General features: G+C 33.1%; 2 protein-coding genes across 2 annotated transcripts; both read right to left on the bottom strand.

Moving 5' to 3' along the window:
* Positions 1 to 26985: 26985 nt before the first annotated feature.
* Positions 26986 to 31636, bottom strand: LOC132286920 (ACT domain-containing protein ACR11). Its single transcript, XM_059789354.1, has 10 exons — positions 31217 to 31636; positions 30419 to 30476; positions 30182 to 30307; positions 29920 to 30014; positions 29205 to 29289; positions 29034 to 29093; positions 28266 to 28321; positions 27992 to 28097; positions 27828 to 27896; positions 26986 to 27299 (listed from the first exon to the last, which is right to left on the bottom strand). The coding sequence occupies exons 1-10, from the start codon at positions 31375 to 31377 to the stop codon at positions 27237 to 27239; spliced, it is 879 nt and encodes a 292-aa protein (XP_059645337.1). The 5' UTR covers positions 31378 to 31636; the 3' UTR covers positions 26986 to 27236.
* A 5665-nt stretch (positions 31637 to 37301) lies between these two features.
* On the bottom strand, positions 37302 to 48729 carry LOC132282292 (chaperone protein ClpD, chloroplastic). The gene is made up of 12 exons (XM_059783907.1): positions 47707 to 48729; positions 44620 to 44780; positions 44289 to 44518; positions 44040 to 44148; positions 43832 to 43962; positions 39961 to 40062; positions 39591 to 39872; positions 39379 to 39488; positions 39000 to 39294; positions 38270 to 38503; positions 37925 to 38158; positions 37302 to 37744 (listed from the first exon to the last, which is right to left on the bottom strand). The coding sequence occupies exons 1-12, from the start codon at positions 48435 to 48437 to the stop codon at positions 37433 to 37435; spliced, it is 2931 nt and encodes a 976-aa protein (XP_059639890.1). The 5' UTR covers positions 48438 to 48729; the 3' UTR covers positions 37302 to 37432.
* Between the last annotated feature and the right edge of the window lie 23360 nt (positions 48730 to 72089).

Below are 72089 nucleotides of genomic sequence, written 5' to 3'. Positions count from 1 at the left end.
CTGGCCTAAAATTTTAAACCACAAATTTATCACAAGATCTTTATCTTAGTGTTTCTCTCTCACCTTCTACAAGAGGGCATGCGAGTGTAATTGCGATGCTTTCTCTCTCAAAATTACTTTGCTCCTGTTGTTGCTCCGATTCTGTTTAAAGATGCCTACTGCATTTTTGTTTTTCATTTATGCCAATCTAATTAATTTTTGGTAATTGATCAAAATATAAGGAAGAATATATTGTCGAAAGCTTTGCGGGAATTTTTAGAAATTGATTGTTTGAGTAAGGGTTTGAAAATGGAATACTTGTTAAATTTGAGGGTTCTTGAGAAAAATTATAAATTGGGGATTGATATTATTTAGTTTAAGAAATGTAGATGTTTTAGATAAAATGATAATGTTAAGAGGCCAAAATGATATTTTTGAAAATCTTGGGTACTTTGGAGAAAATTGGGAAAGTGAAGGGTAAAATGTTACATTTTAGATATTATGTGAAAATGAGAAAATGGGGGTAAACTATAATTTTGAGCGTTCATAAATGTTTTCCACAACAAAAAAACAAAAAATAAAAATAAATAAATAAAATTGGAGTGGAGATTTAGAATATTTTATTGAATATTTTGTGTAAAATTGCAAATTGATATATTCTGAAAACAACATTTTATGATTAGGAATTCTTGAGAAAATGACAAAGAGGATGGATTTAGAAATGGAGGAAATAGCGTTTGGAGAACATTTGTAGATATTTTATTGAAAATGACAAATGAGATCTTGAAGTTGATTTTTCAAGAATTAAAAGGCATTTTTAGAAAATTTTAAAAATTAGGGACTATATTTTAAAAAGAGGAAATGCTCCATATCTTTGAAAAATGGAGGGGAAGATGTAAAATGCAATGTGTGAATTTTATGATATTTTAATTTATGGACGGATTTAGGAATGGATGAATGTTTGGAGAAAATTTTTATCGTATTACATTCTATTATGTGATATTTGAGAATTGCCGTGGAGAAATCTTTATTTTTATTTATTTGTTATTTTTTAAGTTAAATAATTTAAGGTTAATTTCACTGACACCCTCCTAAATTTGACCAAATATTACATTAAAACAAGTTTCAAAAATTACTATCACTACTCTTACTGTGATATTTGGCCTTTCCCAAGCCTTTCACTCTGCTCATAAAGAACTACAAGCCGACGTCCATGGAGATCAAACCAGGATATTGCAAATGTTTGGAAGCATTGCCCGTCCAAACCCTTTCAATAGTGCAGGGAAATATTTGGAAGAAAAGGATAAGAAGATTAGTGATTATCGGTTTTGTCACATAAGTGAATTCATGTTTTGACTTATCCCATAGTTTGTATGTTGCATTATCCAATTGTTAAGAATTCCAAGCACATGGTATTAATATTTTTTCTTTACTTGGTACTTATATACATGTGTTCACTCAAACTCAAACCCTTTACCTGCATTTGAAAAGTAGCGGCACCTAATATTGATTTTGATAGAAGTAAATTTTTTTTTTTTGGGATTTTTTTTTTTAAATATATATATTTTTATTTTTACTTTTTTCGTAAAAATAAAAAATACATATAATAACTTTTACGTCAAGATTGAGGTCAAGTTTATGGGCAAGTGTGTAAAATAACTTTTTTGAAAATTGATGAATAATTTATTTTTGTTAGGTTTTAACAATTTTTTTTTTTCTTTCTATATATTTTAGGATAATCAAATACCTACTCAGCTAATTTGAGGAAATCTAATCAAGTACTTTCAAACAATCTATAAGTCGCAGATTGCAATCCTAATTTTGAGAGGCGTTGTTTTAAGGATGAGGAGAGGGACTGTATTGACAAAGACATTGCACGCAGTAATTTGGTTTATGATGCATGTTAACATTGACAAAATAATTTTTTTTCAAACAGGCGAAAAACACAATAGCTTAACAATAGTGCATTAGAATAAGTGGAAAAAAAATAAATTATGCATGAGTGCAAGAAAAAAGAAATTTTTAAGAAGAAAATGAAATAAAAAGAAAAAAATATAAGAGAATTTTGAAAGAAAAATTAGGTTTTAATTGTAGGAAGAGGATGTGAAAGTTTTTGAAGATAAAAAAAAAAAGAAAAAGAAAAAAAAAAAAGAAAATAGAAAAATAAGAAGAAAAATGAATAAAGAATTAAAGACGTTTATAGAAATAGATAATTTTATGAGGAATAATTTATAAATTTTATGGTGTATTTTATAAATATTTACAAATTATATACATAAAATAAAATAAAATATAGTGAATTTAGGGAACAGAGGGCTTATTTTATTAATTTTAGGGGATATTTTATAGATTTATACATATTTAAATTAAAAAAAAAAAAAAAAAAAAAAAACCTTTCTAGTGGCCTACTGCCGCCCCAGGCACTTGCTGACTCCGCCCCTGTTTGCAGGCGAGGAGAATAATTATGCATGACTTCATAGTTGATTCTCATTTTTTTCCTTCTCCAAAAATGGATTCGAACCCTTCTAATCTGGCATTAGCGACCTTGGTACAAGGAGAAAGGGCAGCGACCTTCTGGTCACCACCAGCACCGAGAAGAAAAGAACCGGGTCGCATTATTCTTTCTTTTTTTTTTTCAATTTTTTTTTTTAAATTAAGGAAAAATAATTTAAAAAATAGCATTATTTTGGTTTTATTTTTTCAAATAAGACAACAATTTGAAATATCGAACTATGGACCACTAAATTAGATGTTCCATAATGGGACAACTAATGGTACTATACTTTCATTTTAGGTTTTTTTGTGATATATTTGGACTGGACTTCACCTAATTTTTTTTTATAATATATTATTACAGTTTTGTGAGTCCACTTTTTAAATAATTAGAGAGTCTGAATTGAACTGGATCACAGTCCAAAACCATATAATAAATTTTCACACAAAGTTAGAATCCAAATTTCGTATATAAAATCCTATCATCCCTACTAAAAATTCATCAGATTAGAACAACCAAAACACCCCATCACTCTCTTATATATGGCGATTACTAGCTATACCCGTTTGGTTCTCTTCTTTTTTCATTCTCCTTGCTCTCTTTGCATCACATGAATGTATATGTCCCTGTGTTGTCATCTTTCTTTCTTTCTTTCTTCTTTTTTAATAAGTATTTTGTGTTCTTATCTTCGACCTTATAGTATCACTAAATTAGAGTTTTTGATATTCCGGATTGATAAATTGATTCTCTTTTTTGTTATATATATAGCCCGAATAAATTTGTCGAGTTAGCACACCTAACTTTTAGAAGGGAAGTCCACCAAATAATCTGTCTCATCAAACATGGCCCCTAACTAATCGGACAATCGTTTTACAATTTTTTATTTCTTTTTATTACTACTATCATTATTTACTTTTACTTTCATAAATAATTATTCTGTCTTGCAGGCCATGAAAATGACAACATCTATTGCCGGCCAAGTTACTATGGAGCCGTAGAGATGGCAAAATGGATCAAGAACCATCAACTCGCCCATATCCGTCCGCCTTTTAATGGTTATAGGTGAACCATATTTAGTTTGAAGGTTAAGATAAGTTATCAAAATTTTTAACCACTTAATTTGAGGGTCAAAATCGATTGAATATGGTTAACCATATTCAACCCATATTTCACCCATCACATAATAAACACAAAACATATATCTATTTTATATTTGTCTCTCATCAATCCCCTCTCTCTATTAGTTCTCTCTATATAGATTTCTTCTAAAAAAATAAAATATTTTAAAATATTAAAAAATAATTTAAAATATTAAAAAATTTTAAAAATAAAATATAATTAAAAAATAATTTTTTTTTAAATTTTCGAAAAAAAATAATTTAAAAATAAAAAATAATTAAAATTTTTATAAAAAAAATTTAAAAAATTAGATTTTTTTAGACAAATTTAACAGTCGAGATCCGCCGAGATTCGAGATCCGGGGAAGAAGAGTCGTGTGTGGTTGGGGACGTTCAACACGGCTGAGGAGGCGGCGAGGGCGTACGACGCCGCCGGAAGGGAGTTTCGCGGCAATAAAGCCAGGACTAATTTCCCGGTGCCGGAGGAGGAACGTTAACGGTGGTGGTGAGAAGATAGATGTGATGATGATCAAGAAGAGTAGTTGTAATCAAAGTCCGGATCAGAGTAGCACCGTGAAGTCGTCCGGGTTTTCACCGGCACTAATGGTTGATTCGTCGCCGTTGTATCTCAATCTCTCTCACGGCGCCGTTGTCATTTTGCACTATCTCGTCAGTTTTAGAATCTCATTACGAACCATTAAAAATAATTAATGAACAGAGTTTTATGCATAAAACAAAGAAAATCTGCAAAGTTTTGATTGGTGGGGCCACACTCTCTTTCTCATTAAGAGCATCGGATTTCCACTTCTATCAGGAATAAGAGAAAAATTAGTTCCAAAAAATTTTTTAAAAAAATAAATAAATTAAAAATAAATAATTAATGAGTTTACGGGTCATAACGGTTGACCCTGTCCATTTTTAACCCGTTCTGAATGGATCATATTGACCCGCCCATTTTTAACACAACCCAAACCCAACCCAACCCAACCCGCTCATTTGCCACCCCTATGTGGAGGTAACAGGTGTTGGGGTGTTGGTGTTGTCCACATACTAAAGAGTGTTGGGCTTGGGATCAAAGAGTCATATTGCGAGATCAATTGCCCTGATCAATTACAAATTGGTAGATATGTAATACCATTCAATAGTTTAAAGTTTTGAATCTATGACAGGTGTATAACCCGTTATAGTTGGTATCAGCAAAATGCTTGTCTAGGCGAATCCACCAACAAGGTGTTCGAGCCCGAGCTAAGTAGGCGAGGTGGTCCGACCGCTACAATGGCATTACAAGTTTAGGTGGAAAAAAATGTTAGAGGTATTACACATTGGATTTAAATGTGAAGTATAATTGGTTTAAATGGGTGTGTAATACAACACCATCTAATACAACCAGCCCACTATGATTGTTTTGCCAACCAATTAATTAAAATTTTACAATTTTCATATGTCTAACTAATGTTAGCAATAAATGTATACAAACATTCTCTGCTTATGTTTTTTTATTTGCCATGAATAATTAGTTTTCTGCGTATGTTCTTTTATCAAGGATAACCAGTCATCTTTTACGATGAAATTTGTGGTGTTGTAAATTATATAAGACAACAAATACTGTAATTTATTAATGCTTTCTTATTTTTAAAATTAAAAAGTCCATGATTCAAGTTTTTATGGAATAATAAGAGTCTATGAGTTTCTTACTAGGATAAATAATATAATAATAATATAAGAGAAGGTTATACCTGCAAATAGTTTTTTATTACCTTAGAAAATTGGTGGGGTTAAACCAGTCATTAAAGGCATTAAATAATAAATGTATATAATTAATTTTGGAAATCAAAATAAATGCATACAAAGAGTGGGTCGCAATTTTGGAAATCATAATAAATATATACAAAGAGTGGGTCATGGCGATAAGGTTACTCGAAATCATAATAAATGGATACAAAGTGTGGGTTGTAGCGGTAAGATTACTCAACATCATAATAAAGTTGGTCGCAGCGGTAAGATTACTTTACAGTGACCTCAAAACATGCAGAGAAGATTGAGTACATTTGGCACTAAAGGGCTAGCCTTTTTATAAAAATTGCACAACTAATTTTTGAAATAAGGTAAAAACTTTATTTGGTAGCAGAAATAATTGTGCATGCCTTAATACTCTCTCCTACTTATATTAGTTGTTCATTTTTAGTATTAAAAGTTTTTAAGAGGACATGTAATAAAATTAACTAATCTTTTTTAAGTTTAAATATTTATATTATTAAGTTGGAAGTTTTTTTTTTAAATAAAAGAAAAATAATGAAAAAATAGCATTATTTCAGTTTGACTTTTTCAAATAAGAAAACTATTTGAGATATCTAAAAGGAAAGGAGGACTACTAAATTAGTTGTCCCATTATGGGACAACTAATGACATTACACTTTCATTTGAGGTTTCTTTGTGATATAATTGGACTGGACCTCACCTAATTTTTTTTGTAATATATTATTACACTTTTATGAGTCCATTTTTTAAATAATTAGAGAGTCTGAGTTGGAGTGGACCACACCCCGAAACCATCTAATAAATTTTCATAAAGTTAGAATCTAAATTTCGTATATAAAATCTTATCATCCCTACAAAAAATTCATCAGAATAGAAACAACTATAACACCACCTCACTCTTTTTATCTATGGCGATTACTAGCCATAGCCGTTTGGTTCTCTTCTTTTTCATCCTCCTTGCTCTCTTTGCAACACATGAATGTGAGTATGTCCAAGGCTTTGTGTTGTTATCTTTCTTTCTTCTACTTTTTTAATCAGTACTTTCTGTTCTTATCTTCAATGTTTTTTATTTTTATTTTTTTTTCTTTTCAACTTGGCAATGGTTAAATGTAATAACTAAATTCTTTGATATTCGGGATTGGGAAATTGATTCTCTTTTTTATTACATATATATACAATAACCCGAATAAGTTTGTTGAGTTAGCACACTTAACTCTTTTATTATTATTATTTTTTATTAACTCGGTATATCCAGAATCGTACGAACCCTTATGCTATTTTTGGTGTGCAGGAATGGAATGGAATGGAATGAAATGTTCATTACAACCATTTGTTTGTTTGGTGTGCAGGAATGGAATGGAATGAAAATCCATTCCATTACTAAACATATGGAATGACCATTCCATTCTATAGTAAAATTAAATATTTTTGTAATATTCCTAATAAACCCTTCATCACATTCCAATAAGGCAAAAATATTTTACATAGATCAAAAATCTTTCACATTTCTCGAGCTTCTTTATTAGACGTGGTAAAGGTCTTTCACCTTCATTCTCTTCTAAATATACCCAGAGTTGTCATTGACAAAAAGTTAAGGACATTCAACCATATTATATATATATATATATATATATATATATATTAGCTTTTACAGTATCTCTAAAATATTAATTAGATTGATTTTACTAAAAAAATAATAAAAAGGGTATTTTTGAGAAAAATTATTCCATTCTATATTTAATGATAGTCAACCAAACAATAGAATAGTAATAATCATTCCATTATATAACGATTCACCGTGTCACACTAAACATTAGAATGGCAATACTCATTTCATTCTCATTCCATTCCAACTTGCATTTCATTCCATTCTTACACACCAAACGTAGAATAGGGGTCCTTCAACAACCCGACTAATGCCCGAGGACCCGAAAGGGCGTCTCTTCATTCTGGTCGGGTAAGTCAATGTAGGAATAGTGGAGATTAATCACAAAGAACATTCAGCGAAATTCGAACTGCAGACCTTAAGTTTGCTATGTTCCAAAATTCAACGATTAAACTATTGGACCATATCCAAAGTAAATTAGCACACCTAACTTCGAGAAGGGAAGTCGACCAAATAACCTGTGTGTCATCAAACATGGCCCCTAACTAAACGGACAATCGTTTTACAATTTTTTATTTTATTTTATTATTATTATTATATACTTTTACTTTCATAAATAATTACTCTGTCTTGCGGGCAACGAAAATGACAGCAGGGGAGGCAAAGATGGACAGATTGAAGTTGGAATTTCAATATTAAGCGAAAGCAAGATCAACATCCCAAACCCATATTGCCATCCAAATTTTTGTGGGAGCGGTTTGGGGCACAGGTGTTGGTGTTGTCCAGATTCTAATTTGTGCTGGGATTGGGGTAAATTGTCAGATTGCGAGGCCAATTGTCCTCATCTGCGCTCTCCCTAATAATGTTAGACCATTAAAATCGTACGGAGAAGTTTGTATTTCAACTTTCTAAAATAAATAAAGTGCTTCGTCAATGGATTTCAATTTGGCTCTTGTTTGGGTGAGACATGGTCACATGACCCCATTAGGAGGGGTAAAATTGTCATCTCAAACTTAGGTAATCAACTTGTGAGATATAAACCATTTAAGATAGGGTTAAATTAGACTGTCACTCCTAAAGTTTAGTCAAATCTAACATAAATGAATATTTTAATTTTAATTTTGAATCACATTTGAAGGTGTGAATAGTATTTTTTGCTCACACCGCAAATATCACTTTTAAGTGGTGTCAAAGTATGTGTAAAATGACTGTATCACCCTTTTAACTTCTTATTAACCTACAAAAAGAGTATTTTTGATACAATAGGACACAATTACCTATAGAACTCATTTTAAGTGACCAAAATGTCCCAAAATTAAACCCCCCTATTTTCTTCTTTCAGTAACTATACATCTTCTTCACTCACTTATATATAAATAAATAAATAAATATATATATATATATATATATATATATATATATATATATATATATATATCTCCCTCTCTCACTAGCAAATGTCATCCTCCTCATTAGATGTCCCAAAATTAAACCCCTCTCTTTTCTTTTCTTTTTTTATTTAGAAGTACTTGGTGGGTGATTAATAAATTGGGACATTTTTGTCATTTAAAATTATAGATATTTTGTATTAAATTTTATTAAAAAGTTAGGGGTAAACAGATCAATTAGTATATTTTAGAGCTCAATTTGGGATATAATTGAACTTTAAAATTAAAATGTCAATTTATGTAAAATTTTACTTAACCTTAAAGGGTGTCTTAAAGATAACACTATCAAGTACTTCTAAAGAAAAAAGGAAAAAGAAAAAAAGAAGAAGAAGATAACGACACAGCCTTGGGACATATATACTCACATTCATGTGATGCAAAGAGAGCGAGGAGGATGAAAAACAAGAGAATTAAACGGCTATAGCTAGTAATCCCCATAGATAAACTGTGAGTGATGGGGTTTTGGTTTTTCTAACTTGATGAATTTTTAGTAGAGATGATAGTATTTGGCAAGTTGGAACCGGAATAGGAATCAAAAGAAACCGGATTCAAAATGCTAATATTCTTTAAATTTTATGCATTTATTATTGAATACAATTAATTAATTTTTAAAAGAGTAGTGTTTTTAAGAGAATTTTCTCATGAAAAAAGTCATGAGCTCTTCTTATGGTATACATAATAGCAGTAATCCTAGTTTTATTACCTTAGACATTTAATTGAATTAAACCAGCTTTTATGGTATGACATAATAAATGTATACAATTAATTTAATAAATGAATACATCGGTCGCAAGGTAAGGTTGTTCTACTCGCTTTACGGTGACCTCGAATGGTGGAGAGAAGACCGAGTACATTTGGCACTGAAGGGCTAGCCCTTTATAATAAATGCACAATTAATTTTTGAAATAGGGAAATACATTTTTATGTTTTTGGTAGCAGAAATCACTCTACATATCAAAATATTTCATCACTCTCGTATTAGTTATCCATATTTGATATTAGAAGTTTTTAATGAAAAACTTAATTAGTTTTTGTTTTTTTTTTTTTTTTAAGTTTAAATACCTACCACGTATATTATTAAGTTTGAAGACTTTTGAAAACTTTTAAAAAAAAATGATGAAAAGATAGTAATATTAATTGTCCTATACCATATGGGAATAACTGTACAGATTTCAGAATCATTTAATAATTTCTCACATTAAAAATAGATTTTGGTTCCAGCTGGGCAAATTTTAGAATCCAAATTTGGTGTATAAAATCCTATCATTCCTACCAAAATTCATCAGAATAGAAACAACTAAAACACCACATCGCTTGGGTATTACTAGTTATAGCCGTTTGGTTCTCTTCCTTTTCATCCTCCTTGCTCTCTTTGCATCACATCACATGAATGCGAGTATAAGTCCCAAGGCTTTGTGGTGTTATCTTTCCCTTTTATTATTATTATTATTATTTTATAGCTACTTTGCGTTGTTGTCTTCAATGGTTAATAATCTAACTGTGGTCTCACAAGTTGATTAGCTGAGTTTGAGATGCCAATTTTACCCCTGATGGGGTCATGTCTGCCCAAACAAGAACCAATTTGAAGGTAAGAGTCAGAGTCCAATGTCCCATCTGTATTAATGCTGAAAATATTCAATATAAATAATGAATGATTTTTTAGCTTTCTAACTATAAAATTAGCAAAATTTATTTGTAGTTGTCAAGTATTTTTTATATTTACATGTATACAAACATTCATCTAAACCTATATATATATATATATATATATATATATTTTAAGGATTGAATTTGAGTTATTAATCTAAACATTCCCTTATTGCCGGCCAATTACATGTAGTGGTGGTGGGAGATTGGGGCACAGGTGTTGGTGTTGTCCAGATACTGATCTTTGCTGGCCTTGGGATCAATTATCAGACTGCGAGGCCCATTGCCCTCATAAGATTAAGACCTTTAACTTTCTGGAATAACAACTCATTTCATTTCATTTAATAAATAGAGTCCTTCATGAATAAACTTCAATTTTAATAAATATTATTTTGCAAGTGAAATTAAAGATCACATATGTGATCATATGATTTAGATAGTTATCTTTAATTTTAAGTATGGAGTTCCAATTTGAATTTTATTTGTATCTCTTCCAAAGTACCAATCCATCTCTTCTATTAAAGGAGAAATTATTACATGGTCTGGGAACATGTGGTCTCGGCCAATTACAAATGTCAACGCAATCAAATGTTTCGGATTTATTTAATTTTTGAGTGCATATTAACTTGTGATTGTACTAGGTACTTGACCCATTGCTCAGTTATTAAAATTCTGATGGTCTAAAATTTTAAATCATAATTCTATCACAAGATCTGTAACTTAGTGGTTTAGAGAGCATGTGAGTGTAAAATGATTTCACTCTCAAAATCACTTTACTCTTGTTGTTGTCCGACATTTTAAAAGATGCCTACTGCATTTTGTTTTTCATTTATGCCAATCTAATTAATATTTAGTCATTGATCAAATATAAGGGAGAATATACGGTAGAAAGCTTTGCAGGAATTTTTATAAATTGATTTTTTGAGTGAAAGTTTTTGAAAATGGAATACTTGTTAAATTTTAGGGTTCTTGAGAAAAATTCTAAATTGGGGATTGATATTGTTTAGTTTAAGAAATATATTTGTTTTTAGATAAAATGACAACATTAAGAGGACAAAATGATATTCTTGAAAATATTGGGTACTTTGGAGAAATTTGGGAAAGTGAAGGGTAAAATGTTACATTTTAGAGATTTTATGTGAAAATGAAGGGCGGGGGGTTGTTAAACTATAATTTTGAGCATTCATAGATGCATTCCACAAAAATATATAAATAAATAAATAAAAATTGGAGTGGAGATTTTATGTGAAAATGAGAAAATGACAATCTTAGAAATCCACTTTCCCAAAACATGCCGTGCAAATAGTTTTTTATTACCTTACACAATTAATTGGATTAAACCAGCCCTTATGGCATAGCATAATAAATGTATACAATTAATTTTAAAAATCATAATAAATGCATACAATAGATGGGCCGCACCGGTAAGGTTACTCGAAATCATAATAAATGCATACTAGGGTCGCAGAAGACTGATTACATTTGGCACTAAAGGGCTAGCCCTATTATAAAAATTGCACAATTAATTTTTGAAATAAAGTAAATACAATTCTTTCTTTTTTTTTTTTTTTTGGTAACAGAAATGGCGTTACATACCTTAATACTCCGTCTCATTAATATTAGTTGTGCATCTTTGTTATTAAAAATTTTTAAGGAGATGTAATAAAATTAAGAGTTAAATATAAAAAATTCTCTTAAATTATTGACTTATTGTAACAAACTCCCTTCAAATTACAAAAAAAATTCTCTGAAGTGTCAATTTATTGCAATTAAGAACATTGGCAATTAGGTTAATCTAAAAGAGTAAATTTCAAGTATACCCTTACTAAACCACGTCGTTTTGGCACTTGTATACTAATTAATCTCAGCCACCAATGAGACAATGACAACTGGACACCTTTAAAGCCGAAAAAACAAAAAACAAAAAATAAAAAAAAGGTCGATCCAACATGTAATCAATCTCTCCAATATATATTTTATATATATATATATATATATATATATAACAAGGATGAGTACACAGTGAGGGATGCGCCACACATAGAGGGATAGAGTTGGGATGCGAAGATGAGTACAAGGGGAGGGATGCCACTAACAGAGTGGGATAGAGTTGGGATGTGACACAAATAGAGAGGGGAAAGAGAAAGCCGTACTCTGGGAGCACATCGCCGACGTCGCCGGTAGCTGTAGTGTGATTATACAAGCTCTAGGTTTTTGCAATCAGTAAATTTGATTGGGTTTGCTGTAGAGTGTTCTGCTATGACTTTTTATCTATGGCGATTACTAGCAATAGCCGTTCGGTTCTCTTCTTTTTCATTCTATTTTTTATTTTTATTTCAGAATCATCAAATAATTTATCAAATGCTTGAAATAGAGTGTTATATTTAATACTGTAGATTCTTTATGATTCTATCTTTTGTTTTTTATTTCAGAATTATCTAATAATTTATTACATGCCTAAAAAAGTGTATTATATTTAATACTGTAGATTCGGGTTTCAGCTGTACAAAGATTATAATCCAAATTTGGTATATAAAATCCTATCATCCCCTATCAAAAAATCCATCGGAATATAAACAACTGAAATACCACATCACTCTTTTTATCTATGGCGATTAGTAGCTATAGCCGCTTAGTACTCTTATTTTTCGTCTCCTTTCTTTCTTTGCAACACATGAATGTGAGTATATATGTCCCAAGGCTTTGTGTTGTTATCTTTCCATTTTTTATTTCCTTTTTTTCTTTCATAAGTAATACTCTATTAATGCTGAAAATATTTAATATAAACAATGCATGCTTTTAAAGCTTTATACCTATAAAATTAGCAAAATATATGATTATAATCGTCAAGTATTTTTTATATTTATATGTATACAAATAATAATTTTTTTAAAATTATTATTGAATTAGAATTATTAAATAAAAATGAATAGTGAGGTGGCCTCAACCTGCCTCAACTTAAAGTAGGGCAACTTTGGGCATTTCTATCACATCCTTAGCCTGAATTCAGGATTGATAAATTTTTTATTTTTTTAATTTTAGTGACAAAAAACACACTCACCCCCTCACCCCCACGTGCCTCAAACTGTACCTTAACCTTTTTTTTTTTTTGGAAAGTTAAGGAACGGACATTAAAGCAAAAATAATTACAAAGTTTGGGGCCAGAGCCCTATTACAAGTGAGATTAAGAACAAGCCCAATGGGCAACAAGGGCACAGGCCTAGACCAGCCCAAAAGATCCTCCCATTAATTAACTTCCAAAGAGCCGTTAATGGATGAGGAGGTGGTCTGCAACAGAATGGGGAAAGTTTCCATTCCGAGAGAATTAACCTCGAGGTCGCAGAGTCCTTTAGAAATCCTAATCTAAGAATTGAAGTAATGGAGTGGATAATTCTGGCAAAAAGAGTTCTTTGCGAGCATTTACCTTTCTTGAAAATTTTGTTGTTTCGCTCTTCCCAAGTGTGATAAACCATTGCAGAGAAACAAATCTTCCTTACCAAGTTTTGGAGAGAGTTAGTCTTCCACATGGAACTTATTTGCCGGACCAAACCATTCCAGTTTGTGATAACTGTTGAGAAGTGACATTTGTCTTTCAGGAATCTCCAAATTGGAGAGACAAAAGAGCAATTAAAGAACAAATGATCATGAGATTCCGGAGAAGTAGCACACAGCGGACATGCGTTTTGGAATTTGGACATAGATTTGCCGTCAAGTGTTGGCAATCTGGATTGAACTGCCATCCATAGGTTAAATTTCATACGAGGAATGATTGGGGAGCTCTATACCAGATTGAACCAAGAGACCTTGTCTAGATGCCCTGCTAAGTGGGAAGTTGTATGCTTGTAACTGTAGTGGCCAGAAGGTGAAGCTAACCAAACCTTCTTGTCACTAATAGTTGGACATGAAGGCTGTAAGTGCAGAAGCTCAAGGATATTATTTGTTAATGACTATGGGAAAGACCAGTGAGAAGTATTATCGATGAAAGTGTCAATAGTGGAGTCTTCATTGATGCCAGCTGCAGTAAGGACTGAAAAAGGGAATCTGGTGCAGAGTGGACCTCCTGGAGCCCAGTTATCCCACCAAAGAGAGGTACTAGTTCCATTTCCCACCTTATGTTTAATTATCAGCCTAGTTGGGTACCTGAGTTGTAGTAGCTTTCGCCAGCTTCATGAACAAGAATGTGAATATTTAAGAGTCCAGAAATTTCTGGACTTGAATAGATGTCTGTTACACCATCTAATCCAGATTCTCTCCATGTTTCCACATTGTAGGTCCCAAATGTGCCTCATTATGCCTGCTTTGTTTGTTTGCTCTAAGTTAGGGATGCCCAAACCTCCAGACTTTTTGGGCTTGCATACCTTGTGCCAAGCAACTTTTGAGCATGTTGCTTTCATCTCTACCCCAGACCATAAGAATGATCTAAATATTCTATTGAGCTCATCAATGACTCTTTTTGGAAGTATAAAAATGCTGCTCCAATAGATTTGAGTTGAAACCAAAACTGACTTGATCAATTGTAGTCTGCCAGCATAAGAAAGTGACCTGGAAGTCCAGTGTGTAATTCTGTGAGTAATTTTGTTGATGAGCTGGCTGTAGTGTGAGGCTTTCAAACATATTGTGATTAATGGAACTCCAAGGTATTTTACTGGGAGGTCAGCTTGCCTAATGCCAAGTAGAGAGGTGATAGCCACTTGAGTATGATCCTCAACTCCAGATAGGAAAACTGAACTTTTGTTCAGGTTAATCTCAAGCCCAGACATACAACTAAAGTGATCCAGTGCACATTTAAGAACTGAGACTGAAGCCAAGTCTCCATGACAAAACAGGAACAAGTCATCAGTATAGGATATGTGGGTAATCTTTTGGTCCTTACACCTCCAATGGTACCTGAAAGTGTGAACTCTATCCACATAATTTTTTATTATGGAAGAGAGGGTATCTATTGCAATAACAAAAAGGAAGGGAGAGAGGGGATCCCCTTACCTTAACCCTCTTTTCCCTTTAAAATACCCTTTGAATTCACCATTAAGAGCAATAGTGAAGGATGGTGAAGTCACACATGCTTGAATGAGGGAGATGAATTTATCAGGGAAGTGATGAAGTTTGAGATAATTGAGGATGAAGTCCCGTTTGATGGAGTCAAAGGCTTTCTTCAAGTTAATTTTAATGGCACATCTTGTAGAATTGGAATGCTTGTAGTATCCCCTTAAGAGCTTATGAGTAAGAAGTATGGGATCTGTGATTTTCCTGCCATGGATGAAGGCTGATTAGGAAGAGTCAATAATCTCTAGTAAGGTAAGTTGCAGTTTCATTGCAAGTAACTTGGCTATGCACTTATATATAGTGTTAACACAAGAGATTGGCCTGTAATCATGCACTGATGATGGGTTTTGACATTTTGGCACCAAGCATATGTAGGTATGATTAGCCTCCCCCAGCAATTTCCCATTCCTGAAAAACTCAGCAATGGCAAGTGTAACTGATCTTCCAACAATGTTTCATGCTTTGTGAAAAAAAAATCCATTGTAGCCATCAGGACCTGGTGCTTTATTTGGATTTAAGTTTAGGAAGCAATTTTGAATCACCAAGTGAGTTAGAGGATCATCTAAGTAATGATGGAGGTGAGAAGGGATTTGAGCTGTAATGAAAGGGGAAAGGTCACTGATATGGTGTGTGGTTGGAGGTATAGTTCCCAGTAAGTTTTGGAAATGAACAATTACTTCAAGCTGGATTTCCTCCTTATCATAGAGAGTAAGGCATGAGGCAGATTTAAGTGAGATGACTTTGTTTCTATTGGCCCTTGAACAGACTGATTTATGGAAAAAAAACTAGAATTACAATCCCCAAGCTTCAGCCAGGACATTCTAGATTTTTGTCTTAGTGTATCTTCCTGAATATAGCCAAGTCTCAGCAGCTCAGTAGTAAGTATTTTCTCCAGTTCTCGAAGGCTGTGGTCATCTGATGTGTTGTCAAGGTCCATTTGATATGCATTTAATTCCATCCTCACAGCTTGTAGCTTTGAATTAATTTCAGAAATTTCTTTCTTGCAGTTTGATCTCAGCTCTTGTTTCAGCAACTTTAGTTTTTGGACCACTTGGAACATAGCTGTACCCTTGATGAATTTAGACCAAACCTTATGTACTGTAGAGTGGAAATTTGGATGAGTGGACCAAGCATTGAAAAATCTGAAGGGGACTTGTCTTCTTGGGGTGACAAGGTCTAGATTGACTAGGATAGGGCTGTGTTCTGAGATGTTTGGGGGAAGGAAGGTGCATTCAGATAAGGGGAAAGTTTCAATCCATGTAAGATTGACCAAGGCTCGATCAAGTTTCTTGGCAATACATGCATTTCCTATGCTTTTGTTGGACCAAGAATATAGGATTCCACTGAACTTCAAGTCATCTAGCTCAGTTTCTTGCAGACAGTCATTGAAGTCTGTCATTATATTGCTCCATCTCATTGAACCTCTATGAGTTTCCCCAATGTTTGGTATAACATTGAAGTCACCCATTAAGAGCCATGGTGTGTTGGAAAATAATTGAGCATGATTGATTAGATCATCCCAGAAAAGCTGCCTATCAGTTGCAACATTAGCAGCATAAATAAATGATGTGAAAAAAACAACATTTAGGCCAATAACTGAGACTGAGCAGTGAATAGCCTGTGCTGTGGTGGTGATGACAGTGAGTTTAATGGTATTGGGGTTCCATAACACCCAAATTCTGCCTAAGTCAGAGAAGGTGTAGTTATGTACCAAGCTCCAAGTAGGAGCAATATTCCTGTGGATAGCTGCAACATTTGTGGGGGACACTTTGGTCTCCACTATTGAGGCTATGTCAATTTTGTTATCAGAGATCAACCTCTTAATCTCTGATTGTTTAGGGGGTTGGTTTAACCCCCTAATGTTCCATGTAAGGGGAGAGATCATTTAAAAGGAGGTGAGAAAGAACCTCCAAGATGTCCTTCAGACATCAGATCATTGCAGGGAACAATCTTCTTCCTTGCTACCTTCTTCAAGCTTCTCATTGATTGTGAGACTTTCTGTTGAGTACCTCCTGGATCTGAGAGGGTGGAAAGGACAATGGTAGTATATCTCTTTGGGCTGGGAGACAGAGAGGTCTGGTGGGATGGTAAAGGACTTTGTGTAGGGTTTGATAAGGTGCCTGGGTTTTTGAAGTGTGTTTTCTTGCATTTTTTGTTGCATTGAGGGTAAGTTGTAGGTGATATGGTTTTTTGTGGAAATACAGAGGAAGGGTGTTGTGTTTCAGGCAAGGTTGAAGGAACTGATGTGGGGTTAATTAGAGAGAGGGGGGAATTGTCTTGGGAGAAGTTTAGTTTTTTACTGCATAATGGAGAGAATGGTGGTGTGTGTGTATGAGAGTCTGAGTTGTGGCATATAATGGGTTTGTCTGTTATAGTATGGTTAGAATGTGGGGGGGGGGGGGGGGTGTAGTATGAAGGTTGGGTGGTGGGATTCGTAATGCTCTTCTGGTTGGTGTGGTGTTGTGAACATGCTAAAGGTTGGAAGTGATTGGTGTTATTAACTGCTGGGGAAGAGAGGGAAGGTAGTTTGGATGATTGGCTATTGTTGAGTTGTGATTTGTTTTTCTTTTTCTTTCTGATGGTGACCCATTCAGTAGTTGGTTGGATTGCTGGACTGTGCTCCGCCAATGCTAGTCTTGGACTGGTACCCTGCTGCAATGGAGATTGATTGTTATGTTGTTGAGATGGAGCTGAATTGATATGGTGCTGTGTAGGATGATTTAGGGTATTAAGTAGACAGGAGGTGTCAGAGTGGTTAAGTTGGTAACATTTGCTGTAGAATTTTGGGATCCACTGATATTCAAGTCTGATATCCACTATATTACCATCCATTTTGAGTTGAACTTCATTCTGCAGAGGGTTTTTGAGGTCAATGTTTATGCACAGCCTTGCAAATTTGAGTTTTGTTCTCTCTGTTGTTGCTTGATCAGCATATAGAGGTTCTCCCACCGAACTGGCAATATAGCTGAAGCCATTAGCTGTCCAATATTCAAGTGGAATGTTGTAGAATTTGATCCAAGTTGGAATGCTAGCAATGGTTGAAGGCTGCAAGTGAGATTGGTTTGTCCATCTCATCATGGAGAAGGGATGTCCAGCAATGGACCATGGTCCTAATGATAGAACCTTCTCTGCTTGGGATGAGGAGCTGAATCTGAAGATAAATAAATTGTTTTCTCCCAAAATTATATGTGTGAGGCCATGTGAAGTCTAGAGCTTGGCTGTTGCAGCTTGAACAACCTTAAAGGGGAGTCTTTTGTGAAATGATTTCCCAACCAAGTGTAGTGATCCCTAAAATTTTAGCCCTTCTTCAGCAATCTCTTGGGGAGGTTCGATTATGGATGAATGAGATGATGAACTATAAAATTTGAGCACCATTTTGTTGTTACTTTGTTTTACAACATCAGTCCATGTTTTTGACCCATGTGTATTTGGCTGAGGTAGTAGGGGCATGGTTGTAGTATTTTCAAGGTTAAGTAGGTTGGTGTCTATGTCAGGTTCATCATTTAATGTAGTGGTTGGGGGAGGATGGATGTTTGTGGTAGGATGTGGAAAGTGGTCAATGGTTTTACCAACTTTGACTGTGTGAGGCATGGTTTGGACTGATGTTTGCAGGTTACATGTTGTCTGCTTTGGTGATGTATGCAAAGCAGTGTTTGTGTGATTCAAATTTGAATTAGAGATCAAACCTGGGCCCACCATGGTGGGATGATCGATGCCATTGGAGGAGGAAGTGGTGGCTGTGGAGGTGGTTGCCGGAGCCTATTGTAAAAGGCTGATCTGTAGCTTGACTTTATCAAGCTGAGTTTGTAATTCAGAATTAAGCTTCTTCTACTTATCATACATCTCCATTGTTTTTCCCAAGTTCTCATCCTTCCATTCCAGTTGTTCTTGAAGCCTATCAATTTGATGAGCTGGAGAAGAATATAGCAGTGGGTTGAAGTTTCTGGGCAATTTACTTGGAGGTGAGGGTTGATGATGAGCCTTCTTTGAGCTGCTAATGTGTCCATTTGGTGAGCTATTAATGTGTCTATGTTTGGCAGTGTTGGTTGGTCGTATAGGTTTTATTGTTGGTGAGGGGAAATGGCAATTTGGTTGGCCTGAAACTGAGGATGGAATTGGTGGTGGATATACTTGTGTGAGGGAAGGAATAACAGTTGAAGGTTTTTTAAGAATCAGTTTAGGAGTATTTTGCTTGGAGAAAGGTAAGAATTGTTGTGTATATGATGGTTGGGATGGATTAGTAGTGGAGATTTTTGGCTGTTGTATTGGTTTGGTGATGGATTTCTTATGGACTGTATGCTTTTTCAAAGAGTTTGGTATGAAGGATGGAGTAGTGCTATGGTGGATCAGTGGCATAAATGGAGGCTTTAGGTGATTTGCAATTGGATTTCTCAGGGACGGAAGATTACCATGATTTGGAGGTTTGGGTTTGAAGAGAGGATTCATCTTTAAAGTTTTGTTTCCATTCCAAGTTTCCAAATCATGTTTAAGTTTGCAATTGTATTTGTTGCGACAGGCAAAGTTGAAACACTCAAAGTCCTTTGGTGGTAAGAAAAAATGCTACTCTATTGAATTGTTTAGGTTAAAGAATGAGCTCACCTTAACCTTGGAACTTATTGTTGGAAACGGGGGCATTAATAACATAAACTTTGGATAAGATTTGGAATGGATTCCGCTAATAATTTTTTGCGGATCTCTAGATGAGCGCGTTTCTTTCCGCAAGGAGATGAACGTGGTATATTTACTTTCTCAAATCCGTTTCTGGGTGAATGAGAAATTAGCTCAAAAGTGTGGTATTTTGATAAGGCTAAATGGGTATGTAAAATGTGGGAAGTGTTTGTCCCACATGGAAAAAATGTTGAAACTAATTGAAATTTAAATAAGCCAAATTTGGGCTTGGGCTTGGGCTTGGGCTTAGGCTTAATTATAAAGTCCAATTATTCTTTTTACTAAATGGAATTTTAGATTGGGCCTTTAATTTTGGGCTGGGCTAATTTAAATGGATGGTTAGTTTTTGAATTTAAATTAAAAGTTAGTTTTTTCCAAAGGGTTGCATCTATTTCTAAATGGTTGCATCTGTTATTCAAAGAGTTGCATCTGTTTCTAAAGGGTTGCAACTCAAAACCAATAGACATAACTATTCATGTGAACCATTGCAACCTATTGGAGTGGATGTGTCTATTGGTGAACAAACACCATGTGAACCATTGCAACCTATTGGAGTGGATGTGTCTATTGGTGAATAGATACCATGTGAACCATTGCAACCAATTGGAATGGATGTGTTAAGTGTGAAGAGACACATGTAAATGGTTGCGTCCAATGATGAAGAAACACACCCAATCCGAAAAGGCACATTAATTAAAAATTACTTTTTAGTTTTTTTCCAAAGGGTTGCACCCAATCCGAAAAGGCACCTTGTTACCTATAAATACCCCCTTTTGGATCATTTGCAAATCATTCATTTTTCAATTTCTTCTATCTCCCTCTTTAGACTTGAACCCAACCCAAGTGGGTTCAAACCATAGGTTAAGTTGTCCGAACCACTTAGACCCTAATTCAATTTCATCGAGCCATATTAAGATTGGTCCGAACCATTTAGTTTGGATTGCACTTAATTCAGCATTTATATAGTATATAGATGCATTTTTGAGTCAAAGACAGTATTACACGGAGGAGGTTCGCCGTATCCACGAGTTTGTAGTGCTGCTACTGGTGGATGTAGACCGTTGTATTCTGGTAGATAGACACCACTGAATCCGTTAGCACCATAGCAGGACAAATCTGTCTTAAGGACATAATATCCAATACTAGTCTCTGTCCAGGTTCATTCCTCGTATATTATTATTATTTTATTACTTTATTTTGTATATTTAATTAAATATAGAGTTGCATATTTAATTAATGATTTATTAACATATTGTTAATTATCTCATGACATATTAGTATAAGATTTGTTATATTTTAAATGTTATGTGAAGCATAAATCTTTCGGAAACTTATATTTTAAAAGAAGTAGAAATATCAATAAACAAGTTTGTCGGGTTAGACTGGTTAGTACACCTAACCTTCAAAAGAGAAGTCAATACTCTGTCTCGTAACAAGTCGGCCACTCCTTTTTCAACCTTCCTTCCTTTCTTTCTTTCTTTCTTTTTTTTTTTTTATTTTACTTTGGTAAATAATTATTCGTCTTTCTCTTGCAGGCAAAGATGGAGAGATTGAGGAAGTTGGAATTTCAAAATTATAAGTGAAAGCATGATCAACCTCCCATATTGCCAGCCGGAATATTGTGGAGGCGGTTTTGGGCACAGGTGTTGGTGTTGTCCGACTACGAGAAAGTGTTGGACTCGGAATCAATTGTCATTATGCGCGGCCCATTGCCCTCGTCCTCCCTTGCCCTAATAACGTTGGACATTAAAACCGCAGTTTGTACTTCCAACTTTCAGGAATAATAAAGTCCCTTCATGAATTGACTTCAATTTTAACAATATAGATTTACAATTTAAATTAAAGTTCATATATGATTCATATAGATCTGTTCAACTTTAAGAATGGAGTGTCCAATTTCTACTTTATTTGTCCCTCTGCTAAAGTATCAATCTCTGGGAGAAATTTGTTAGATGATACGACTAATCATAGATTATCATCTCATCAAATGTGATAGCTTTTTTCAATTTTTGATCCAGTGTCAACTTATGATTGGACAAGCTACTCAAGTTTTATATATACTCCTAGCAACAAATCAGGAAATGAAGTGTAAAACAATGAGAGTTAGAGGTGATATCACCGTACACATGATAAATTGATACAATTAATTTTAGAAGTCATAATATATAAATGCATACGAAGTGTGGGATTTGGCACAACAGTAAGGTTATGCCGGTATTCTACAAGTTCCTTTGTAATATCTCATTACATTTTTATGGCTCTACTTTTTTTAATTGGATGGTATAGATAGTCACCTCATATTTTTTTTTGTAATATATTATTAAACTTTTGCGGGTCTATTTAAAACTGAATTTTAATTTTTTTTAATATCCAAGTGATGCTTAAAATAAATGTAAAATAATATATTCTGCTAGTCATTTTTAATTTGTGATGGTGTAAAATATATAAGACAGTGTTACAATGTTACTTTTTTTATTTTTTAAAGTAGAAGTCGGTTTCATTCGATGACAAATAATAGTAATTATATAAGACAAGTCTATGAATCTAACAAGACCCGATCATACAATTACATATGTTTATTTATTTTGGCCGTAACCAAAAAGTTTCATACACTTATTTATCTATGTGGGGACTTGAACTCTCACCTCTCATTTTGAAAGAGAGAGGTGACACCACTTTATACATAATACAATTAATTTTAGAAAGAGCTGTGATATTTGCACATATATGTGTCCTTGTTTTTTTCTTTAAATTGTTTTCTTATATGCTATATATGTAATATATTTATTTAAAGCATCTCCAACCATTGTGTATATTTTTTCTTTTATAAATTTGATGTGTTATGATGGATTTATACAAAAATTTTGGATTATTTAATTTTAACTACAACGGTTGTTTTATACATTTTGTATAAAAATATATCTCCCAATAACAACCAACCATGTGTCATACCAGGACCCCATATAACTTTTACAAACCTACTTAATATATGGTTGATTCTTTAATGGAATGAGAAAGAAGGATGAGAAATGAAATATATTGATCTGACAGTGTAAAAAGGTTATATAAAATACATAATCTTTTTACCCGTTGGTGATGTGACAATTTATCTTAATAGACTGCTAGAGATGAAAAAAATTTAAACATCATAAATAGTAATGTATATTTTACACAAAAAAGTATTTTAACATACTGTTAGAGATGCTCTTAACTCATCACAAAAATATCAATCTCTTTCTATAAGCATTCACCTATGTCTATGTATATACCTCATTGTGATTTATAGGCATACACATTATTGTGTTAATATATATTATAGTGCATATGTGCCTCCAATGAGAACTCTTACATCTCACTTTGAGAGTTAAAAGTGATACTACAATTTACGTAACAAATGTATACAAGTAATTTTAAAAATCGTAATAAAAGTATAGAAATGGTAATCTTTGGCACAACTGCAATATTGCTTCATTATACTTTAAAGTCATGGGCTTGAATCGGCATCATACATTAATAAATACATAAAAATAATTTTTGGATGGTATTGCACTTCGCCTCATGTTTCTTTGTAATATATTATTACAGTTAATTTTTTAATTGGAGAGTTTGGATTGGACCGATCTCATCTCAGATTTTTTTTTTAATAATATATTATTACACTTTTGTGGATTATTTGAAATTAAATTTTACATTTTTAAATATTTAAGTGATGTTTAAAATAATTGTAAACAAACATATTCTGCTACTCATCTTTTACAATAAAATTTGTGGTAGTTCAAGGCATGTAAGAAATTGTTACAATGGTACTTTCTTCTTTCTATTTTTTTTATTATTATTATTTTTTTAAGTAGAAGGTGGCTTCTTGCAAAGATAAATAATAATAATTATATAAGACAAGTCTATGAATCTAGCAACACAGACCATACAATTACATAATTTTATTTATTTTTATCGTAATAAAAACACTCGCACTCATTTGTCCAACTTAAATTCTCTCCTCTCACTCACCCTCACCTTTGAGAGGCAGAGGATCAATATGCACAAAATAAATGCATACAATTAATTTTGAATCATAATAAATGCATATAAAGAAAGGGGTTGTACTTTCAAATTTTTTTAGTTGGAGAGTTTGGATTTTATTGGGCCTCATATATATATATATATATTGTGATATGTTATTATACTTCTGTGGGTCCAATTTTTAATTATAGAGTCCTATTTTTTTTATTAGAAAGTATGGATTGGATGGACCAGGTGTATGGTCCGAAACCATTTAATAATTTTATATATACATTAAATTTAATAATTTTACACATACATGAAAAAAAACATTAATATTACACTTTTGTAGTGAGATAAATAATACGTAGTAGTAATTATATAAGACAAGTCTATTAACCTAGCAATGTAGACCATACAATTACATAATTTTATTTATTTTTATCGTAACACTTTGACAAAATAAATGCATACAATTTATTTATTTTTATGGTAACATTTTGAGAGGCAGAGGTGATAGTGTGATACCAATATGCACAAAATAAATGCATAGAATTAATTTTGAATCATAATAAATGCATAAAAAAGATGGGGTTGTACGTTTAATTTTTTTAATTGGAGAGTTTGGATTTGATTGGACCTCATCTCAGATTTATTATTATTATTATTTTATTATACTTATGTGGGTTCATTTTTTTTTAATTATAAAGTCCTGATTTTTTTATTTTTATTAGAAACTATGGATTAGACTGGATCAAGGTCCACGATCCGAAATTATTTAATAATTTTACATATGCACAAAAAAGAACATTAATATTGTAGATACTTTCCAACTGGCCAAATCTTAGAATCCAAATTTCGTATATAAAATTCTATCATCCCTACTAAGAAATCATCAGCTTAGAACAACCAAAACGCCGCCCCCATCACTCTTTTTATATATGGCGATTACTAGCTATACCCATTTGATTCTCTTCTTTTTCATCCTTCTGACTCTCTTTACAGCTCACGAATGTGAGTATATGTCTATTTCCCAAGGCTGTGTCGTTATCTTTCATTTTGTTGTTTTTACATTATTACCTCTCTGAAAATTTTATTTCCTTTAGTTATTATAACCTAATCAATAGAGATTTAATAGTGGGGCTAAAAGGTTTATATCCATATCTCAAACCTTTTTATTTATTTATGTTTTTTCACCCTCTCTTTTCGTTTTCTTTTTTCATTATCCTTACACGAGCCTTAAATATTGAATACAAATTTATTTGTTGAACTTTTTCATATTCTCTTTAACTTTATCTTCTTCTTTTTTCCATCTCTTATTTGATTTTTTCTCACATATTTTTCCTTCTCTTATTTGATTGAAAAAAATTTGATGAGAATGTGGATAATATAAGCCAACTCAATCGGCCTAATAATCTTTTAGAATCAATTTTATTTTTTTAATAAATAGTCGACCAATCTATTTCTTCAATTCATTGCAGGTTTGAACAATTTAAAATATATAAAGATATATATTTTTGATTTTTTGTTTAATTTTAAAATATTAAATCATTATATGATCATGGCTTGAGAAAGTATTGTCTTAATTTAGATCTCTTTTTAAAACATGATGAGTCTTCTCATACATTTAGATTCATTTTCATAATTTTTATTTTTTTTAATTTTTATTTTAAATATTGTAATGCAACATATAGTAGTTTTTTAAAGTTAAAGTTGATAAAATCACCTAACCAGTCGGGGACTCCTTTTACAACTTTTTTTCTTTACTTCCATAAATAACCTCTCTCACTCTCTCTTTGCAGGCAATGAAAATGACAGCAATGGAGGCATAGATGGAATTTCAAAATTAAGTGAAAGCAAGATCAACCTCCCATTTTGCTATAAAGCTACATGTGGAGGCATAAAGTGTTGGTGTTGTCCACTTTTTAAACAACTTAATTGTTGGGTTGGAAATGAATCAATTTGCGAGGACCATTGCCCTCATCAACCCTTTCCCCAACCAAATTCCACAACTTACAGTGGACAAATCCAAGTTTGATCTGTCTCCGTGTAAGGACCGCACCCACCGTCTATATCAATTTGAAAAATCGATTTAAGAATCATTTTTCTTTATGAATAAATATTAGACATATTAATATCGCAATTTGTACTTCATCTTTTTCAAATAAAGATCTCATTTCATTTGGGCTAACTAGGATTCACTTTAAAATTTTCACTTGCTGAGTTGTGACAGTAGTTCACATCAAGTGTGGCCCGTGTGGATTGGGCCCTTTTTGTTACTGTATTAACTTGATAATAAGCTTTGGGCCATTTGGGCCTTGTCCCCACAAGGGCTTTCTTGTCCCCATAATGGCCTCTCTCTCTTATAAAATAAGTACATGTTGCATTTGCATCACATATAATATGTTATCCCTCCGGTCCAAAATAAATGTCCATCTTGAAAATTATGACTCACAATGAAGAAGAGAAATTAAAGAATGAATAATGATAGGGAAGCCGAAGAATTAATCCCGAATAAGCATCGAATCTGACATATTTTTGTCCACCTCATCTACTTAAACAATTTCCAAAAAATAATTATTTAACATATGATAAGAATGACCAATCACGCCAAATTCGATGTCAATTCGGGGATTCCTTTTCTGTTCCCCTATCATTACTCTTAAAGAATATGAAGAAGAGAAATTATATTTATTGCGACTTGTGATAGTAGTCTGTGAATGTTGCTATAATCGATTCTCGCAACACGTAACATTAAATAAAGGAATAAATTAAGTTTACTAGAGATGCACACGGTTCGGATTGGACCGGTTATAACGGTTCTACAAAAATTGACACCGAATCGAACCATGAAAAAACTAAACCAAACCTTTCAATCCGGTGTTTTTTTTGCACCTCTAATGTTTACTGTTATCATGCTAGTAATCAAGGATAAGAAGGTATAATAGCAACTCTTCCACAAACAGAAAGATAGTAGAAAGGAAAAGTGTATTTCATTATTTAAATGGAAGAAATGCAATTCATATTATATTTCATATTTCTTATAATTTCCCTCTGAATTAACCTTTTTTAATGGGCACAGATGTTAAAATATTATATTTGTACAAGTATTTGAGGAGAGTATAATTAGAATAGAGTCATAGACCTATACAATTGTGCAAGACATCCAAGGAAAACAAAACCAATTGACTTAGAAACAAGAAACAACTAAGAGATGTCTGCATATTTCAGGAAAAAAATTGCATTCCAATCTTCTTGGTAAAGCCTACAACAGTGAATAATTTTACAATGATGTAAAGTACAAGATTGATATTGTAAACCACGTGCCTGTGTTTGTCCGTATACATACATCTTAAAACAAAAGAGTATTATTGTAATAAACGTGTGACAATCTCTGGCAATGGGTTGATTGTGGATAGTTTCAAAATCAGTTGTAACCATATATAGCCATTAATACTGTCATCTTCCACAATGTTTCAAAAACTCGCCTCTTCAGTTGATGGGCGCCTCAAGAAATATCGTAAACTATTAGCAAGCACCTGCCAAGTTTTGTAGGGTTAGATGTCGCAACTTATAAACCTAAGAAGCACGGACACTAACAAGGTACTCAGGTACTGATAAGACATTTAAAAAAAAAAAAAAAAAGAAAAAAAAAACGAAGGATATAGACATGGCAGGAAAGTATCGAAAAATTAACAATATAATACACTATATCAAGATACAAATTAAATGTATTTTTGCTGATTTTATCATGAATGTAATCACTAATTTACATGTCGTGTCAGACACGTGTTCCATGTGTGTTCCATGTTTAACGCAGCCACAACACACCTAGAAAAGTGTTCGTGCTTCCTAGTTGTAAACATTTCTAGATAAGTAATGGTGATATAAGCCGGTTAGCCTCATTTAATTTTTTAAGGAGCTCGGAAAGCTTTGGCTTGGCCTAAGGATGGCAGGTTCAGTCCTCAAAAAAAATATGTTAATTTGTTCAACCATAACACCTATAATTTTGAATTTGAGAAATTATAAAAATGAGTTTTCTAATGCTCTATTATAGACTGTTTTACCTGTTGAAGAGGTTTGATGATCGCTTTATCCCTGTAGCTCACATGAAACTTTGCCTTAGCAAGCAAACCCTAAGTTCCAAAACCAAAATTTTGTAAGTTCTTGTAAAGCTACTAATTGTAATAATGGAGAGAGTGAAAATAGCCACTACGGAATACATCCTTACCTCAGTATCAAACTCTCCTGATTTAACAGTAACGTTTATGTCAGTGATGTTCTTTACAAGATCCACTAGTAAACCAGGGCGATCCACTGTTTCTACACAAAGCAAGCTACAATATGACAACCAAAATGCATTATTAGCCAGTTTCATTCTTTGTTCAATCACCAAAATAATTATGTGGGGCTTTGGCCCCCAACGATTACTAAATTCAGTGGGGCCAATGATTGTTTGGTGGACAAAACAGTTATGTTGAGAAGTAAACCAAACCACAGATTACCTTCGTTCAGGGCCATCGTCATAGACATTGATGTGTGTTGCTATGTCTACATCGACCTGAGGAATTATACCACAAAAATAAATAAATAAATATTTGAATATCAAAATACACAAAAAATAAAAATAATAAAATAAAATATTCAGGAAACCATATATCTGGATAACAAATGTCACAATTGTATTGTAGGAAGAAATGCTGCTCCCAATCCTTGATAAATATAGTGTGAATACATATGTCTGTCATTATATAGGGACCCATCATTAGGTCATATCAATCATTTGACAAAAAACAAATCCCGACAAATGCTCCTAAATCTACATTTACAATGTTTCCTTCGCTCTTTCAATAATTGAAAACAATGGGTAATTTACCAGGTAAAGTCGATATTCTGTTTCATGAGTATCAACAAATACCTTGATTAGAAGCAAGAAACTTGTAAAATATGGGTAGAAAAGTAATAGAAGATTTTTTCTTCCCACTCGCAGGGAGGGGCGGTTTGGGGAGGAGATACTACAAGCACACGCTCATGCATGAACATACAGAGAGAGAGAGAGAGTTACCGAGTGCTATTGATACCTATCATACACATACAGATTAAACTACTTAGAACTTAGCAGGGTAAACATAAAAACTAATGTTTCACCTCAAACAAAACATAAGCTCAATTACTTGTCCTCACAACAATAAACGTTCCACTTCTATTGATTTAATCTGTATAATGTCATAAATGTTTTTTTTTTTTTCCCAGAGAAGAAAAAGGTTCAGAACCTGCTGTTTTGGAGGCTCTACTCCAAAGGCTGCTCCCATTGCTAATTGGCCACTTGATTCCTGGACCACAAATTCAATAAATTCAAGAATTTTCTAAGAGGTAAGTCCTATAAGGGGTCCTCTAACTGGTTCTGCCATTGAGAACAGAAACATATAACGAAGAAGGAATACCGGATGATACTCAAGCAGATTGTTAATAATCGTCAAACGAATTGCCTCAAGCAACTCCGGATCCTCAACTTTTCTACCAGTATTGCTGCAAACAAGCCCCACCACTAAAGCAATCAGAATCAACGTAGAGATCAGTTCGATGAACCAATCAACATTTTATATGTAAAACACATTTTGAGCAAAGGATGGATTGACAGATCATATACCAGAAGTTCCTACACAATGTCATTTTAGCATATTACTTTCTTTTCATCACCAGAAACATCTCTGTTCCTTTATGTGTGTGCATACTTTACAGTGAAATCTAATTGAACATCCAAATATCTCAAGTCTTAAGAAACATTAGTTTAAATTACCTTTAACTTGTAAAAGAAAAATGCCTTGCTTTGCTCATTAGATAATTACATCCCATGCATTGGAATCTTACGGGAACCAAAATATACGATAAAAAGAAGAAAATTCCAAGAAAATAGACAAAAGGAGAGATTGAGTAAATAATTATATCAAAGGCAATTCATTAATATTGAAAATAGGAGTCACCTAGAGATGGATCTATCTGATTGTAGGAAATATATATATTTTTTTTCGGGGTAGGAACCAGTTGCAGGAATTACTTAGTGTAGTAAAATCATAATCATCAACTGCACACTACCAATCAACAAAAGAAGTGAATTTAACACAAATATAAAATGCATGAAAGACCCGAAAGACATACGCTGTAGTGATGGCAAACTTGTTGTGCTTTCCAGAAGAATCCAGATAGACGTTCGCCTTAACAACATTCAGCCCAAGGTTTTTAAGTGCATTCATCTGCAGTACACATATATATACAGCCAGACGACAAGATAAGACATGCTAACAAATTAAGAGCAGTAGGCATTAGTTGCATGCAAAATAGTGATTTAATTTGTAAATCACAAAAGTAAAAGACAGACATCACAAATATTTGAATCCTTAAAAAAAAAATGGTATCATACAGTGTCAATAAGAGCTCCAAGGCGGTCACCAAAGGTTATCTCCACCACTGTTGCATTTGGATCTGAGTCTTGGTCTATAATTACTTTAGGAGTAGGAATTTTATCAGTGTCCCGATAACTTCCATCCTGCCCAACCCCACCAATCAAAAATAAAGAAATGAATGGACAATATAGGGGATTTCAGCTGGTCATTGCCCAATTAAAACACCAATCACATGGACCAAAATTTGTCAATACCTCTACAGCTGTGGCTGATGATGCTCGGGGGACAAATGTAGTTAATGAAGATGACAATCTACAACCAAATCAGATAGAGTATTAACACACACACACACAAAAAAAAAAAAAAACAACAAAAGCTACATGACAATGCCTAAATGCTAACATTAACTTATACAATGGACTTCAAATCTCGACTAAGTAATGGAGCTGAGAGAAATAGAAATGGTTAACTGAAGAAGTAATGTACTGTGCAACAATCTTCTCAGCAGTAGATTGATCAATTACCCATATTACAAGCATATAATACAAGTATGTGTCACAGAAATAATGCAAAACCAGGCAATTTCACTGCAATAATTTGTAAGATTGTGTGTACGTATGTAAAATTTTCAACAATATTGGCAAAAGTGGAGGCAAATGCTAAAAAATTGGAATGCTTGATAAATGAAACAAACCCAATGGATTTGCTAAGTTTCAGAGAATCCAAACTACATAGATTTGTACATTCCAAATCCCATTAAATGATCAGGACCATCAACTAGATTAAATTGCAGAAGCCTAAGCAGTTTGTTTAGGAACAGTACAAGCAACGCACTTGATTTCAGTATTTTACCCACAAAGATAACACCTCCTTTGGGTACCAATTACTACTACATTTCCTGACTAATTGTGGGTAATTTCCAAATCCCAAATTCAAGAACACCCATCTAACAAGTTATGCAATTTTTGTCTTGATTCAGTTACAATAACAATTATAAAAAAAGTACCCAACTACACATTTGTGTTTATGTGTGTGTGTGAATTCAAGCATACCTTCCTATGGTGAAAATGCATAATGGGGGGCGAACCAGATCGAAGCCAGACCAGGTCCTAAACAGAGCAGCTCTTGAGAAAGGACCCTTTTCAAGTGCTTTGAAATTAGTGTAATGAACCCCAAAGCTACTAGCAGAAGCCATAGCCATAGCCACAGCCATTTGCAAACCCACAACAAAGAGAAGTTACAAAAAGGTAAATAGTAATGGTGATTTTAAGTTTTATCAGAAGAAGTCGAAGAATTTGACGAATTTGAAGAGGTGGGTACGAGAATGGATATAGTGGGGACTAGAATTGAACCATATGGCTTTCAGAGAAGTAGTTGTTGATGATGTTCTAGTGATGTCCGCCATTCTTCATATGTGTGTGTGTGTGTGTGTGTGTGTGTGTGTGAGTGAGAGATAGAGAGAGAGAGTGTGTGTACTTTAAGGTGTCTTTATATAATTTATATATCTTATTGCAGTGTCAAATTGGGACCTTAAAGAAACCAATCAATCCATCTTATCACCTACCTCATCTTTTTCTCTGAGAACTAATAGCGACGCGTTTGGTTATAAAATTGCCCTTCTCTTTTTTCATTCATCTTATAGGTTACTCTCTTTTTCCAAGTGCCAGATGTCGACATGTGCAATTAGGGCATGTCCTAAAATATCTTAGAGCTTTAATTAGCTGGTTTGAACAAATGTCAATCAGTCAAAATCTGAGACGAGTAGAGTTTTTGAGCTTGATTTTTAATTAATTTTTTTGAGACAGACTTAATTTGAGCATAAGATTAGAGGTCTGTGTTTTAATAAATTTATTCATAAGTTACTGGTTGTTGTAGTTTAGTTGTAGAGTATTGACGACCGTTTTTTTTGCAACCTTTGAATTAAAATAGTTATATTAGTGAAAGTTGTAAACGATAGGTAAAATAGGACGTTTAACTTCCTATTTTGTGATCAAATTTTTATGAATCACTGCATCTTTATGACTTTATACAATCTTATAAGATCAAGAAATTTCTCTGTATTGTTATTTATTTATTTTTTATATATATATTCCAAAATTAAACATTCAAACTAATTACAGTTCTTTTTTCTCTTCTTGCTGTGTGAAAAAATAAATAAATAAATAAAAATCACACTTGTTTTATTGTTTTCTTCTTAATAACTTTCTTTCAATAACCTTTTGTGTTTTTATTTTTATCCAAATATTTAATCCTCTTATTTTTCTGATACTATTTTTTCTCTTTTGGTTGTTGTGAAACTACAAGAATCGACACCAACTCAATGTATTGAAAGAAAAAATATGTATATAGATTGAAAAATAAAGATTAGAGACAATAAAAAAAACACTCTTTTTATAACATTACTCTTAATGATATTTCTTTTACTTTTAAGAGGGTTTGAGCTCCGCACGAGTTTATTGTCAATTAAAATATGTTGATTGTCAATTAAATATGTTTAGGCTTTCGCTTCTTGGGTTATTGGCTGTTTGAGGTTTGCCAGTTTGTTTAATGAGTCCCAACAAATATTGTTCGAACTGAGCTCGATTTGAACCGAAGTCCAATGAAGAGCAGGTCAAATCACTAATGTCAAACTCAGTCCGTGTGATTGGACGGATGGTTGGTTTGTGGTTGGTTTATGAACGAGTCTAATTCTAGTCCGTGTAAGGAATTAAATCCTCTCCTGCAATAGAGGACAGACAACCTATGATTTTTTTTTTTTCCTTCTTCCTGACAAAGACAAAAGGAAACCAAACCCTACAACTTCGCAGAGCTAACATCTACCGCAACAAAAGGAACTACAGAAGAAGGTAAAGAAGATAAAAATTGATCCCATTTGACCCCAGACCTCGAAAGAGCTGCCAACTCATGAGCCACTCTATTACCCTGTCGACGCACAAAAGTCAAAAAAGCCGACGAAAACCACCGCAGGTCCTGATGAATATCAAAGCATAAAGAAACGATTTCTGAAGGACAAGTATCCCTTCGCAACACCGCATTCACTAGTACTAAAGCATCGGATTCAAACCAAACACAGGAAAAACCCAAATCCAAAACACAAAGGACAGCTTACTGACACACCAACGCTTCCGCCACCAATGATGATGAAGCATAAAACGGGCGAAGAATAATTGCATGAAGCACATCACCCCGACAATCTCAGAAAACCACTCCACCACCCCCCTGCAATGATTTCCCACAAAAAGAAGCATCAAAATTACACTTAACCCGTCCAGGTTGAGGAGGACTCCACAAATCCACCAATGGGATAGACGGTGGAGGATTCAAAGAATAACAAAGGTTCCTAGCATCAAGAAATTCCCAAAAACTAGCAACCGCTCTCCGAACCACCAACTCAGGTTGCTATAACGACCCCTCAAAAACCAACCGATTCCTGGCCTTCCAAATAGCCCAACAACAAAAAGAAATTAAACTAAGAACATTGTCAAACTCCGAAGAGAGAATATCCTTCTGCAACAGAAAGTGCCAGCCCTCCCGAATAGAAGAAAAGGAATATCCTAAAAAATCAAGTTGCAATGGTGATAACTTCCACACTTGAATGGAATGAGGACAATAAAAAAGAAGATGCACCACAGTCTCCTCCTGTAAACCACAACGAGGGCACAGAGACACCACACATCCTTGGGCCAACAAAGCAACACGAACCGGCAAAGCATGCATACAACAACGCCAAAGAAAATGTTACACCTTAGACAAAGTGCGACACCGCCAAATATAAGACCAGTCCCCAGTATGAAGTGTAACCCCTGAAAAATTAGACATTAAAATGGCTAGCTTATAAGCAGATCGAACTGAAAACTTACCCGATCGTTCTGGATTCCAAGTGACTTCATCCGGTTTATCCCACCTACTGATACGAACTTTGAGAATTTCCTAGACCGTACAGGGATGGAAGAACTGAGACAAAACATCCACCTTCCACGAAGACGTAGAAAAATCAATAAACTCAGCCACAAAAGAAAAATGAGGAGGATCAGGTGGTAAAGGAAGCTTATCCGGAAGCGTAAGAATCCAATGATCCTTCCAAATATGTGTAGAAATGCCATTCCCAATCAATGAGCGGACTCCCTGACTTAACAAGCCCTGAGCAGCCCAAATACTATGCCAACCCCAAGAAGGGTTGGTGCCCAATGAAGCATCCAGAAATGACAAAGAAGGAAAATATTTAGCTTTATAAAGCTGATATAACAACCCCTGCTTTTGCACTTGAAAATGCCAGGCGTGCTTGGCTAAAAGGGTTAAATTAAAAGCCTCCAGATCGCGAAAGCCAAGACCACCCGAATTCTTACTCTGACAAAGAAGATCCCAGTGAATCCAATGAATTGCTCTTGTTTTATCCTTATTACACCACCAAAAAGACCGAATATGCCGCATCAAATCTTGACACAATGTACTGGGAATCTTAAAAGAAGACATAACATACGTAGGTAAAGCATATAATACTGCCTTAATCAATACTTCTTTGCCACCCGTAGATATAGATTTCGCCTTCCAAAAAGATAGCATATCCTGAATTCTTGTCAGAATAAACTGGAACACATCCCGCTTAGAGCGACCCAAAATCGGTGGCATCCCAAGATACCGACTATGAAAACCCTGCGTCTGCAACCCAAAGAGTGACTTAGAGATAGGCGCAAGGAGCTATGAGTATTACGAGAGAAAAAAACAGATGATTTACTAAAATTCACTTGTTGCCCAGAGGCCTGCTCATAATCTGCCAAAATACTTTTTAACACATCCATTTCTGCTTAGACAGTAGCACAAAACACAATAGAATCATCAGCAAAAAACAAATGAGAAATAGACGGCGCTCCTCGACAAATACAAATACCAGATAACAACCTCACTTGCTGAGCACACAAAATAGCAATAGAAAGGGCTCTACACAAAGAATAAATAAATAGGGTGAGGATCTCCTTGACGCAAACCCCTAGACGGTTTGAAAAAGCCCACGGAACTCCCATTAATGTTTAAAGAGTAAGAAACCGTGGAAAGACATGCAGATAGCATTTGAATCCAGTGGGCATTCAAACCCAGCCTTGACAGCATGTCAAATAAAAAATCCTATTCAATCCGATCGTAAGCTTTACTCATGTTAAGTTTCAATGCCAACCAGGCCTTGTTCCCTTTACGTTTATTTTTCAGATAATGCAAAAGTTCATGAGTAATTAAAATATTATCAGTAATATGCCGACCTGCAACAAAAGCACTTTGAGATGCACTGATAATGGAGCCAATGATCCTTTTCAGTCTGTTAGTCATAATTTTCGCAATGATACGATAAGAAACATTACACAAAGAAATTAGCCGATAATGACTAACCTGCGTCGACGACGAAATCTTAGGAATTAACACGATATTAGTATGATTCAAACGGGATAATAAATTTCCCGTAGCAAAAAAGCTAGACACAGCTCCAACAACATCCTTCTTAATTACCTCCCAACAACCTATGATTTGGTAAGTTAAAATGGTAAAAGTCAAAAATTCAAAAAAGTAAAATTTTTGTATATACATACATGCAAATAGGACACTTTGAAATATACACAAGGAAAATATTAGGACGTTGATAAGGAAAATATTGGGATGTATATTAAGAAAATATTATATGTAAGGCTAACGTCCCAATATTTTTCTAACATGTATCCCAAACAAGATAAAGAGATGAATAGTTGGATGTTGGTAAGGAGAAAGTTGGGATGTAGGTTAGGAAAATGTTATGATATATCGTTTGTATCTAGATATGTTTATTTATGTATTTGTATAATAAGTGGGATGTTGGTAAAGAGAAAGTTGGAATGTAGGTTAAAAAAATGTTGTGATATATGGTTTATACCAAGATATGTTTATTTATGTATTTGTATAATAAGTAACTTAATGCGGTGAATTTTTTTCTGACTTGTTTGGGCAGCGACATGGCTCAAGCTATGTTCACTGACTTGGACAGGATGACTGTAGCGCTAGAGACGATTTTGATCCACTCGAAGAGGCCCAACTCTTTGTATGATCAGACCTTATTGTATATTTCATATTTTGTAATTACCAAAAGAATACCATTTGTATCTTGTGTTTTGTAAATTTTGTATCTCTCAAATAGTTGGGATTTTTTTTTTTAAATATATATATATATATATATATATATATATATAGAATGGAGTTGTCGGGTTGAGTGCGTGTTTGGAGTTCTTGTTTGCTTGATAGAAAATAATGAAAAGTGAACGTAATGCAATTTTTTTAAACATTGGGAGTTCTGATAACAAGAAAAAGAAAATTTGGGGCAAAGTAATTTTTATTAACCACCTAACTTTTTCATAATTTAATTTTTATTTTTATTTTTATTATTATTATTTTTTCACGGGAAGGTTGTGTGAACTTAAAGGATAATAATTTTATAACTTTGATGCTGTCAAAATTTAGCTAAACAATCAACGTCGTCACTTTTGTCCTGCTGCTTTGGCGCACTAGCAGTTTCATAATTAGAACTTTCACTTGAAAAGCAATAATAGAAGAGCAAAATCAATTGAAAATACTTTTTATCTGTAGATAAGAAATGGTCACAGAAACTGTTGCAATCTGAGAGAATGGGGAAGAAATTTTACTGCCCATGCACTCCTGTTGGATAAAATGGAATTTTCCATTTAAATAAGACTTGTAGAGACAAATTTTACTGCCCACATGCATCTTCAATCACATATATTTTATCTTTCAAATAAATTCCTTTTGGTCTCTATTAAATGAATGGAGAAATTCAATTATGTATTAGTGATTCTTTGATTAGCAACCAAGGAGTTGGGACACATTGTCAATCTTGTCCATTTTGTGCTGGATGTGTATATGCAACAAATGATACACATGAAGTAAATTAACTGTCCTAATGAATAATGTCTGGTAAAAAAACTGGCACCAACAGGGCAATCAATGAACCATATTATCAACATTCAAGCCTACTTTTGCAATACCACAAGTTAATGTTGGTAATGGCAGAAATATCCGCATATTTTCGACAGTAACACCAACCCAGAAATGTAAACTGCTGACACAGAAATGAGAAAACCCAAATTCATCAAAATTATCCAATCGTCCAAAGAATTCTAAACTGGTATTTTATTATTCCTTTATACGTGGATCAATCAATCACCTAGACTAAATAAAATTTAATCAGATATACAGAATGGATTTACAGCATGAATTGGAATAGTTATTATTTACAGTTACAAGGCAGATGTCGTATCAGAGAAGAAGTAGATATTCCCCCTTGATTTAGTAACAACTGGGTTTCCTGAATGATCTAAATCAATAAAAGCAGTATCGCCAGACTTGTAATCTCCAGAAAGAAGTGCTTCACTCAAGACATTTTCAATTATGAGGGTGACTGCCCGCCTAAGAGGCCGAGCACCATAACTCCTGTCAAACCCTTGTTGGCATATGAGGTTCAAGATTGCTTCAGATACCTCCAGATGTAATCCCAGTGATAGGGTCCTTTGCTTAACCTCTTGCACCATTATATTTAATATTTCGAACATCTGAAATGAATGAAAATTCAAGTCAAATGTTAATATAAACTAATGCAACGGACTCATCAAGGTTTAAGGAACACCAATGGTTTAGCCTCCCCCTTTAGGTTGAGGGTTTGAATCCTCAACAGGACAATGGGTTCGTGAGTGACTTATAAAAATAATAAAAAATCTCAATAGGAGACAAACCTGAGTCTTCTCAAGAGGATGAAAGACAACTATTTCATCTATTCTGTTGAGTAACTCTGGACGAAAGTACCCCTTCAGTTCTTCCATTATCAGTGCTTTCATTCCAGCATATGAAGTTGATTCATCTCTTGCAAGCAAAAAGCCGATGGAGTTGTGCCTACCCTTTATGATGGCAGTAGATCCCACATTAGACGTCATCACTACCAATGCATTCTTAAATGATACTCTCCTACCCTGTTGAACCAAATCTCATTGAATCAGGAATCTTGATATTCAAGAGTAAATTACAAATCAATCAAGTAAAGAAGAATATTCAAGTAAAAGTGAGTCACAATAGCCACAAACCTGAGAATCTGTTAGGTGACCATCTTCAAACAATTGGAGAAGAATGTTGAATATGTCTGGATGGGCTTTTTCTATTTCATCAAGCAATACCACCGTGAAAGGTCGCTTTCGGATAGCTTCTGTAAGGGTGCCTCCCTCTCCAAAGCCTACATAACCTGGGGGTGATCCTATTAACTTGCTCACAGTATGCCGTTCCATATATTCACTCATGTCCAGTCTTAGCATGGCTGTCTCCTGCAATGAAACATTAAGGATACTATAATAAGCATTTGATATGCAAAAGAACTCATATGCATATTTTGATAATTAAGTGAAACACAATGATGGGATGCAAACCAATGTGGCATTCTAAAGGTCTTTATTCATTAGAGTCATCACCAAGTGCAGGTCTTTATATAGGAAAAAATAAATGAATACTTTATTAGATGTATTAATAAAGGTATGACCAATATCAGGCGACAAAGGTACTTGATAAGGGGGAATCCAGTAAATTCTTCCAAAAAGCTGTACAAATAAAATAATAATGTTAACTCCAGATAAATTTTCCTTTGCGTGATTCACAACTTCAAATTCAGTTCTCAAGGTAATCTATAGAATCCAATTACGTGGGTCAGTCATTTAATGTTTAGTTAAAAGATCTAATTTCACTATAAGCTATTTGGCGGATACCACTTTTAAAAGAATTTTATGAAGGGGAAAAAACACAGAAATTGTTGCAAAGAAGTCTTACCGAACCAAAATAGCATGTCGCCAAAGCTTTTGCTAGTTCAGTTTTGCCAACCCCAGTTGGGCCACAGAAAAGCATTGCTGCAATTGGCCTATTAGGGTCCTTCAAGCCAACCCGAGATCTCTTAACAGCACGAGAAATCGCAGCAACAGCCTCATCTTGACCAACAACCCGTTTTCTAAGCTGCTCATCAAGACCGACCAGTTGCATTCTTTCATCAGCAGTGAGCTGCTCAACTGGAATCCCAGACCAGAGTGAAGCAACTGCTGCTATTTCACCAGGTCCAACCACAGCTGATCTGTAAAATAATCAAATTGAGATCAATTAGAACCAGGACAACTCAACCACGGTATATACACAATTCAAAGGCCAATAATCATACTCATTATCATCAAATTTGGATGGCAGAGAGTCTTCCAGGATGAGTTTATTACCATCTTCCACTCTAGAAGAACTATCACTGTCACTTTTATTTACTTTTCTTTCTAGGACCTGTGTATGCATAAGATATGGAAGTCATGCCTATTAGAACATCTAAAACAGTTGATAATATTAGCAAATCCGAAATGTAGCATCAAGAAGAACTGCTAATACCACTTCATGCATGGCATGAACAGCTCTAATCTCTTGCCAATAATCATCTGGTGACTTTGAAAGTATACAAGTCTCTTGTTGCTTTCTCCTCTTGTAGGCTTCCATGCGAACTTTACTTCCCGCCTCATCAATGAGATCAATAGCTTTGTCAGGAAGATACCTATCAGGAATGTATCTTGCTGACAGATGCACAGCAGCATTTATGGCTTCCAATGTGTATATGCATTTGTGATGGGCCTCATATTTCTCACGCAGACCCAACAGTATCCTAACTGCATCCTCCTGTGGAATTTAATGCAAAGTTGATATTTATTAGAATACAACAGTAACATATAAACAAACTTTAAAGAAATTTTTTAAATAACATTACCTGGCTTGGTTCATTAATCAACACAGGCTGGAATCTTCGTGCTAATGCTTTATCCTTCTCAAAATGTGTCCTGTATTCATCCAGAGTTGTTGACCCAATGCACTGCAACAACTGGAATGTTAGTGAAACACATGAAAAGAACTTGGGGGAAAGAAAAAAAAAAAAAGCAGACCTCATTTAAGGAGCACAAATAGTCATTATAACATGATATACACATGTAAGCCTCAAACTAAGAATAGAAAAAGGAAAGAGAAAAACAAAGAAGATGCTTTCTGCCAATAGCATGAGAGGCAGTGTATCACTCCAGTAACAAAAACCCTCCCAATGACGGTAGCAGTACTTACAGAATTCTAAAACTTCAAAAACTAATAGAGAGAGACAAATTTGAAAGTGAGCTGAGAACCTGGAAATAAACATTCTGTTTAAGATTTGATAGATGTATTCCAAGAATGAGGAAAATTGCTTAAGAGAACAAGAAAAAAATATATAGTGTAAACTATTCAGGAAAAAGGGAAAAGTATTTTCAAGTCAATAACAAAATCAGGAAAGAAAAATGAAGCAAAGAGGCTGTTCAATGTTTTAAATGTCTATCAACATATTGATTTTCCCTTTGATAAAACCAATATTTACAGCACACCTAATTTCTCACTTACAAACCCACATTGATCGTGTTATCAATATATTGTTGACACAACAAGATATAATCTGCAATTTTTTTTTTCTTTTGCTAATTTGGAGTAAGACAGTATCTTTACAATGCCTATTCAAATCTTGTTCTTCTGATTTGATTCTAACAATACGTTCAAAATAATTTATACTCCAAACACACAATAACCAGCAGCATTGCTTTCTAATTCAGATTAAATATATTTTACCACCAAGAAAAACATTTCACAAGGGAGCAATTGTGGTTGCATGCATTTGTCTGTCTTACCACCCCACCCCCCAAAAAAACGAAGAAAGAAAAAAGGAAAGGAATATATTTCATAAAAACTTAAAAAAAAAAAAAAAATCAAGATATATGGTGCAAATGTTATTAAACATTTAATATGTATGATAGAAAGTCTTGCATCAAATGCTTGATCTATGATTAGTTGTTTAGATTTCAAATTAAGCAAAGATCAAATTCATCAAAGCAAGGATCATCCAGCGCTTTCCCCTAAAAGTAAAAATCTTAACAGTTTCACTTTACTGTATGAGCTGAGGCAATAAACTTAGTGATTCAATTAGCGTAGTGGGTTCTTACTTGTGAATATTTTATTTATTTGTGACTTAACCTCTCTTTTTTTGTATGTATTTTTTATCACTCTCAGCATCTTCATTACAATGTTTTTCTTGTAAAAGCCAAGGTCTGTGGGGCTTAAACCCTTTAATTTTTACTTGTAAAGTACACATCTTCAACTTACAACAAAAACGACCAAAGCCTTTTTCCCAACTACTTGGAGTCGGTTACATAAATCTTATGTTTCCATTCTGCTCTATCAAAAGCCATGGCCTCAGTCAAATCACATGTCATCATATCCTTCCTTACTAACTCTACTCTTATTAAATTTGGTCTTCCTCTTCCCCTAGTATTACCCTCAATGTGGACACTCACTATTCCAAACTCGCACACTTGAAGGTCTTCTTTGCACATGTCCAAACCATCTTAACCGATTTCCTCTTGTTTTATCTCCAATTGGTGCTACTCCAACCATCTCACAAATGTAATCATTTCTAATTCTATCCTTAGTCTTACAGCAAATCCATCTCAACATTCACAGTTCCACCATACTCAATTTATGCATATGTCGTTTCCTAGTTGCACAACATTCTATCCATAAAATACGGAGCTAATAGCTATTCCATAAAACTTCCCTTTCAATCTTATGGTGAAACGCCGATCTCCTCCATTTAACTCATCCTGCCTTAATTCTATAATTAACATAATCTCCAATTTCTCCTTCGTTATGAATAATTAAGCCTAAAATAACGAAAATGTTCACTTTTTTGTACCTTTTGATTCTCAATACTCACTGCACTCTCATTTGTATTTCTATAATTACTAAACTTACACACCATAAATTCAGTTTTATTTCTACTTATCTTCAACCCATTTAATTCCAGAGCTTCCCTCAAAACCTCCAATGTGGCATTTACTCCATCTCTAGTCTCGTTGATTAAAAGAATATCATCAGCAAATAACATAAACCATCGAATCTCAACTTGAACGTGTCTTATCAACTTATCCATAACCCAACACAAAAAGGTATGGCCTTAATGCTGACCCTTGATGTAAGCTTACAATAATTGAAAATTCACTTGTTTCCCTTACCGTTGTGCCAACTATAATCTCACAACCATCGTACATTTCCTTTGTTGTGTCAAAATATCCCTTTGTGACTTTTTTCTAAAACCCTCCTTATTAAATCTCTAGCTACCCTATCATAGGCTTTCTCTAAATAAATTAAAAAAAAAAACATATGGAGATCTTTCTTCTTCTTTCCATTGGTTTCTTCAATAAGTAAATAGCCCCGATCGTTGACCATCCTGACGACATGAATCCAAATTGATTTTCCGACACTTCAACTCTCATGTTAGCCATTGTTCAATCACTCTCTCCCACAGTTTCATATATTACTCATTAGTTTAATACCACGATAATTATTACAACTTTGCATCTCCCCTTTATTTTAATATATAGGCATTAAAATACTTTTGTGTGCCACTCATTAAGCATTCTCTTAGTTGTTACTATCATATTAAACAATTTTGTTAACCAAGACAAGCCATCCTCCCATAGACACTTCCAAGCCTCAATAGAAATGCCATCGAGGCCCTAAAGCCCTTTCTAATTTCATCTTCCTTTGGCATTTCTAACCTCACACTCCTTGACCTATGAAAAAATACGTTATCCCTAAAGTTACTATATTCTTTTAAGCTTAAACTTCCTATATGATTTTCATTAAACAATTTCTCAAAATAACTTTTCCATCTTTATTTAATTTCATCATCTTTTACTAAAACCCTTTAATCTTCACTCTTAATGCATTTAATATGGCTAAAGCCTCTAGTTTTTCTCTTTCCTAATTTAGCAAGTTTATATATTCTTCTCTCCATCTTTTGTGCCTAGTTTAGAATAAAGATCATTATATGCTCTATGTTTTGCTTCGCTTAGCTTCACTTACTACTTTCTTAACTTTTTTATTTACATTTTTGTATTTTTAAAAGGTTTCGTTATTTTTAGTTTAAAACAAACTTTATAGCATTCCTGCTTTGTTTTTACAATATTTTGGACTTATTCATTCCACCACCAAAATTCATATCTTCAAATTTCATCTTGAAACTTTGATAAGACAAGTCTATGGTGATCAAGATGTTCGGCATTCCCCTCTACAATATATTTCTTAAATCCTTGAAGAGATCTTTCTAAAGACAAGAGAAAATGGAAAATTTTAAGTTCAGTTTCTGAATACCAACATTAAGAGCCTGCATTCGTGCCAACGTCCTACACATTTGAAACATCATAAATGATGTGTCAGATTTCTTCATTTGTCTTTTGATCAACCAAATAGTTAGGTAGATGGCAATGAAGCAGTACGTGGTTCAGTCTACTGGCCTAGGGTTCGAAAATGCTTTAGTTCAGGCATGACCTCAATCCCATAGGTCAGGAAACCACCGTGATCCTGTTGTTAGCAAGGACCAGCTCATTACAGCCATTAAACTTGGCTTCCAACCAAGTTTAACCATCTTTCAATATAATGGCTTCCAATAAGTGCACCATTTCAGGTTCTTTAGCATTATATAAAACTGATTTCTACATCTCATGTGCATCAATAACTGTATATACAATTACATAGCAATATACACACACAATATTAGAGACCATCACCTGTAATTCACCCCTCCCGAGTGGCGGCTTCAATAGATTAGCAATATCAAGACCAGACCCCTTGTTCCCTCGTCCAACTGTGCCCGACCCAATTAGTGTATGGACTTCATCAATAAAAAGAATAATATTGCCTGCAATGTTATCGCATCAAGCTAAGCCATGATTTCAACAATTCTGATGCTACACATAACTCCAAAAATGTGCTTACCTGACTTTTTTATGTCCTTAATTAATGTAGTAACGCGTTCCTCTAGCTCTCCCCTCTCCTTTGAGCCTGCCATTAATAGACCTATATCTAGGGACATTATGCATTTTGTCTGTGCAAGAAACAGTAAAGCTAATTAAATTGGTAGCATAGAATGGTCACCAGAGAACTAAAAGTATATGCAATATGAATTAATCCAACAAATTGCATCACTTATATTAACATGAATCATTCATGAAGGAAGAAACCCACCAAGAGAAAAACAGGGACATTTCCTTGTGCAATATTAATCGCCAACCCTTCAGCAATGGCCGTTTTCCCAACCCCAGCTTCACCAAGGAGAATGGGATTATTTTTAGTTCTCCGGCAAAGTATCTGAACAATTCTCTGTACCTCAGTGTCTCGACCAATTACAGGATCAATGAGTCCATCACTAGCACGAGCGGTGAGATCCACACAGAATCGAGCCAAAGCATTATTCTCTGACATAAACAATGAACTACTAAGCGTCCCTCTCCATTCTTGTAAATTGAAATGAATTAACAAATGAAAGGTAGAAAAATGAGAAAAACTGTATTCCTACCTCTTGCTTTTCCAGAGGATCTGACAACACTGGCTTTTCCAGGAAAGGATTTTTCACGTGTCCGTTTGGATACAGCAGGTAATTCTCTACCATCTTTGGCAAGCTCTCCTTGAAGTCTGGAGACTGCCACAGCTGCCAAGTGATTGACATTTGCCCCTAATCTGTAATCATAATAATCTAGCCCCATGAATGGAAAATGGACAATATATACATTAACTTAGACCCCAATTCACTTGGAATTTATTGACCATGAAAGATGTATATCTGATTTGATATATTAACAAACAACATTGATAAGAAAGGATTGGAATGGAACTATGGAAGTTGAGATTTATTTATTAGAGAGATTCCCTATATAAGAGTGTTCTGCAGTAATCCTAAATCACAAGAAAAATCTTTTATAAAAATTCTAATTATATTATTCTTCAACATTTCATATTTTCCATACTATTAAAGAGTAATCATAGTTTTGGCAATAGTCCAATAAATAAAATTAAAAGTTTTCTTCAAGTAAAAGACTATTGCAAGCGCCTTACATGCATTCAGAAGACCGCACAATTTATTATTCCGTGATATTAGTATATCTTTGCAACCAAATCCTTTATTCTGAAACAACATAGACATGAGATAAAACACGTTCTTCTGGCTTATGAGGTTCTGAAACTCATGACAAGCATGGATATCAGCCAAAACCTCCAATCAAAATCAGGTGATGAGTTCCAAGAGAAATGCAATCACATATTTTCTTTAGGTGATCAGATAGAGAGAGAGAGAGAGAGAGAGAGGAGGGAGGGAGGGAGGGGGGAAGATGATTCGTGCAATCCATAAGAAGCTTACAAAAGAGCAAATTTAAAGGAAGAGAAATATTTAGGACTTGGTTCTGTTTCAAGATAGTGCCCACTTGGGACCTTGGTTTATCACTTGTGAAAAATCCTAATTAATATTTATTTTAAGTCAGGATTTTTGTTCGTTAGTTGTAAACGTTTTCTAATACTTTAGGAGTCCAAGGTATTTGGTAATTTCACATTTGTTGATCATAAACTGTAACAGGTTTCCATGAGTGTCATTTAGGTCAAGGTATGTTATGTTTCTTTTATGTTGGTTTAGGTAGGTTTTAGAGTCAAAATCCTGAGCCTGCAATTTTTGAGACAGTTCATGTAGGAGTATAACACGTCAGCATCTTGTATACATGTCCACTCTTTCTTTTTTTTGGATGATTATAAATATCCACTCTTTCAATTCAATGAAGAACAAGTCTACATAACTTTCAGAAGCTTTTTAAATGATTATGTGATGCATTCTAAATTCCTAACCATTAATGTAGTGCCTGCGGGAATATATGTGTGATGCCTAACTAATTCCTCATCAACCTTTCATCTTAATTCCTCTACTTTTTTGCAGTTTGCAACTCTTTAGAACCCCACAAATAGATCTGAATAAACCCTCAAAATCATATTTGATAACCTTAAATTAGTGCCTACTTTGATTAGCCAGCCTAGCACACAAAACTAACACAGCCAATCCCTAATTACTATTCATTGGTACTGCTCAGAGTCCAACTCTTCTACCCCTGAAAATCCTACTCTGCGACGCCAATCCTTTCCATCGAAGGCCTCACCCAAAACCACAAAATAACCAGAGCCACTGTCATGGGCTACCCATTGTTCCTGTTTTTCTATCAATCTCTGCAACCCAAGCCAATATCAACCGCTTCTGTCTATAAGGCTCACAAACTTTCTTTGACATATTAAAGCCCAACTTTAAACAATGCTATCCTAAATCAATTGGAGTATTGAACGTGTCATGAGTGCATAATTTTCATAGTTGAGCTTGTGGGAGAGCGCTGACGTGCTTGCCCCACACCAAAAGATAAACCATTTGTGCTGTTTTACGCTTCACGATCTACCCCTGCAAACTAGTCAAGGATAAGGAAACAATACTTTTAGGCAGTTAAAATAAATCCATTTTCTAAGACCATCTTCTCATCATTCATAATCATGTAGCTATGAAGCACGAGTACTTCTATAACGGGAACGTACACCTATCATGTCTGTGCCAAATATCGACACTCCTCGGATACTCGCGGATACGTATCAGATATTCTTAAAAGTATTTTTTATTATTTCTAATAAGTGTCCAATACTTCTCAGATTCCTCAACCACGTATCTTATACGTCGAGACATAAATTTAACAAGTCTTCAACATTGCACTGAAACTAATTCAAGTATAACATCATGGTAAAATTGTTACGAAAAGCTTAGCATTTCTTCAAAAAGAATAATGGAGATACAATGACAATATTTCATCACTAATTTAGTCCTAAATTATCCATGCAATATCACTCTCAGCTCTCAATTTGTTTATCAAAATTTTTAAAAGGAAACGTTAGCAGCAATATATATATAACAGGGCAAACTATTAAATACTGTATTATTTTAGACCTAAACACTAGAACGCCCTTGTTCACGATAACCAGTTGTGTAGGCGCCAACTCCCAGTTCCTTCTCTTCTTTCCTTTTTAGTTTAGTGACAGTTCATAACAACAAGTCCAAGATTGCATGCATATGTTTTGATTCTTGTACATATCAATATTAAGAATATACTATATATATATATATATATTATTGTATCCTAGCCATATCCAAGTCCTACTTTTTAAAAATAGCCATTTTATCAGTTCAAAGTATTGGTGACAAGCATAAATTGAACAAAATTAATTTCAGTAGGTAATTAAACAGCCATTCCTGCCATTTTAGCTATCAATATCTAGCTGGGCAGGCATAACTAAACAACCGTTTGAGAGGAATAAATATATTTAGTCACTCAATACAGTCATATGCATCATACATAAACGGAAAATCATACACCCATTCCCTAAGACCAGTTTTCCATCATTCATAATCAAATTGTCATCTCATACTATCAGAATATCAATAGGAAGCAATTGAACATTATAAAAAATTAACAAATGACACATTGCTGTGTTGCCAAAAGTTAGAAATGATCATGAAACACTGCAATTGAGAGAGAATAAAGGCATACAAACACAACAAACAGAATCATGAAGGCAAAAAAGCACAATGTACCTCTTGAGGACCCGACCTGCACTGCCATCATCGACAGTGAAAAGACCAATGGCAATGTGCTCCGGCGCAATGAAATTGTAGCCCATAGTCTTAGAATACTCCACAGCAGCTTCAAACACCCGTTTTGTGCTAATAGAGAACGGCACATCACTGGCAGAGGTGATCGAAGAAGAAGCAACCTCAGACGTTTCTGAATCCTGATCACCATTATCATTATCATGCCAAATACTGGAAACTGCATCACGCGCCGCGTCAATGGTGATGCCGGAATCTAAAAACCCATTTGGAGCTCGATCCTCGGCAATCAAACCCAATAACAGGTGCTGAGTAAATACCATATCTTTGCCCAAAGCATTGGCTTCTCTTTGAGAAAACATCACAGCCTTGATTGCTCTCTCCGTGAACCGCTCGAACACAGCAGAGATTATGGGCTTTCGAGACGAAGGCACGGAAAGGGAATTGAAGGGTTTACTGTGTTTGATTGAAACCCCAAAATAAGAATAATAAGAAGAACTACTACAACAAGAAGCAGAAGCAGAACTAGTACTGGTAGTTGTTGCAATAAGAGAAGAAGAAAAAGGGCTATTTGGGTAGAGGGAAAGGATCTTCCGGGTTCTCCGGCGACCATGGCCGTGATCGAATTTGGCGGAAACACGGCGGCGAGGTGGAGCGGTGGAATCGATAATGGAATGAACTGATAAGGGTGAGGAACATGATGATGAAATTTCCATTGAAATATGGGTTTATAATTGTTTGAGTCTGTAGTGATAATTCAAGAACTGGCGGCAAAAAATAGGAGATGGGCTTTGTGAATTGTATGGTAGAGATTGAAAAAAAATGAATATATCAATGTGTACACATATACATATATGTGTGTATAACTGTGTACAGAGAAGAGAGGAGAGGAGAGGAGAGGAGAGGAGAGGAGAAGTATTGTTGTGAATGGGAGAGAAGTCAGAAGAGGAAGGAAGGAATAGAAGAAGGCTACACGTCAAAGGCACGTTGTGGTCCGTGGGAAGGTTATGCTAATTTGGGTCAAAATGTCCGTGCCAAAATGGGTGCGAACCTTTTTTTTGTTCATGAGAAACATAACTCTTCGCACATGTGCTTCAGTTGGGGCTGCGAAGGCTCAACAGTAGAACAACACGCATACGCAACTAAAAAAATGTCTAATCACTCGTACTGTGTGGTCTCTGATTGCATGATATTCTGTGGAGGAATTATGCACAATTTCAATGTGAATTCCTATACAACAAAACGGTAGTTGGGTTGTGATAATTCGAGTTCAAACCTTCAAATTGAAAATTTTTAAAACTCATTTTCATTTTTTTTTAACTTGGGTTAAAGTTGGAATTACATAAGTTAAAGTGTTGAACTATAAATTGGATTAACCTCGAATCAGTTTTAATTTGGATTTTTTACTATATACATAAAGATATTCTACAACTAAATGTACATTTTCCAAAAATTAAAAAGATAATTTATGATATTGATTTTTAAAATAATTAATACACAATAAATTAAGATTTAGGCTAATATATTAATTATACACCATAAATAATTAATTATACACAATAAATTAAAAGAGGCGATATTGGCACTTCATTTTTCTCCAATTGCACTTCTTTTACTATTTTTTTTTTTAAATAACAAGAACGTCCTTAAATTCATTGAAGTACTATCCCTTCATATATAATGTCATAATTACCCTTTATACAATTTTAATTTTTAATTTTTTTATCTTCTTTACTTTCTTTATTATTATTTTTTTCCTTTCTATTTGATTTTTTTCGGAGGTCCTCTCAAATAAAGTAATTTATTTTTGGCACTCGAAAGGGATATTTATTCAACAAAGTTTACTTTTTTTCAATTTGGTCAAAAGAGGTAACTACTTTTTTTTGGCAATTTTTTATGGTCCCGTCAAAAGAAATAATTTATTCTACAAAAAAAATTCCTTTTTTTTTTTTTTTTTTTTGTCATATCAAAAGAAATTATTTTTTCAATAGAGATTATTATTTTTTTTAATCCTCTTCTTTTCATACTTTTTTTTGGATCTTGATAAAAGAGATAATTTTTTCGATAAATATATATTAAGAGATAATTTTTTCAATGGTTATTTTTTTATTTTTTTGGTCCAGTCAAAAGAGGCAATTTATTCAACATAATTATTTTTTTTGGTCTACTAAAAAAAATTCTAAGTTTTTCTTTTTTTTGTCTTGTGAAAAGATACCTAAAATATTAAAGATTAGAGAGAATGAGAGAAAATCTAAATGGGCAATTGTGTTATTTAAAAAGTAATAAATATTACTTCTAAAGTTAGGGTTAGAATTGTTATTTGATTTAAGATTGTAGTGCAAAAATTAAAAAGTGGGGTGCGGACCCTAAATTAATTAATTTATGATATTAATTTTTTAATTATACACAATAAAAAAAATTAAAAATTTTGTTTGTAGTAAGAACTCGCATAGCGATTCAGACCTCTGGGTTATCTTTGGTCATCTAACCTTCCGTATTTTTATTGAATCCCTATATCTATCTAACAACTAATCTTTTTCAGTCCTCCCAATCTAAAAATCTAATTTTCAGTTTTCTCTCTATATGTATACATAAAGTGAGAGAAGAAATAAAGAGAGAAAAAAAGAGGGATACAAAATTGAGTTGGTCAAGGAACGTATTTGGGTCGAGAGTACTTTTTAGTGCAAAAGTAGAGAGAGAAACCAGGGCAGAGCCAATATATGCCCGGGGGCACATGGCCTGGCCTGGCCTAACCCCGCTTAATATAATACATATATTAAATTGGACAATATTTAAGTCCTCACTAGTGAGAATCTACAACATACTCATTGTTGATGTGGATCAATAATAAATTGACATATGATATTTAATTATCAAATTAAAGATAGATTCTCACTAGTAAGGACTTAAGTATTGTCCTATTAAATTTATGTATTTTTATATGTATATATGAAAAAATTCATATAATGACCTCCTAAAATTTTTATTTTCTAAAATTATCTTTTAAATTTTGTATTTCTTCTCTTTGTTACTCTTTAAATTCGTTTAATTTCATTAAAAAAGGTTAAATTTTCCTTTTTGAATCAAAATTCAATTATTTTCCCTTTCAAAGTTCTCTCCTTTTTCTTTTCTTTTTAAAATTATTGTTAACAATTTATCTTTCTTAAACGACTATTATTTTTAGTAATTTTTCTTCTTTGCCTCTTGATTTGAAGAATCTATATTTATTGTCATTGTCATGTTTATTAATTATTATTATTTTACACTGTGCCCTCTTGATTTAATTTCTGACTGCCCATGGGAAGAAAGTAACAAGAATGAGAGGGAGGGATTGTTTAGTGTAGACGGAGAAAGTAATATGGAAAGAGAGGGGGTTTAATTGTGGGTATTATTCTCGGTTGGTGAAAAGCACCGAAGAAAGTGTGAATTAATTGTGCATAAAAGTTGATCTAAAAAATATTTTACAGCAGTTGCCAAATACCGAAAAATAAAAAATAAAAAAATTAACATTTTACATAAAAATATTTTATAAAAAAAAACATTTTAAAAGAATCAAAATAATAACCCAAGGGTTGAGTTAAAAGAAGCACTCTTCCAGTTCCAAAATAATTATCCACATTAGAAATTATGACTCACAACAGGAGTAATGACACATTTAGAAGTACTATAGAAAGAGATTGTGTTTAAAAGTAACCAGATATTTTCAAATGTTGCATTTCACGTGAAATTGTCACCCAAAAAGAAAAATGAAATTACTTAAAATGCATTTGGATATCTGTTACTTTTTTCAAGCAATTGAAGATGACTTGTTCAATTTGACAAAAACGAACAAAATGTAATTGCTTAAAATGTCACCCAAAAAGAAAAATGTAGGAATTCCAGGAGACTATATTTCAAAAACCCAAATAAGTTTCAATGGTGCCTTTTGTGATGCTCTATTTGGGGGCGGGTCAAGCAATTTTTGGTACCCATATATCTATAATAGTGCCCTTGAGTGATCAATATCTATAAAATTCCATAAATCAACAATATATTAGTACACATGAAAATAAATTATGCCATAAAAACTCATTGCCATGGAATCGCAAACCATTAAATGAAAAAAAGCCAGTACAATCACAAAAAATAATAATAATAATAATTTTAACAACTCAACAATGCTTGGAAAACTCAAAAGAACAATGGTGTCAAATCTTGCAAACAGGCAAAAGTAAGTTTTTTTTTTTTTTTTTTTTTCAAATTCTACGACATAACAGAATTTATAAAATCAAATTTTAGCTCTTTAAATAAGCAACACATTGATGGTTTAAAATTCAACCGGGCATCTCATATACTTCCTGAATAGTAGTGTTGTTCAAGACAACAAATAAAAACATAACAAAAATCAATTGGATCAGTAATGGTATGCAGTACAATTAAATAATGAAACAAACCCAAAATAATTATACATTCATTTAACAATTTACAATCAAGGAATCTAAACCTACATTTATGGCTTTCATTAAACCATGTCTCATTTATTAATACAATATTGAATGATTATATTTAATTACGATTAAAAACAAACATACACGTAAACACCACCTAAGCACACCTAAGATATTAAAAGAAGACATAAAACAATTATTCAACAGTTTACCCATCACTGGTGACTCATTAATGCTACCAACACTCAGCCAACAATTTGTTTGCCTTTGCTAACCAAGTCGTGAGTTTAATAACTGACGCATGCAACAATCACTGCATTCATCTATCTTGTCTTTATATTCCTTATAATTACAATGGTGTGCACAGCCCAACCACTACAGTGTCCACAGTGGCTTGGTCGACTGTGGTTTGAAAGCCCTCTGTTCGTTCACTCTTGCAACTTCTACTTGTTGAAGTCTTTTTCCTTTTTTTTTTGTTAAAAATAAATAACATCCTCACATGTTTATAGACATCATATATAATCACATAAATCTCATATATATTTAAAAATTCAACAAAATTCACTGCACTTCTAAAATATTCTTTGCAGTCTATAAAGCTCTTCAATATTGTAAAAATTTTCAATCCACTCAAAACTCATGTATAAATGTGAAAGCCTCTAAAAATACACTCCACTCATGCCATGTAAATGTCTTCCTCAAAAATTTAATGTTCCAGTGTGACGTAACCTGTTATATGTGGGGAGTGACATAATATTCATAGACACAAGAAATGAGGATTTTGTCTAATGGAATTTAAATCGGGGATACGACACACAATTACATCGAACACACAATACTTATAAAATAACGATGTAAACATTCATGTAACACATTTACTTCGAGAATTAACACAAACGTAACATATTATATCAAAATGCAGTACCATTAAATCGAGAATCAGACACATATATATTTTTATACCATCCTCTATTTAATATATAATTATAATTAGAACTGAGTCAAATTTCGTTCACATCTCAATCTGAGTTTTCTTAAAATTAATTCTCATCGTTATCCATTGTCAACAGGTAAAAGAGCAAGAAAGTAAAAAAATAATGTTATGGAAATAAGCGGTTAAAACCAAAGGAACTAATGTGCGTACATTTGATGATTCCAATGAAATATAGAAGATTTGGACAAATTACTGTACTGTGTCATTGTCATTCAGCCCAATTTATTCAATACCCTTTTTCGTCCTCTTTTTGTTACTCCGTATTTGACGACTGGGTGACTGGGCCCTATTAGTGCTGGGCCTGATTAGTGTTTGCCATGTTTGTCATCGATCTACGTTGTACAATTTGGACTTTTCTATCCTCTAATTTTTTTTTAAGAAGATTAAGCAAACTTACATATCATGTTCCACTGAAGCTCAAACCTGGCCTCTCATTTGAATCTCTAGTTGTTAGTACAATTGGACATTAAAATATGAAATACACTGGCCTGCATTAGCAATGGACTAGTTGTTGTATTAGCACTTTTACTTGTGAATCCTTTTCTTAAATTTCAGAAATATGAAAAATAAGCATTTATTATATTTTAGTGGGGATGAATTGAAATAAGAGTTAAATAAATTTGTGTTATCCAAAACCCAACTCGGATTAAATTAAAAACACATAAAGTTTTTGTACTCTTTATTATTTTTATGATATTTTAGAAGCCAACAAAATTTAATAATACTGTTTTTGTATATATGTTTGGATTTCTCATATAGATATATTTTTAAAAATATATTTTAAATTTGTTTAAAATGAAATGTAATTTTTTAAACCATGAATAGGGAGATGGCCGAAGTTAGCTTGACGCCTAGAGGCCCGAGACCAGACATGTTGTTGGGACAGTTTTGGAGATTAGTTTTCCTTTAGTTTGGGCCGTGGGTTTGAGTTTGAAATGTGGTTCTGCAACCGTGGGTTTACGTGGTGTCGAATTCCAAAAGAAAAAGTAAAGCAAAGCATATTTTTACCGAACCTAACTTATATTTATTATTTTTATTGACATTATTAATAAAATATCTGTAACGTTACCACACCTCTAACTTAAATAAATGTAAGCTTAGCTTGAACTCACAGTTTGATTGAAAATTTTACATCTTAATTAAGTTTAATTTGAATTTTCAATTTGTCCAATCTTTTTCGAGCCGTGTCAAACTCATAACTCCGTACATTTTTATACTTTTAGAACTTTTATTGAAGTTAATCTCTTTATAGCCCAGTGGTTAGTGCCTCCAGTAAATTCTGGGAGTCCAATAAACCTTGCTTCACTTACCAAAGGCCTTTGGCCCAATGATATAACCTAGGATCGCTTAGCCATGCTTCATAATTGAAAAAACCAGCACAGTGGAAATACATACCACTCAGCCAAAGAAAGATGATGGAGAGTTGACCATTTTCAAAGAAGAGGGGAGGGGTTCGAGCCTCGGCTACGTGGACAAAAAAATGTGTATGTGTTTGATTTACCATAAATAAATAAATAAATAAAAAACCTTGCTTCACCTAACTTATTTATATTTTACTTTGTAAACTAATGCCATCTTAATTTCTTTTATTACGAACAAACAGCATGGGACATGCCCTAAAAAATATGCATTTGTGTGAAGTTTTATTCTGTACTTGTGAGGTCAATGAGTCATTAGGCATAACTCTCCAATCTTTAAAGAGGTGGGGGAGGAATTGGAGCTCAACATGAGCAATGTGTGTAAGTACTTATTTAATATAAATTAAATTTTTTTAAAAAAAAAGTTAAAAAAAAAAATATATAAATATGAGATCTATAATAATTCAAGAAATGCGACATCTAAGTTGAGCAATTTGGGTCAAATTCAAATCCAACTTAGAAAAATAGGCCCGGTTGAATTTGGCGTTTGATTGACAGTTTTATATTTTAACTAAATTAGAGTTGAATTCTCAATTTGCCCATTTTGTTCAAGTCGCCTCAACTTACAATTCAATTTTAAGTTACCTCTGTTATACTTCTAATTCTATATAAATTGACCTTTTCATACTCAACCTTACATTCACCTAACTTATTTGTATTTTAAATAAAAACTAATGTCATCTTAATTTCGAAAATTGAAAAAATATTATATACAAAATAAAAAATATCATGGATAATCTTCTCAAAAACATGCATGAGAGTGAACTTTGTTAAAATGTATCTATAATAATTCAAGTATTACAATCTTTACATCGGGCAACTTGATTGAAACTCAAATTTAACTTATATTTATTATTTTTATCAATATTATTAATAAATATCTACAATGCCCTAACTTAGAAATAAGCTTGGTTTGACCTCAAAGTTCGGATTGAAAATTTTATATCTTAACTAAGTTCAAGTTAAATTCTCAATTCATTTATCAACGTACAATTCCATTACATTTGAGTTACCTCTTTTATACTTTTAATTTTATTTAAATCAACGTTTTCATACTCACATTGGTCCACCTAACTTCTTTTTTATTTTTCCTTAAACTAATGTCATGTTAGATTTTGTCAATTGCAAAAATATTATCAAATATCATGGGAAGTTTCTTAATAATTATGCATTTTCTTACTAAAAAGTTCCTAAACAGATTGATAAATATTTATTAAAAAAATCAAGATAAATTTGAAATTTGGGGAGAATCTTTGTTAGGATAGCGAGGCTTAGGGCGAGTCACGGGGGTTGAAAGCACACACTTGACAGCTACTCTATGTGTAAGAAACAGATGTGCGGGTCAATCCTTCTCGTTGGATTTGTCTACCATTTCATATTATATTTCTTCCACTTTGACTTTGCTATGTAAATGCGGTATTCTAACGTGTGACTGTGGGTAGGATACATTGTATATAACAATATATATAAAGTCCGCGTTTTCTTTGTATGGAAATGAGCCACCAACCTTCCTTCCAAGCTCAAATCCTCTCTAATGTTCTTCCTGTGGAAGTTGAAATTTTGGGGTTGGGATTTTCACCAACCAACACAAAATTTTATATTAAAATTATTTTCAATGTCATCTTTCAATTCCTTGGATCCTCTCTGGATTCATCTAAGTATACATTCAACGTCTCCTAGAAAATCATATAATTAAGTCTACTTTGAAAATGAGTTCAATTGCTGACATATCTCCATTGAAATCATTGAATGAATGACCAGGGGAAATCCATCTCCCATGAGAAATTAGTAGACATAACTCCATTGAAATCATTGAATGAATGACCAGGGGAAATCCGTCTCCCATGAGAAATTAGTACTCTATCAAATTACAACACGACACGACACGATACAAATACGACACAAGTTAAAAGGGTTTAAATTTGGCATAAACGAGTTTTGGTCATAAAAAGGTCGACACGATTAACCTATTTACTTAACCGTGTTGAATTAGGGTTGAGGAGTTCAACTTGTTTATGACCCGTTTAACCCAACATGTTATAATCGTAAATATGACCTAATATGTTACCTATTTAAACTTAATTACTATGTATAGTTAAGTCATTTCAACATAAACATTCTTTATACCTTATGATTTTTCTTTTTATTTTGAAATATTTGGATTAATTATGACAAATTTTTTCTATTATTTAATATTTGAATAAATATTAAATTTCTCATTTTGATAAACATGTTATTAAACCGGTTAACACATTTATCTGTTTTATAAACGGGTTAGATTAGTATTGAGAATTTTTGACACGATTATTAAATGGGTTGGGTTTGGATTTACCTATTTAATATAATACCCTTATATTGACACGACACGAATACGACCTACGAATATGAATTGTCACCCCTAAAAATTAGTATTATAATTCAAGCATGACTAGATATAAATCAGTTTGGGTTTATCTTAATTGTCGTAATGGAATAAGAAAGAGAAAGTGATCAGGAGGGTAACGGTGTGGTACTGGCTACCTTTTTATAGGAGAGTTAGTGCAAGAATTATGTACCTCTTGAACTCCCCTATAATTTGGAGTTACTAACGGGTTGAATATTCCCTATCAATATTAATATCATTTGTACAATTTGTTACTAATTAAGATCCAATTACTATAAATCTTAATAAAAATATACATTAACTACTTTTATATATATATATATATATATATATATATATATTTGTAATTTTTTTTTGTTTTATTGAGTATTATAAATATTTGAATAATTTAATATCTTGTTTTGTTAAACAAGGTCATTAAATACATTACGTAACTCGTGTTAATATTAATAGTTCTTAGCACTATTATTAAATAAATAGTGTTCGAATTAACTAAAATGACATGACACGATTTTAACTTTCAAACATAAATGGTCACCCTATCCTAAGTATTAGCTTAAACTATGACACTCTTTTTATGAACATCACAAAAAAAAAAAAATAATAAATAAAAAAATTGAAAAAACACAATTAAGGCCCACACAAAATCCGACAGATAATACACAATCTTTGACCATCACAATATCAAGTCACATTCTATGACCCCGTCAAACTACTCCTCGACTCGACCGTTGTTGTTGGTGAAATTTGATATTGACATTCAATCTAATGGTGTGCTGTGCAACTTGAAACCATGGGATTTGCCGTGGTACGCATAACTAGTTCCTCCTCTTATTCACCTTCACCGCGCTATTATTAATTCATCCACTGCCTACAACTTACATATAGTCTAATTGTGTTGAAGTGAAGCTAAATTCGGATTAATTAGATGAGATACAAAAAATAATAAATAAATAAAATTGGCGAACAAAAAAGAATAAGCAAAATTTCACTTATTTTTTATCACATGATTAATTTATATTAGAAATTTTTTAAAGATGATTTGGAGTAAGTCCAATGCAAAAGCACAATTAGAAAAGTAATAAATAAGTAAAAAAGAGAAGGTGGCTTAATTTATTCTAAAAAAGAAAAATTATTTTTCTAGCTTATTTATTATTATTATTATTTATTTTAAAATTACAAACTATGTGCAGATGCATGATTGGACCACGTCAATCATCAGTCGGAACCATGATGTGTGGGTAAGAATTATTCTAAAAATTCAGTACTACCTAACTTTTCTTGATCAACCTTTCTTTTATTCCATTTTATCCCTATATCAACCACACATGAAAAAATACTCTGGTCTTGCTTTTCCCCTTTGCTACCGGTGAACCAATTGGAGCCTAAAGGTATGAACCATCTTTTTCAAAAGTCAAGAGCAGGACAAAAAAAAAAAAAATGTTGATTTGTTTTTTTGGTAAATTGTCTAATAACAGCAAAACACTAATATTTTTTCCATACTACATCCATGAGACAATTAGAGCTTAAAAAAGATTGACCATTTCTTTGAAAGATCAGTCACTTACATATTACATTGGATGAAAAAGTAAAAAAATAAAATAAAATAAAAAATAAAAAATAGGTTTGAAATTGTCTAAATAATCCAAAAGACCAACACCATGAAAATAAAACTGAAAGCTGTAATATAGTGGTATTTTTTTACTTTTTGAAGTCAAAAGTTGATGGTTTAAGTTCACGTAGAACAAGTAAGTTTGAGTGTGTATCATGTTAGTGAAAAAATAATAATAAAAAAAAAAAAAAGTAACTATGCAGATGAGTTAGGAGCTGACACATGTTTTAATTACTGTTGGAAAAATAGTGAAGTAGGACAAAAACAAAAATTAACGGCTTAATATTTTTGAGAATTCAGAAAAATACGTTCGAGTCAAACCAAATTATTTAGATGAAGAAACTTTTAGAATTTACACATACTTAATTGGCAAATTAAACATGGGTTGAAACTTCAAAGCTCACATTCACACGCATTGGACCAAAAAACAACCAAGCATCTTCAAATTTACACGAATTTGGACCCAACGAAAAAGGTCTTTTGAAATGTTTGCTTTTTGGCCGAACGGTCCTAGACCACAAAACTTGTTTGTTGCGGTGGCCGCCTAAGGCCAGCTAATAAAATGATTCTAAAATATTTTAATTCTTTCGTATATGATATATTATAATTATTTTTTTATTAAACACTAATTTTAAAAAATTTATCTCCTTATCATCATTCATGCATTTCATTAAACTTTAACTAAGAGAGAAATTATTTATGGCCTAAAATATCTCATTTTTTATTATTATTTTTATTTATCTCCTAAAATATCTTATTAATATTTTATTTTTTTGTCTATTTTATGCACAATATTTTATTTTATTTTTTTACACCAGGACTATATATATTTAATATTTTTTGGGTAAGTTGTACCATAATAAATATTTAGCCGTTGTATGGATAAGTAAAGAAACTTTTCATATTCTTTTTTTCTAAATTTTTATTTTATTAATTTATTTATTTAATAATTAATATATTACATATTATGATATGAAAAGACCCTCAAAAAGCAAGAAGGATATTTTTTAATTAATTATTATTTAATAATTAATATATTACATATAATGATATAAAAAAATCACTTTTTATTTTTCGCTTAAGTCCGCTTTACGTTGAGCGGCCCCTGGTGGTAACTCTGTGTCCCTCCATCACCACGAAAAAATAACATTTGCATCCTAATCCTCCATCACAAAAGCAAGTTCATATTTTAACCATGTGACCGACTTTGGTTAATTATTATGAAATAATTATTGAATTATATGATTGGGATGGATTATTGATCACATAAATACTTTTTCAGATGTGACATGGTATCATACGGTCATTTTTTTCTTTCTCATCTTTTTTCTTCCCAATCATGCCTTATAGGTGGAACAAACCCTCATAAAAAGTCATGAAAAATGTTCCATTTTTTTTTCCTTGTCTTTTTCCCATCAAACCAATTGCAGCCTAAAGGTGAGGGTTTGTGAAACATGTGTGTCTGTGACTGTGTGTGTGTGACATTTGGGTTCTTCTATGAGTTGGTTATTTGAGCTATAGCTTACCTTTTAGAGGTCAGGTTTGCCTCCTAATTGTGTTTCATTGGACAAGTAATAAAACCTATTTTCAAAATCTTGTAGTAAGATTTGGCTTTTAGTAATTAGAATTTAGATAAGAATCTCAAATTATTACATCTAGCACATTTTATTACAATAGCACAAAACACAAATTTCAACTAGGTTTAATGTACTTAAAATTTGCATTGAATATATATATATATATATATATATATTTGTGTGTGTGTGTAAATGTATATTTATTTTATCAAAGAAAAATTCGAAGGTGTTTCCAGTAATGTCAAAACAATACGCGGAAGGTTCAATGCATTGATGGTACGTTTTAATCATAGAGTGAAGACTACACCAATTTGGTCAATTTATGTTTGTTAATTAAGCTTTTCGTACTTTAGTTTTAAAAAATCTATTTTTGTAATAAAAATGCTATGTAAAGGTTACGTATTTACAGTCAAATCTTTCGAGGACATATAGATGAGAAGCTTTCTAGTTTTTCAATTTTTATTTATGCAAATGTTGGATCAGTCGTTTGGTGTAACATTAAAAATTATGGATTAACGTAAGATGAGCGTGCATGGCATTGCATAGTACGAGTCACGTAAAAATAAAAAATATTAGAATGAGTCTACGTATTTTTCAGATTCATATTTTAATATGGAGTAATTAGTATCTCAAGTTAATTTTGATCTAATAAAAAATATTAGAATGAGTAGTTAAGTATTAGCCTTACAATATTATGTATAGACATAATTCTCACATATAATATATGGATGGTTCAAATAGATTACATGTAAAATAAAATAAGGATTGGTTTGAGTATTAGGTTAAACTTGACATTTTGTGTGTCTAATAAAAATTTGAATTTATTTGGGTGAAAATATTAGACATGACTCATTCATAGAAAAGAAAATTAAAAATTAAAATTAAAAAAAAAATTACTGGATCGAGAACAATATAAAATTAATTTTGTAAGAAATGTTGGGTTGTTGTTGATCATGGTGTAACTCTCGGTATACGATAAATTATTCATTACAATTATTACAACGATAACATAGTGCAACCCACGCTACAAATATTCCACCAAAGTACATATATCAATTTTTTCTTTTATTACAGGTCTACTTTATTTTGATGAAATATTTGTAGCACAGTAAAATTGATAATAAGTAGTTTCTATATAAAGTAAGAAAATAAAAGAAAAGTAATTTACATACTCCGTATAAGATAGGGAATTTTTTTTTTTTTTTTTTTTTTATAAAAAAAACATTAAAATAAAATACAAAGATGTGGCTAACATAACATTTGGCACAAATACAAAGATGTGGCTAACATAACATTTGGCACATCTTTCAAGATAAAGATTTGGAACTCAATTCTTAATGTTGACTTCCTCTGTCCAAAAAAAAATGCCATGCTTTTCTTTTTAGTTCGTCCTAAAATAATTGTTCACTTTTCTTTTTTAAATAATATATTTTATATCTTTTCATATATGTCCTTGGAGTTTAAAATTTCAAATTTGAATATAAGGGCAAATTAGTAACTTTTCAGGAAGACAAGGTATGTCATACATGTTTCCTTAAAAATTCCTACTCTCCAAAAACGACATTTATAATTTCTCCTCTCTTTTTAAAAATAAATAAATGATAGTTATTTTTTAATATCACTTTCATGCCCGTGATTATCTCTAACAATCTCTAACAAAAGTAACCATACTCTTTTGTTAGGTCATGCGTTTGAGTGTTCTAGAATTTTTCACTTAACCAAAAGTTATACAATACCCAGGATACTATACCCCGAGTCTCCAAATTGTTAAACATTCATTAAATGGGCCCCATCATCCCATCCAGTTGCTGGGAGACTCAAGAGTAAGATACTGCCAATATTCTGGAATTTTCATTTAACAAGAAATTTTACAATATATGTGGGTTACAGTTCCCCAGGTTCACCCAGGTTATATCCTCTAGGGGTGACAAACGGACGAGTTAGGTCGGGTTTTAGCAGAGTCAAATATGGGTGGGTCAAATATGGGTTGTAACCCATATTCAACCCGTTTGTAACGAGTTTAATATGGGTTGGTGAAAATGGGTCGGCTCAACCCGCCATGACCCACCAACCCGTTTTAGGAAGAAAAAAAAATGTTATTATTTTAAATAATCTCATTATTATAGTTTTTTATTTTAGATGGACAAAAGCTTGTAAAAATATGTATGGATAATTGTAAAGCCTCTAATTTATTTTGAACATTCTTTAAATTTATATTATTTTATTAAATTGAGTTACTTGATTAATTGTTTTATTAAAGTGAATTACTTGTTAATTATATAATTGCGTAGGTTTATTTTTCTCATACTGGAAATTGGTTTCATTTATTTTAATTTAGGGTTTGTTATTCGTAGTCACGTCTTTAGCCGCCGTAGACATAGATTTAGTAGGCCGTCTTTATCTTATATTAGAATTAGGGTTAGTGTTTTCTTAAACCTATAAATATAAGTATTAAGGTGGCTTAGGGTTTTAGAACCCTATTCATGAATGTGGAGGCAGAGAGAGAGAACAGAGGAGGATTTTAGTAGGACTCGCTGGAGAATCTAAGAAGACGGCGTAAAGATTCTAATTCAAAATCTTACAGGCAAGTTCTAATCCAAACTCTATCTCTTTGGCTCATGTTCTTTACATGTCTAATGCAACTCCATAATTAAATCAAGATAAAACAAAAAATATTAAAATAGATTGCATGTTTGAATGCTTAAAAACTGGATGTGTTTATAAGTTTTGTATTGGTTGTTTTAAAGTCTTTCTTGCATATTTCTTGATTTAATTCATGTCCGTTGATGTGTAAAGAGTTAAATTAATCTGGAACACCTTGGAATAACACTAAGTTTAATCTGTTTGCAAGGTTGAGTTGTCTAAAGCAGTAGGTGCATATGAATACTAAGTTGCTCGGTAAATTCTTTTTATACAATACATGTTTAATTTGATGTTGGTAGTTGTATAAATAATTTATTTGCCTCTTGAACCTGCTGGGACACAGTTTAAACACTTAGGTATCCTAGGAATGGAGGGCAGACCGTCGGAAACCCATCGGAGTTGACAGAGACGAAAAATAGAGGGAGAGCCGGCTCCCGTTGGAAGGGAGCCGGCTCCCCAAATGAAAGAGCAGGCTCCCTCAAAGAGGGAGCCGGCTCTGGAGGCCAAGGAGGTGGCTCCCCCTGGTGGGGAGCCGGCTCCAGGCTTGAGGGAGGCGGCTCCCTCTTTGAGGCAGCAGTCTCTTTCCAGTTTTGCATTTTTCTGGGTTTTTTGGCGATTGCTTCGGCTATGGTGCTTGGATTTTGGGATTTTCAGGTTCTGGTAGAAGCTATATTGAGGTGTTTGGAGATGTTCTAGGCTGGATTAAAATCTCTGATAGAAGATTTATGCAGAATAAAGCAACATTGTGTTTGGTTCGTCAGTAGACATGGTTGAAATAAATTAGTTACTGTCTCTAGATGAAAGAACTTTGAGTTGCTTAAATTCTAGAGTAGCAATCTAAAGTAATATTTTTCTCCGTTAATCCTGCCTCTCTGTTATAAAAATAAGCTTGTGAATTTATATATTCTAGTATGCTTATTTGGGATTAAGTTGGTTTACATGTATGTCCTGTTGAATCAATTATTGGACTTTACGAAGCAGTATGGAATAAGCCTGTTAATTTGTATAATTGTATCATGCTTAATATGGAATAATTGATGTTTATATTTAATATTTTGCCATCAATTGTTGGATATATGAAATAGTTGATAACTACATTTATTACTTGTTTTATCAACTGCTGGATGTTGGATTACATGCGCCGATATGGGACGGTGGCATGTCTAGGTTTGGATTAGTTTTAAAATACTAAATTCTACCTACATGGAATAAGGGAATGGAATATAAAATAAATCATACTTATACGGAATAAGGGAATGGATTATAAAATAAATCCTACTTATACTTAAGTCAAAGAAGCTGCACAAGCTGAATGACTAACTAGATTACTGGTTATCTATGTTAAGTCAGAGAAGCTGCACAAGCTGAATGACTAACTAGATTTCTTATGGATGGATAGGATAGGACTTTAAATATATTTTTATGGTACCGCAATATGAGCTTAAGTCTCAGAGTCGACGGTTAGGGAGCGTATATGCAGTAGGATGCGTAGCTAGATATGCTAGGTTGAGGTATACCATGTTAGGTTTAGGTACTCATGCCTACTCAGGTGCGCTTTGCATATTGCCTTCTATTCAGGTTGAGGCCCCCTGCATAGTCCAATGAGAGTCCTTTAGTGTGGATATATAAATATATACGGATTATATAGTTATTGTTGAGTTGGTTAGAATATATATGCGTATCGAGTCTCTGCTTGGATTGTAGTAGGATAAAACTTGTTCGTGGGCCTAACCCACTTATATTTTTCAGGTATTCGCCAATTCTAGACTTAGACCTGATCGTGCTGAGCAGAGACTATCACTCACTCTTACGACAATGTAGGACTTCTCTCCATGGCTTCATCTTGGATGTTCTTTTAGCTATTTATATTTCATTTTAGATTTTCGTATTAGGGGTCCAATGGATGGATTCCCGAGTTGTTAAACTGTTGGAGGTTTTGGATTTTAAGTATTTAATTTTAAAGGATTCTATTTTAGTTTCTTCCAGCTATGCAATATTTATTTTTAATTCGGTTTTGTATTCCGTGTTTGATTTATAATACTTTAATTGTTTGATATTCCCTCGGGTTTGGGTTTGGGCCCGATCAACCTGTGTCTCAGATCCGAGGGGTATCACAGTTGGTATCAGAGCACTCCAGGTTCAAGTGTCTCTAGGATGTTTCGTATGAAGACTTCCGTGTAACGTTTTCTCTTGATTAGAGGTTAAGTTTATGATTCATTGTACTCCTTTACGGTTCGTTTAAACTTGTACTGATGTCCGTCTTTCTATGTTAACAGCATGGTTAACACTAGAAGAGGACAGAGCATGAACAGTCGACAGAGGAGAGTGGCACAAAGGCAGCAGGAACGCCTGCAGCGTCAGCAAATGAGGGAAGAACAACAACTGCCTAGGTTTCAGGAGGAGGAGCAGGAGGAAGGTGGTCAGTTGTATATCGAGCAGGAGGACGTACAACTGACTCAGGAGTCTCAGGATCGGGGCTACAATCAAGGCAGGAAACCAGAGTATATTCCTCAGTTAGTTTACACCATTGTTCAAGCTGTAGCAGCGGGCATAGCAACTGCACTTCAGAATCAGCTACATGTTCAGCAGACACTAGAAGCAGTACCTGTGACGTTTCCAATTTTCTACATTTTTCATTTTCTAGGTAATTCGTTGATCCAAGGGTATTTCGATCTTTTCACGTTTTGTGTACGGGTTTTTAGTTGGGTCCATTGCACTTTGTGCATTTTAATTTATGTGGATTAAGTGGTATTTGTATGTAGTGCATTTATATGTGTGAAGTGTAAAATGGAAGAAAATAAAAAGGGAAAAGAAATTTAAAAGTGGTGGGACCCACCACTATATCAAGAGTGGTCTAGAGACCACATTTCCAACCCTCATTCTCTCTCCCCGCTGAATCTCTCTATCACTCTCTTGTTGTGCTTTTTCTTTTTCTTTTCTCTTTCAATCTTCGAATGAGGGTATCTCACTCAATACTTGGTGGATTGAAATGCCGTTTAATGCAAAACGGAGAGCACGGCGAGCTCTACGCGTTCATACCAACAATTTCAGCTTTGAGTATCCCTTTGGCTTTCGAAATTGGAGACCCATTTTGAGGGTTTTACATAAATTGAGGTAGGGGCCCTTAATCCATGAAATCTTGTGCTTTAGTGAGTTGATCTACTTAATTTGTGTCTTAGAATGCTTAATTATGTTAATTATAGTTTAAATTGACTTGATTGAGATATATGAACATGTGAGAATGTGTGTTAAATATGTTGTATGAAAAACATGCTTATATGATAACCATGGAACTATGTGGATTAAATGCTTTATGTAAAGAGCATGTTTAAGTGTTGATTTTTATATGCCAAAAATGCTAGAATCTTGTTATATGCCGTTATGTGGTAAATCCTTTAGGAATTTTTGTGAACCATGCCTTGTTAGTTAAATTTGAACTAGTCATGGGATTATGAGCATGGGCATAGCATTGATGCATTCATGCATTGACATTGGGTATGAAAGGGAAGAAATCGTTTTGAAAAGAAAAAGAGAATTTTGGGAAAGTATTTAATGAATCGGTTTTGTGAAAACCCGGTCACTGCGGAGGTATTAAAGGGCCGGAAGGTTAATATAGCCTAGATGGAACTAGGGAGATTGCCCTAGCGTGGTTGAGCTAGCCGAGTCACATAATGACGTCGCGGGGATACCAAGGGTCAGGGACACTAGCCAATTCTTCTCTCGTGTAGCTGCGGGGTTACCAAAGGGTGGGTTACTTATGTGGAGATTGATTATTATATTGTGGTTTCCTTACATGGCCTGATCCCCATTCTCATTGCTCTATTTTATGTTTGGATTCACGGGGACACAAGAAGCGTGTCTTAAGTGCTACCTACTGAGCTTTATGCTCACCCTATTATTTAATAATTTTTTTTTCAGGAAACGGGAAAGAAGTGGTGGATGATTTTCCACCACAGGTCTAATTTGGATTAGAAGACTTTTTTTTTACTATTTTTGTATTAAGTCCCATATTTTTATAAAATTTTAGTTTGTTATATTTGGTATAGAGATTTGTGAACTCTTGTTATTGTAACTATATTTTGGAACTGTAATTATGATAATTTGGATTAAACGGTATGTAGATGTTCCACCATGAGATAAGCCATGTTGAGGTATAATGAACGGATGGATGGCATGTTGGAGTATATTAATTGTATTATGTGTTGGGTCAGGTTGGAGGTGTTTTGAAAGGCCAGGAAGGGTCATTGCATTTTTTATTTTATTTGAGCAGGTGGTTGTAGTCCCTTTTTATGGGAGGTCATGCCAATTTTTTTTTTTTTAAAATGGTATCAGTTTAGGGTCGTTACAGTACCAGTGGTGCAAAATGTGTTTAAAGGACATTTTTTTGCCTGCGAAAATTATGGGCATACAGCCAGACAATGTCATAGGTTCGCTCAGATATAGCATACTGGGGGACCACAGGCAGGATGGGATCAGTCAGAGGCTAACTAGCAGAGGAAACTATTGGTACTTTTTGGGGTACGTGCTATAGCTGTGGGGAGATGGGTCACACTTTCAGGCAGTGTTCTAAATAAAGAGATATCGGGCCGTCCAAGTAGGAGGGTACCGAACCACAAGGAGGATGGCTCTTTTAAGAGTGATTTTTATTTCTGGTAGTAATGGGGATGTTAATAAGAGTGTGATACGAATTTAATCACGTACATTGGTCTTTTGTTAAAGAATATTTTACAATTATTCTTTTGGAGGTTTATGATTTAAAGAAGTTCTCAATAAAGTGAACTAGCGGTTTTGGCTATCTTTATTGTGTTTTGGGGTAGCATTTTTTTTTTTTTGTGATTTATATATATATGGTTTTATTAAACTGTATTGGAATGTGTATGTTGTGATAATAAATGAGTATCCTAGTGGAGTTTATGGTATTTGCTTGTGGCACATTATTTTGAGACAGGACGATTGTAATACCTCTAATTTTAAAAGGATAGTCTCGGTATTTATTTATTTGTTTTAATTATATTTTTAATTATTTAATTGATTATTTGAGTAAGTGCTTATGTGTTTAATTGAATTAGGTATTACTTGATTATTTGATTATGTGTCTATGTATTATTTGTATTTATCTATGTGTTAATTGTTTAATTAGATTATGTGCTTAAATGGTGTTTTGAGTAATTATAAATTAAATGTTTTCTTTTTTTATTATTTTATTTTATTTTTCTTTTATGGTTATGGTTAGTAGTAATGGGCCAACCAATTGAGTCTCATGGACTACTTAAATAGGAGGTTGGATGTGTATGGATTATTACTCATAGATAGTTGTGTATGTATAGATATAGATTTATATAATATACATATATAAAAAGGAAAGTAATTTATTAATTACTTTTATAGTAACTTGGGTAGTAATATTTAATCTGATGTATATGTTTTATATTTAAATAATAAAAATATACATAAATTTGATACGTGTTATGTTTTAATTTGATACGTGTTATGTTTTAAGTTACTTTATAATATTTATGATAACTTAAGTATTATTGGATAATCCATTAATAAATAATGGAATGTGTATAATTTATTTATTTAATAAACATATACATAAATTATATACGTAACATATTTTATTTACCTTTTTTATATATATACAAGGGAAAGTAATTTATTAATTACTTTTATGGTAACTTGGGTAGTAATATTTAATCTGATATTTATGTTTTATATTTAAATAATAAAAATATATATAGATTTGATACGTGTTATGTTTTAAGTTACTTTATAATATTATGGTAACTTAAGTATTATTGAATAATCCATTAATAAATAATGGGATGTGTATAATTTATTTATTTAATAAAGATATACATAAATTATATATTTAACATATTTTACTTACCATTTTAAAATTTTAATTTTTTTATTTATAAGTTGACTTGGATTGGGAAAAAGGTTAGGGTTATTTTTATTTAGCTTATAAATATATAGCTATAGGTTGTAAAAAGGGATTAGAAATATTCACGTGATATATTCTAGAGAGAGAGAGTTAGAGAAGAAAGGAGGTAAAAGAAGGAAGGATGAGAAAAATCATAAAGAGAGAAGATTAAGGAAGAAGAAGTTTAACTTTCGATCCGAAAATTTAAGGCAAGTTCTTCTTCTATCTCTTTCCCTTTGATTTGTGTTTCTGTACATGCCTAAGAAATTCCAGGATTTATTAAACACATAAAATTAAATAATTATGCATGTTTAATTGGATTAGAATATATGTTTTATGAAATTAGTTCATATCTGTTCTTGTGGTATGAATTGATAAATGCATGATTTTGATTTAATTTCTGGTGTGAATTTTTACATGTTTGAATTATGTATTTTTCATATCTGTGGAATGATGGAACGTAGAAACATGCCTAGGATTCCTGAACATTAAATAGGAACTAGGTTTGGGTTTAAATAAATTTAAATAGACTCAATCAGAATGATGCTTACTATTTGAATGTTTTAAACAAACGAATGGATTTCATCTTTTAAAATGTTTTAGCAATTGAGATTAAATGCGTAAGATGAATTGGATATAGAGAATGCTTATTTGACAGTATAATAAAATATCATCATGCATAAGATTCAGTTTGTGTAGGACATATGATATAGGAAGCTTAAATAAATAATAAGTCATTCCTATTTTGTGATAACTTGATATCATATTATCATAGTTATTTCTGGATTATTTGATATATTTCCTTAATCGTTACATCAATTGTTGGATTGTGTGGTTTAATGCACCGGTATGGGACGATGGCATTCTACAGACGGATTAACTGATCAGTTAAGTCCTACATATTTTATATAAGGGAATGGATTAACTAAAATGTTAAGTCCTACTTAAATTCAAGTCAGGTCAGCTGAACAAGTTGAATGACTTATAGAGGATTAATTTATTATATAAGGGAATGGATTAACTAAAATGTTAAGTCCTACTTATATTCAAGTCAGGTCAGCTGAACAAGTTGAATGACTTATGGAGGATTAATTTATACTGGATAGGATGGTTACTAGATTATATATATATAAGTATGGTGCCATGATATGAGCTTGAGTCTCAAGATCAGTGGTTAGGGTACGTATATCGCCAGGGATGTGTAGCTAGATATAGTGCAGTTGTATACCCTGGTAGGTCTAGGTACTCATGCCCACTATATGTGCGTTTTGCATGTTGCCTACTATTCAGGTTGAGATAACCCTATAATCTAGTAAGGTTCCTTTAGTGTGTGTATACATATATACGGACTACTAGTTACTGTTGGATTGATTAGGATGTATACGTGTATCGAATCTCTGTTTGGACTGTAGTAGAGTAGAACTTGTTTGTGGGCCTGACCCACTATTATTTTTCAGGTGTTCGTCAGGAGTAGAGGTTGTTCGTGCTGAGCGAGGATCAGTCTACTTCATTCTTCCGATGCTACATAGGAGTTCCTTTGTGATTCAGTTTCCTGATTTAGACAGTTATTGCTGTCATTTGTTTAGCTTAGATTTTCTAGGGGTCCACACAGTATGGATTCCCAAGTTGTATTTTGAAGGATCAGTTGTATCAGAAGAGTTTATTAATTAATGGAAATATATTCTGAGGTTTATTATTAGATTATCATTTTAGTTTCTTGTCAGCATTTTATTTATTCTTCTTTATTCTTTTGTACTCTGTGTTCGTTTATTATTAATTTGTTTTGATATCCTCGGGTATTCGGGCGTGGGCCTGGCCAACCCGCATTCAAAAATCCGGGGGTATCACAGTTGGTATCAGTGCACTCCAAGTTCAAGTGTCCTTAGGAGTGTCTTTCGTTATGTGACTTCCGCATTGCGTCTCTTAAAACTTAGAGCCCATATTAGGATTCGTTGTACTTTATTTACGGTTTGTTAGGAGGAGCTGATGTCAATTATATTCTGTAGTCATAGCATGGTTGGCACTAGAAAAAGGATGGGTTCAAGGCGAAAGCAATAAAGACCCAAAGGAGTAGAGGAGTATGTTATCGATTTCGTTGTCAGAAGGCAGAGTTAAGGATTGACGGTTTAAGTTCGTTTGGCGTTACTTTAAAAGTATAAGCCAAGGAAGGATTTAGGTGTACGTGATAGGTCACCGCATATCGGAACCAACACGGCTTCAGTTGATCTCAAAAAGGAGACAAGCAAGGAGTAGGAGCCGAAGAGGATCCTAATAGAGGAGATTTATGTGTATCCAATAGAGAGGGTACTAAATCTTGAAGAGGGATGATTGCGCGAGGTGATCTAAATTGCTAGTAGTATAGTGAATGTTATTAGTAGAATTGGGGTTGATCAATTTACAAATAATTAAATTTTTTTTATCATCTTTAAAAGAGGTATATAAGAAGTATTGTTCAGGAGTTTGAGAATCGGATATGTTCTTATCAGAACGAAATGCATAATTTTTAAATCACATACAAAAAGGCGTTGGTATTATGTTGTGACGTTCTAATTCGATTTATAAAGTTAAGTAAGACAGTTTACATTCCGCATATAAGGAGGATGAGGGTTAAGCCCTTTGTATTTGCTTAGGAACACATTAGTGCTTTTAAGCGATGTTTTAAAGGATATGTTTCGAGGTTGAATGATTATTTACGAAACTATAAAAGGAAATTTTGAAACAATCTAGTAAGGTTGATTTCAAAGGAGACTTTCTTTTCTAGAAAGAACGATGGCCTAAGTAGGAGTATATTTTGTTCTATTGTATTTATCATACGTGTTTTATTTATTTATTTATTTTGTTAATTACTCGGGATTTAGTATGTGGTTTAGTTGAGGACACAAGTGTGTGATCAACCAACTATTGTTTTAATAACATGGAGTAATAGTATTATTTACGCTACATTTGTAAGCATACAGTCGTAGGATTTGGTAGATACACATAAATCTAGTCAATCTATTGGACCTGAACATGTGTCATTATGGTGTGTTTTGGGATAGGATAGTTAAACCATCACTACGAGTCAAACAATCTAGAACGATTAGTTTGATATACTTTACGTTAGGTATGGATTTGTATCATATTACAATGCCATGATATTGGTGATTGTTAATATTTCGGTATACGTGAGGTAGTGGTAAATAAAGATCACTGTAATGCCATGATAATATATCAGAGGTACTGGATTTGCTGAACATCTTCTTGAAAATTTCAGAAGTTGTTACCAAGTCGGAAGGAGGATTTAGTACTGGATTAAGTACTTATTGGAATGACACCGAGTGAGGATAGGAGACTGAATAAATATTCATCAGTAAATTCTTAATCAAGAATTTATTCAAGAAGGTGTGTC

This window comes from Cornus florida, unplaced genomic scaffold (genome assembly GCF_030987335.1).
Source record: "Cornus florida cultivar Cherokee Brave unplaced genomic scaffold, ASM3098733v1 CherokeeBrave_3.0.0_Hap2_Chr11, whole genome shotgun sequence".
NCBI classification, from domain to species: Eukaryota; Viridiplantae; Streptophyta; class Magnoliopsida; order Cornales; family Cornaceae; genus Cornus; species Cornus florida.
This window is presented reverse-complemented; position numbering and strand designations above follow the sequence as displayed.

Coding starts and splice junctions, on each gene's coding strand:
- LOC132286920 (XM_059789354.1), bottom strand. CDS start 31,377: ATGGCTGTGGCTATGGCTATGGCTTCTGCTAGTAGCTTTGGGGTTCAT. Junction 29,290..29,919: donor AAGTTTGCCATCACTACAGC/GTATGTCTTTCG, acceptor GCTTGTTTGCAG/CAATACTGGTAGAAAAGTTG. Junction 28,098..28,265: donor GACGATGGCCCTGAACGAAG/GTAATCTGTGGT, acceptor GTCATATTGTAG/CTTGCTTTGTGTAGAAACAG.
- LOC132282292 (XM_059783907.1), bottom strand. CDS start 48,437: ATGGAAATTTCATCATCATGTTCCTCACCCTTATCAGTTCATTCCATT. Junction 44,149..44,288: donor ATGTCCCTGTTTTTCTCTTG/GTGGGTTTCTTC, acceptor TTTCTTGCACAG/ACAAAATGCATAATGTCCCT. Junction 38,504..38,999: donor CGACATGCTATTTTGGTTCG/GTAAGACTTCTT, acceptor GTTTCATTGCAG/GAGACAGCCATGCTAAGACT.